Source organism: Mytilus trossulus, chromosome 14 (genome assembly GCF_036588685.1).
Source record: "Mytilus trossulus isolate FHL-02 chromosome 14, PNRI_Mtr1.1.1.hap1, whole genome shotgun sequence".
NCBI classification, from domain to species: domain Eukaryota; kingdom Metazoa; phylum Mollusca; class Bivalvia; order Mytilida; family Mytilidae; genus Mytilus; species Mytilus trossulus.
In genome coordinates, this window is record NC_086386.1 from 42250881 (window position 1) to 42312754 (window position 61874).

At 32.3% G+C, this 61874-nt stretch overlaps 2 protein-coding genes across 4 annotated transcripts; both read right to left on the minus strand.

The window, feature by feature from the left end:
* Nucleotides 1–5076: 5076 nt before the first annotated feature.
* Nucleotides 5077–14665, minus strand: LOC134695955 (uncharacterized). Its single transcript, XM_063557456.1, has 7 exons — nucleotides 14533–14665; nucleotides 13557–13746; nucleotides 9062–9141; nucleotides 8187–8334; nucleotides 6985–7065; nucleotides 5876–5950; nucleotides 5077–5451 (listed from the first exon to the last, which is right to left on the minus strand). Exons 1-7 carry the CDS (start codon nucleotides 14589–14591, stop codon nucleotides 5077–5079), a joined length of 1008 nt encoding a protein of 335 aa, XP_063413526.1. The 5' UTR covers nucleotides 14592–14665.
* A 10913-nt stretch (nucleotides 14666–25578) lies between these two features.
* On the minus strand, nucleotides 25579–39216 carry LOC134695879 (uncharacterized). Of its 3 annotated transcripts, none has more exons than XM_063557348.1 (9): nucleotides 39147–39216; nucleotides 34228–34354; nucleotides 33729–33794; nucleotides 33063–33133; nucleotides 32719–32917; nucleotides 31754–31873; nucleotides 30037–30159; nucleotides 29405–29416; nucleotides 25579–26686 (listed from the first exon to the last, which is right to left on the minus strand). In XM_063557348.1, exons 1-9 carry the CDS (start codon nucleotides 39152–39154, stop codon nucleotides 26369–26371), a joined length of 1044 nt encoding a protein of 347 aa, XP_063413418.1. In that variant the 5' UTR covers nucleotides 39155–39216; the 3' UTR covers nucleotides 25579–26368. The 3 variants fall into 3 exon arrangements, with proteins under 3 accessions (XP_063413418.1, XP_063413420.1, XP_063413419.1); XM_063557350.1 differs by lacking the exon at nucleotides 39147–39216 and adding an exon at nucleotides 37367–37479; XM_063557349.1 differs by lacking the exon at nucleotides 29405–29416.
* Between the last annotated feature and the right edge of the window lie 22658 nt (nucleotides 39217–61874).

A 61874-nucleotide genomic window follows, 5' to 3' on the forward strand; every position in this document is an offset into this window, starting at 1 on the left:
GTAAAAAAATGCAATTTTCAAACGATACAAAAATGCAAATTAACTAACTACATTGTATAAGCAACAAGGTGCTTAAAAACATATGATCAAATTTAAAGTTAACATGGAACACATTTGTTCTATGAAGAAAGCATGATTTATGACTCGTTTTTGGTATATTTTGTCTTGCAAGTTATTTAAAATGTATTTATGTATTCCTATGATCTCCTACACACACCCCACAAAAACAAAGAAAGAAAAAAAAACCCACACACATCTTAAACACGTGTAAGTCAAACGTTTAGCAATACAGCTTGTACATATGGTAATGCTTTATAGGCAGCATTTGTCAGTTGTTTTAATTTTTTACTGTGTTTATGTATATAACATGTATAAATAAGTTCAACTACAGTTAATGGTTATTCCACATTCATATGAAAAGAAGTACACACAACTAACGGTTATATTTGAATTTCCTAAAGGAGTGAATGTATCAATGTTTATTTTATTTTACTAGATATCACAATTAATGCTACCTTATCTGAGGGATGTCCTGTGTTTATATCAACAACACTTCAGACAAAAGCACCACAGAAAACTACTACATCAACAGCTGCCACAACGACAACTATAGAAGAAGCACCACAGAAAATTACTACGTCACCAGCTGCCACAACGACAGATAAAGACGAATCATCGACAATTGAAACATCATCTGTAATAAAAACAAACACAGTTGAAACATCTATCGATCAACAGATAACTACTTTGGATGAAACAGCACTCACAGAAACAACTACACTATTAGAAACTACTAGTGTTGCTGAGCAAACAACACCAACCTTATATAAAACCACACCGGTGCAAATAACAACAACGTCATTAGAAACTACAAGTGTTGGGCCAAAAACGACATCCGAATATGATACCACTCCGGAGCAAATAACAACTACGTCTTTAGACACTACAAGTGTTTCAGCAGGACAAACAACAACCGCCTTATATACAACCACTCTTAGGCAACTAACAACTACTTCATTAGAAACTGCAACTTCTGCCGGGCAATCATCAACAATAACATCATATACTGCTGCTACGGAAAGAACAACTACAACACAAGAAACCACTTTAGACACAGAAGCTACTGCTTCAGGACAAGACATAACTACGAATCGGGCAGTGCATATGACGACTTCATTAACAGCTGGTTTTGTCTCTTTTCAAGTCCCTTCAACAATATCACCAGACATATCAACATATCATAGTATAAACAGTCCAGGTAAAACTGACTATGTTGTCTTTAAAACACAAAACTAACATATCCATAATATTTCTTATGTATTCAAATTCAATCAGGTTTAACTGCATCTAATTGGAATTACAAAACATCACACTATTTTGCAGTTTTCCTGTTGTGTATTTCTTTCCGACTATTCTACAGTTCAATGTTTTATTATTGTATATGATAGTGTTATCTCATCTATTTAGATGAACAAAACACTAGCTTCTTTTCATTTTCATACATCCTGAAGATTTTGTTGGTTGCTGCTCTATGGTGGCTACAATTCAAATTCGATCACGGAGAAGGACTGAACTAATCGGATCGATAATTCTATCATTTCGCAACGTCTGGAAAATATACTAAATTCATTATTAATGTGCATTTTTAAATGAATAATAACCGCATCGTACTGAGTATACCAGAGTTCACCAATTGATTATAAAACATATAATCTTGTATCTATTGTTTCAGAAAAAACGGAATTTATAAGTGACAGTTCTAGCAGTTCATTCAGCACCGGAGCAGCAATAGGGATAATCACAGCATTTTTGTTTCTTACTCTATTGCTCTTTCTTTTATTTTGTTTGCGGAAAAAAATACGGTAAGTTCGTTAACCCTTCATTTTTAATAGAAGTTATTTTTTGAAGCAACTGAATGGACGTTCTTTGCTTTTTAAATCTTATGTATGTTACATTTATGTTCAACCTAATCAAATGAATATTAAAAACTGTAACAGGCGTTACCATTAACAAAATTCATGATATAACTTTGTATTTCTGATACATATTTTCATTTTAATGTTAAAACGTGTGTGCAAATAAACTCATCATATATACATGTACATGAAACTGGTTCACAATTGTGTGAACTAGACGATCGTTTACAAAAAACTCTGATCACTTACGCTGAAATCAAGTATGTTAAAACGGCCAACTAAAGTACGAAGTTGAAAAGCATTGCGAACCCAAAATTCCGAAGGTTTTACTACATTGTAAATATACATTGTAGCTGAATTTTTTTATTAAGTTATTATCTTTTATTGATGCAGTACTTTCTATAATATGACAAGGTAATAAGAAATAATAAGACTCGAGTGCATTTCTTTTTGTTAATGCATGTTGGTTACACAATTTTTTTAAATAATAAAAATGTATTTCAGTTCAAGAAAAAAAGCCTCACCAATGAGTAAAGAGGACTGTATGATAAGCCAATACACCCAAAGCAGCCTAGGAGCTCCAAAACCGTTATCTTACAGGGAGGCAACTTTTACTGGTAAAACTGATACGAATGGCCAATTTAATAGACAGTCTAGCAATCTATCTATGTTTGATGCTTATGTATAATATGTCTTAGATTGAATTAAATAATCAAATTAAATTTTTAATTTGTTGGAAAATATAAAGGATATCGAATAATTTATGAATATTTCAAGTAGAATGGAACATGATATGGTGGTGTAAATATGTGTTATATGTTGTATGTGTGTTAACGTTTATGAGTTGCTTTGAGAGTGTTAAACATTATATAAATAACAAATAGAGTAGATTGTTACCCCGAGAAAACGTTGTCAAACTCGGCGAAGCCAAGGTTGACAATAGATATAGGAAGATGTGGTGTGAGTGCCAATGAGACAACTCTCCATGGCATCCAAGTAACAATTTAAAAAGTAAACCATTATAGGTTAAAGTACGGCCTTCAACAGGCTTTTTTTATGGACCAACTTGCTCTATCACTCTCTTAGTTATGTGTTATTTAATTTAATATACTTTAAATTTTTACAAATCTGAGCCAAAACTAAGAAATTTAGCATTGTGTTTAATTACTTGATGTAAATTCAATTCATTGTCCTTCAAACTATCGATTTTTGATTGGTCCAATTTAGAGGATAACATTAAAAACGTGTCACCCTCTCAGCCATGTCGTAAAATAAACACCCTCGCATCAGCCAACCAAAATATGGAATTTTAACGTGAGGTATAATAAATAAGCTGAGCTAACCTATTGATCGCAAATGTTTCGTCTTATGTCGACGAAACATCAAATCGTCTTTCGCAATCAATCATACGCCTATAATCTTGATTTGTTTTTAAAACAATTTTATTCAGAATAATACATGTAATATTATAATAATTGATAATTTACCAACTGAATTTCTTTTAAACAAATAAATAAAGTATAATCAATATTAATTCAACAATAAGGTTATGTGCAAAGAAAACAATCGTTTAAAACTCTACGTCGATATAAGAACCATGTGGTTTGATTTAAGTAGGTTCAAATGTACAACCTTAAAATGAGTGTAGATCAAAGAACAAATAAAATGCACGTTAACAACATTATGAGAATAACGGATTGTTTCAGTATTTGGTACGCCTAACTGTATTTACATTAGATATTGCATCAGTTAGCAGATTAAAAAAAAATATTGTTCAGTATACAGATATGGATAATAAACTGCACAATGCTAGAAAAAAAATATATTGATACAAAAATATATATATTTTATTTATATTTAAACTGCTAAGTTAAACCGAGTCTCTGTGGTACGACTCTACAATGAGTATGAGTTGTATCTTCATACTATAATTATAATTTTATCTGTGTAATATAATATAATAAATATTTCTACAATCTGATTATACAGTTAGGAACAGCATACATGTACATATATTGCACCAAGGAAGAGACAAGTTAAACAAAAGGAAACAACTACTTAAAATGCATGCACTGTAGCCGTAATTATAAATACACAATGTGCCAATTTTATGATACAATTTAATTAATTTTATTTCCGTCTTAACGAGTTAAGTTGTTGTTAAGAACATTAAACATCCCTAACTTACAAATATCTTATTGTGTGCAGTTTGAAAATGAAATTTTAAAATAGAAAAATACTGTATATACTTTTAAGAGGTAACATTAGCACTTAAACTACATCCTAAGTGAATATGCATGTTTTTTTTTATATGAAACAAATCGTACTAAGCGCTCTTAATCATTGTACACATCAATTTATAATCATATGTAATTATAAATGCACATGTATCCTGTTAATCGCGAAATTGAAATTCTAAAATAATTTATTAAATTGACTACTTCGTTTCTCATTAGAGTTTCAACTTCAGTTTTTCCCTAAAAATGTATGCACCAATGATTGTGCAAACGACAGATATCCAATGAATATTTGTCGTAGATCTTTTGTGTTAGTAATAATATGAGCGAAAAGTAGCAAAAAATAACTGTCAATAATAGTAAAAAAATTAACGGTACCAATTTTCTTGCACCAGATGCGCATTTCGACAAAACATGTCTCTTCAATGATGCTCGTGGCCAAAATATTTGAAATCCAAAGCTTATATAAAAGATGAAGAGCTATAATCCAAAAGTTCCAAAAAGTATAGCCAAATCCGTGAAAGGAATCAGAGCTACGTGTCTTATTCTACCGAAATGCATACATGAAATGGCAATTTATATATTTCTATGTATAGATATAACTCTTACACAATTAAGTTAAGTGAATGACATAAACAAAACTTTTGTTTAATGCTTTCACTCTGGAAAAATAATCTGTTTGTTTGTTGGTCCAAACGCGAGCGGAATAGCAAGGTTAAGTATGTCTCCTTGGCAAAACAGACTTGGACTAAATGCCAAAAGGAAGACTATATGCAATACGCATCAACAAACAAATGGAATGTGCTTGTGTACGTTTCTCTTAATCAGTATCCAAAACATTCTGAAATTGTGATTCCTAAATTAATAATTGAATCTATTTATTAAGTCTAATGTGTACTAATTTTTGAACCCTATACTAGTATCTATTTGCCGAACACTTTCTTTTGTTTTAGTCCTTTTGCAATAAGGCATTGGCCCTGCATTACAGATGGATATTTCAATTCAAGGTGGTCTGTGTCTTGATGCTTGGGTTTCTTTTGCTTCTGAGATGATTTCTTTGTAGATTCTGAACTCACTTTTTCAGTTAAGTCTATTGTTTGCTCACAGTCAACTTTAATACATTTATCATAGAAAAATTTCATTGGCGGACAGTATGCCACCATCGTCCAGCAAATGTCTAAGACTTTTTCGAAAAAAAGGTCAGTCGTTCCTTTTGTATCAGTGTCTGCATATTGTTTCTTTATATCACTATATGTTGTTGACAGGGTAGTTGGAGGTGAACTGTTGTCTCGGAGTTTCTGAAATTATATATAAAGCATCATTCTAATCTCTGAAAGGTTAGACAATTTCTTAATTTTGTAACTGTCTTATATTCGTACCATTAAAATTTGTCAATTTTGTTGCAACCTGATTGAGTGCAGAGTAAGCTATTCACTTACATTTGATTGTTGGTTTTTTTTCTTTTGGTAACGATTTTCTTAACTGTTTCTATGAATTATAATGTTTTCCTGAATTTATTATCTGAATGTAAATGTGTTCCTAAAAATGTTGCACTACGAGTTCTGTCAAGGAAACTATTGCTAGCACCACAAGATAAAACAATAGCATAGTAACTATGCAAGTACCTGTTTACATATCTAGTGGCTGGGTGTTCTTATATCATTTTCTGATTTACATTGAACCAACACCTCTTTAACTAAAATATGTGCATTCCATACTTACTTGTAGCAAAGACTTTGACGTCTCCCCTGAAAACTGTTTCTGTAGTTGTGATATATCTTCCGATTCCCTTGGATCCTAAAATATAAGGTTTGAACATGAGACATCTATACACCAAGGACCAAATGATGGGGATGTGAACAAGTTTTACTGTTAAAGTTACACGGTTTTAAACAACTAGCAAAACCCATACCGTATGGTGATGCAAAAGTCTCCTCCATAACATAATATGCAACAATAATAAAAAGAAAACCTACTACCGAATGTAACTCCCACAAACTACAACCCCCTAAACAATTAGCAAAACCCATACCGTATAGTGTTGTAAAAGTTCTACCTTAACATAATGTGAAACAAAAATAAGAGAAAATCTAAGACCTAACTGAACTAAAACAAACTACAACCCCCTGACTTAGGAAAGGCATATAAAGAATGTGGCGATGTTCAACATGTTAATCTTTAGGAGGGCTCAACTATTTTCCAACACGGTACATTGTACACTGCAGTGTCTTACACAAGTAGTACAAACTATAAAATCCGCTGGAAAACGCATGACTTATCAGATAGGCACCCATCACAAAGGACACAAAGAACCTCTTGGTGGTACTTGCAGATACTGAAGGCTAGTTCTTTGTATACATAATTCGTTACAAAAACAATGGTGTTCGTATGATTATCAAGAGTCATAAAAAGTCATGTGATTTATCTTCATTTATGAACCCCGTCGCATTTTTGCGCCTCTCCAAAGTCCGGAACCTCTGGTCGTTTTTTGTATTGTATGTTGTTTTTGTTTGTTTATTTAAGTTCATTTATTTGTTTTTGAGTTCCGTTTGATGTCCATTTTCAATTAACGTGTACACATGTTTATCTAGGGGCCAGATGTAGCTCGCCTTCAGGTGCGTAATGTTCTTGCTGTGCTGAAGTCCCATCTTTGGCTTGCGGCTGTTTTCTGCTCTTTTATTGAGTTTTTGTCTCCTGGACATATTTTCAATTTATATTCTCAACGTATGTATTATGTATCCCTAAAAAGTTTGTACGTAAAGCTGATCGTCTTATTCATAATTTAAGATGTAAACATTTCAATATTTAAATTTAAAAAAATAAGAACTCACTGTTTTTTGTGATATAAGATTATCTTTGACCATACTATCTCGATTGCTTTTATGTAATTTCTCACAATGATTATAACATTCCTGAAATATATTAAGTACTTTATAAAACATGGGTTGTAAACAAACAAATACGAAGAAAAACAAATCGGGAGTATATGGTGCATATCGTGAAATAAACAGTGATTAATATAAATTATGTACCAAAGAAGAAATCAGGAAAAAGACCATACTTACAGTTGTAGGACATAACAAAATACAAAAAAGTACTCGATGTTCCTCTAATAATTGGACAATTGAGCAATATTAGGAACAGCAAATACTTGAGAAGAATGAGCACAGCATTGCAAGCATTGCATTTCCTTACCTAACATAAAAGTAGCATTCACCGTGCCGATCACAGCATTAAAAATAATGGTATAAACAAGAAGATGTGGTATGATTGCCAATAAAACAACTATCCACAAAAGACCAAAATGACACAGACATTTACAAATATATGTCACCGTACGGCCTTCAACAATGAGCAAAGCCCATACCGCATAGTCAGCTATAAAAGGCCCCGATAAGACTTTGTAAAACAATTCAAACGATAAAATGATTGATGACGAGAGATGACATTTGTTTATTACTGAAAATCACATGGGACACAGGTAAAATACAACTCATACTGTGTAGTTTGTGTCGTTAGATGGCAGCAATATTGCCGTATTTCCTTTATTTTCATTTTTATTCTTAAATTACTTATCAGCATTTATAATTGAGCCGGTTTTGTTATGTCGCCACTAAAGGTTTTGTGTTTTGATTTTTGATTTTGATTTAAAACAGCATGTGCTATATCCATGTTTAGCAATTTGTTATATGGATATTTCTTTCTCGGTAACAGTTCATTTTGCGGTCCTCTTTTTGATTCAGAGGCAATGAACAAATAAAGCTTAATAACAGGATGTACATTTTTTTGGTTAATTGTAAAAAAAAAATATGCACATTGTTGGAAATATAAAATGTATTTTTACTCGCTATGAAACAGGAGTAAAGTTTGACCAGTCTCGCTTTTCGCCTTGTTTCTAAAGTTCGCACAACTATTTTTACATTTCCGACGTTGTACCACATGAAAGCTTTTTGTTATTGATGTTAGTCGAACAACGAATCAAGCTAGATAAAGGAACAGTAAAATTGATTGCTTCTTCAATGCAAAAAGATACCTTTAAGATTTCACATGTTTTATCTGCACTACCAAGTAACTCGCACATATGCTTTCTCTCGGTCGCACAGAACATAATGTATTTTTCTCGGAACTTCAATCTGTCGTCTGTTTTCGGTTGCTCTTTTGATTTCGTCACAGACTGAAGCCTTTGGTAAAAAAAAGAGGTCAACGTTATAGACAACAGTGTTATTACAAGAAACGTGTATAGAATGGCATATTAAGCACCTTCCTTATTTTATACATAATTTTATGATTGTCAAAGATAAATTAAAAGACGAGATGTGGTTCGATTGCCAATGATACATAGCCAGTCACCCGAGTCCAGTTATATCGTCACAGTGGGTGAAAACAGGACGATATCCATATACCATGTGAACATATAAATAAGTTGACCATATTTCTCTTAAAAGATTAAAACTTAAAAACGCAAAAATAATCGCTAGAAATAAGATGAAATCTTAAGTTTCTTTCAACATTGATAGATTTATTAACAATCCTTCATTTTTCAATTGTTTACTGCTTCACTATGTTTTTCTAATTTATTTTTGATGTGTTTTCTTTGTTTTAATATTCGTGTAACTTTCATGATTTTTTTTTTACAAAAGAATACGAACAAATATCAATGAAGACATGGCTCGAAAAATGTGTGGTTATATATGTATGTTTTGCATGGTTTATTACAATGTAAGTCCTTGATATATCTACATACCATGATGATAGTTCACATTAAAGTGGTTATGAAATTTACTTTAAAATAGATTTGTTATGAATTAAGTGGTAAAAATGTTAATTTTCCAAATAGTTGACATATGAGCTAACTTACAAAATCTAAACTTTTAATTTCCAATTTTTAAAAAAATACTTAAATTATACCTCTGTCGTATAGTTTCAATTTCCATGGATTCTTCGTTTATCTGTTTCTCAATGTTATCCGTTTTTGTCGTCTCTTTTGTCTGATGGAAAATAAAAGAAAAAAAAAACTCTAAAATAAATGTCAATTTGTAGAATGTTGTTGTTTGGTAATCATAACCAAAACAATGGAAAATTAACGTCTATACATGTCATTAAATGATTTTTGTGATGCTGCATACTGAGTGCAGGAAAAACGTCAATTCAGAAAACATCTAGAAGAAAACGTAAATAACCTTATTTATTCCCTTCAATTTATACATAGCTCATTATGTTGTTGGGATGTACAAGTACCCGGCCACGTCCACTTGTATTTTTGTCCATCTAATGGTTTGAGCCGTTCTCAACTGATTTTTATAGTTTAACTTAGTTCGTATGTTATACTGTTACGCCACAGTACCAGGTTAGGGGAGGGATGGGATCCCTCTAACATGTTTAACCCCGCCACATTATGTATGTACATGTATGTGCCTGGCCCAAGTCAGAAGCCTGTAAATCAGTGGTTTTTTTTGTGTTACATATTTATTTTTCGTTTATTTTTTGTACATAAATTAGGCCGTTAGTTTTTTTTTCATTTGACTTGATTTACATTGTCATTTCGGGGCCTTTTATAGCTGACTATGCGGTATGGGCTTTGTTAATTATTGAAGGTCGTACGGTGACCTGTAGTTGGTAATTTCTGTGTTATTTTGGTCTCTTGTGGAGAGTTGTCTCATTGGTAATCATACCACATCTTCTTTTTTTTTTATACTGAACGTTTCTGTGTATTTATAAATTCATGGCTTGTAAATGTTTTGATTTGAGCGTTTCTGAAAATGGTAAATCTAGAAAAACTCCTCTGACACAGGAAATTTATAATGTGTTAACTTCGTTAATTAGCACAAGGTTGAAACCAATGCTGTCGGACTGTCAGTCTCTGTGGGTATCATCGGTTTAGAACTGAGTTCTTCTGTGCCAACTTTTCTTCTTCTAAATTTTCTGATTGATAAACTAAGATGTTATATAAGCTCAAGCCGTACTTTAACCTATAATGGTTTAATTTTTAAATTGTTATGTGGATGGAGAGTTGTCTCATTGGCACTCACATCACATCTTCCTATATCCATCAAAGTCACAATTAAGCCAGATGAAGTTAATAACCCTAGATGAGTTTGCCTTCTGTGTAGGTTCCGACAGGTAATAAAGCTTATATTTTTTTTCATTTATATTCACCCTGGCTTGTAAATGTTTAGATTTGAGTGTTCCTGATAAAGGTAAATTCAAAAAATAGTTTCGGTTTCACGAATGGTATACACCTTTTATATTCGTCTATTGAACAGAAAAAATACAACTAATAATTACTAACAACTAAACGAATTTTTGTTTTAATATCATTGAAAGACAAAAGATATACATGATATACATTCATACCACATCTTCTTTTTTATATATAGAACATAAATAAGTACGCATCGTACTTTAGGGTTTCTTATTGGAGGAAACACCGTGTTATCAATAGGACAACAATAAAATGTGAAGTTTTTTATTTGTTCTATGACAAAATCAAGGAAACATATATTATATAACGATGTTTTGAAAGAAAAAAAAATATTTGATGATTTATTTGTTGTCATAGTGACAGAGAGGGTGTGGCGGTTACATTCTTTTAGTGTATCAACTCCCTTACACATTCTTTTCTTATGTAACCGTTTGATAACAAATTTTAAAACTACATCTTTTTGGAAAATGAGTACATTTGTACATATACGGTCCGTGTAACACTTATCAATTCAAAAATTTTAAAATGTTTTGAAATTTTAGACTGAGAATTTTTATCAAAGGTTAAAATATGAAAATTCCAAATTGTGTAAAAGTTTTGAAATTTTGATTTTTTTTTTGGTTATGCCCGCGTCACACTGTCCCGATTTTTATATACGATGGACATCCGAATGCGAAAATTGTAAGTTCGTAAGAAGTTGGTCCCGATCTCGTTAAAATACCAAAAAGTGACCGAAGCAAGTACGATGAATAACGAAGTCTATACGATGGTGCCGAAATTATATAAGATAGCAAAAAATGGACATACGAAGGTTAACCGAAGACGGGTATTTAAGCTTCATATCTCAGCTGAATCCTACACGATGGATCATGAAGGCTATACGATGGATTATGATGATGGCGCAATGGCCATACGATGTCTAAAAGACGTCGTGAACAGCTTACGATGCATTTAAATTATATGCCGAAAGCGTCACGCGTTTTAAATTGTTTGATAAATATTGAATATATTTTATATTGTACATTTCATTTCTGGTTTAATCATCAGACGGAAGACCGTGGGCTTGAAGGGTTACTGAATGTTTTTGGTTGATTTCTAAAAAAATAGTTTATGTATCAAATAATTATGCATATTCAATTTACCATTTTCTGCATGTGTCATATACAAATATAGTGTCCATATTTGTCCCCAATATGTTACATACGAGGGGATGCCACGCTCGGCATTGCCTTGTTTGAACTGTAAAATGTGTGCACTAGTCTGTATAATCACCCATAATTATGCACATGTTTATTCTATCTTCGTTGATCCATTTTATTCAAAAAGAGCTCTTTCCAGGAGAATATCATAATAATATAGACAAAAGATCTGATGTACAGTAGTTGTCGTTTGTTTATGTAAGATATACGTGTTTCTCGTTTCTAGTTTTGTTTATATAGATAAGACCGTTGGTTTTCCCGTTTGAATGGATTTTCACTAGTAATTTTGGGGCCCTTTAAAGCTTGTTGTTCGGTGTGAACGAAGGCTCCGTGTTGAAGGCCGTACTTTAACCTATAATGGTTTACTTTTTAAATTGTTATTTGGATGGAGAGTTGTCTCATCGGCACTCACACCACATCTTCCTATATCTATAAAAGGAAGGATGTGGGGAAAGCAACAAATGTGGCAAAATATGACATATAGAAAACAAAGTGTTTTTTGAGTAAACATTCGTGTGACAACAACTCAGACGATACATAAAAAATCTTTATAATGAAGAAAAAGTTGGTTCCCCTACAATGTATACTAGTATACGTGTACCTGCAGTATTGATATAAAAAATTGACAAAAAATAATATTTTACTTGTAAAAGTAAATCTTGAGCCTGTAATAGCTGCTTTTTATGTTTTATGAACGTCTTTCTTAACTGTCGTATTATACTGACCAGTGCATATCGCGCATGGCACTTTAAATGTATTTTAGCGCGAAAATTAACTTACATTTAGCTAGATGTGTTGCCGTCGTAGTTCCATCTTGTCGCATTCGTACTTTTATTCGATGCTAACACGACGGGATTACGAGGTCTTCACAGTCGTGTTGACATCGTAAGACCTTCGGATAGCTTCGTGATTCATTCGGGTAGAATTCGTAATGTCAAAACTGCCCGATGGAAACGATGGATACACAAATGCAATACGATGTTCAAAGATGCATTCCCGGTGACATTACGATGGTGAGGACGGTGATACGAACTCAATACGAACCCTCAACATCGGACGCACCTTAGGTGATTTTTAACATGTTAACAAATTAAAAACCCTTCCCGAAGTTGTCCCCGAAGGCTAGAAAAGTGGCCGATGGTTCTACGATGGTTAAAGATGGCACTACGAATAGCCCGATCTGGATACGATATTGAAACAGCTTTCTATGTTTTTTTTTTTTTATTACAGAAGCATTTTAAATCGGGTATGATTCAATATACACTTGTTTTTTTAGGGATTAAACTCACTCCAATGTTGGTTATAGCTGTTGATCAAGTTTATGTTAGTTTTAGAACTGTGTTCTTTTAAAAAATAAAAGAAATCCTATACAGCATAGTTACTGTTCCAATAACTCTTGAGTGATACACAGTTCAAAATTTATCAACGGCATCTTCGTTAAAAACAGAGAAGTAATGTGAGAACTGTTATTTGTGTCTTTTGTTTTTAAAATAGCTGTTTTCTATCAATCTTTAGGGTTAATCCAAGTGAGTTTTACATTATTGCCACATGCGAGCGATTTAAATCTTGTTTAACCGTCCAACTATTGTATGTGCCTGTGCCAAGTCAATAGTCTGTTATTGAAAAAACTTTTATTTAATAAGATAGTGTGGAAGTGTAGTGTAAAGAAGTGTAGTGTATAAGGCTGGACACATAAATGAATCGTTTTTGTCATATTAAATCTGAAGAAATATGAATATCCTAAGGCGTATGTGAATTTGGTATTGTGACATGAAATTTCAGAGTAATTAATTGATGCAACCATCTTGTTGCAATCCATATTTATCATGCAGGATTTACACTAGCCATACTTCAAATAGTATATTCCGTAAATGTAAAGAAGCGACAAGGCCAGAAAACTTCCTCCATTTTTATAGGATCCCACAACAGGTCTGTACTATGTATTTATAATATTTTGAATTAATACAAAAGAAAAATGTAACAAAAAACTAAAATCAATTACCTTGATGTCCTTGATAAGCTTCTGAAGATCTGTAACTTGAGTTAAAACTTGTTCATTTGCATTGTCCGTATCAACACTTGCCAAATATTTGTCGAACGATCTTCTGGCATGGTCATGTTTTGGCGAAGCAAAGCCGCCATTTAACTCTCCGTGTTTCGAGGAACGTATGTCTTTCATTTCCATTTCTGTTCTAAAAGTAAAACACATTAATATATCAGTGGGAATTCAAACTAGTTGTACTTTTTTCCACCATCTTTTCCTGGTCAAAATCCTCGTCATTCCAATTACTTACGGTTATTTATTTGTGGCTCATTAAATACTTCCAATTTAATATCAATACATGTTCTACCCAATTAAAAATTATGTTTGTTTCCGGTTTTTTAAGTATTGGTATTACAACTTTTTAAATGATTGTAATTATTGGATTAATTGTTTTCAAAATGGGATTTTTCTATTTTGGAAAAAAATATACAAAATTCCACATCTGTACTGAACCACATTTGTATCAGAATGGGAACTTGTTGATCTACTATCATCGTTTTATCATGATTATATTGCTTTTAGTTTATGAAGCTCGAAACCTAATTCAGTTCCATTTATTTTTAAAAAGATGAGAACTGTCTACAAACAATAATTATTATAAAAACAAAAATGAAAAAAAATTTACTATACACAATTTATTATCGTACAGAAGATGTATTATCGTACAGAAGATAAATTTTAAGGACGGGTTAATATAATTATAATTTATATTCCCAAAGATGTATTCAAACAATCAGCTACAACAAAGATGTTCAAATATAAGATCATCTATTCAAATTATTTAATTATAAAATAACAATGCGTATGATGTTGTTAAAACACACACATTTGTTCTAATAATGACATAGCACACAATTACATTGTACATACATTTGTACATGTATATTGGACCATGTCCATTAGAAAATACACAAAAAAGACAAGTGATACTCACATAGTGCTACTGTACACTAATCTACATGGACTAGTAGCCTTAGACTTAGCATTATCCATTGTCTTTTTTATAATTTCGAGTTGGGAATAATAGCAAATCTATTCAATCCTATGTCAATACACATCACTTATACTTCCTTATGTAATCGTTTTACTATACAATACTTATAATGTGTATCCAGGACATTGAAACTAACAATCTATTTAGCTACAAATAGTTTTTATTTATATATTTGAAAACTTGAATTGGCCCAATCTGTCTTTTTTACCCGGACAAAAGTCTTCTGGTGATTTATTTTCTCAATACACATTTTCGACATTCAAGATGCATTTTTAGCCAGAATGAATACATGCTTTCTATACATACGTATAGTTAATAAAAAGTGGGGAATATTGGATAGTCTTCTCCTCCCATCCATCCTCTACTTTCCCCTATCCCATATTTTATTTCTCCCTGTCTCCCGTCACCGTGTACCCCTCAGTGGCAGTAAAGAATAAGAGCAATTATATGCCGACATTAATAAAAACTATTCAGAAAGATATTGTTTTATGTAAATTTGAGAGTAATTATTATAAATGGGAGAAGAAAAAAGAATTCCCTAACCCGTGAGTTGTGCACCCATAACAAACTTAAGTTCCCACGACACAATTTGAGTGGACAGGTGTCGTTAATAAAATTATGTTAGTGATATTACACATTGGTTTTTATTGAGATTCATGTTGATCAAATAAAAATGAATAAGTTTTCAAAATAACTTTTTAATTGTTTAGTATTGTTTGTCCCTCTGTTTTCATTTATTTGGCTTTTGTTTTCTTTTTGAATAAATAGTTTGGAAACATGATATAGTCTTGTTTTAAAATATGACTTTGATGCTTGCTTATGGTCAATAGAAAATATTAAATTTATCATGACCAGTGTCATTACGTGCCTGTCCAAAGGCAGAGGCCTCTACTTCAGCTGTTGTCGTTGATTCGTGTTTGTCATATATATTTTTGTAAATTGCTTGTTTAAAGTTGTTCCGGGCTTTTTATTACCGACACTTCTGTATGAGGTGTTCTCATTACTGAAGGTTGTATATTTGCCTATAATTGAGTACATCCACTTAATATGAACTTAAAGCAAATGCGTCTTAATGCCAATCCCACCACTTACCATTAATTTATATCATGATAGATGAAACAAAAACGTGATTTTATAAAGATCTGCAAAAAAACAATAGAAATGGGTTTCTCCTTTATACGGAAGGATCATATTTGTCAAGCAACAGTAAAAACAACACTAAATATAAACAGTATAATTCCTTTTATACTGCAATCAGCTATTTTACTGTACAGATAAAGCTATACGTATAAACGTTAGCTTTATACGTCAATGACCCCAATTGACATATAAGCCCCGCCTCCTTATTGTATTTCATCAACAACATCACGTCACGACCATGACAACGTAAAGTACTAATGGTCAAACTTTTTTGAATTTAAACTTTTATGTCTTCAAATTGGTTATTTATATTTCATGTTTATCAAATGCTATTAATTAAGTTCATTTTCCCTTTCTTATTCCTTAATACGCCAATGTCTTATCACCTGGACTACGCTCATAGGGAAATACCCCAAAATGGTACCCCAAGAGGGAAATTCCAAACACTTTTTTTAACAATTTTTGTGACATGTTTTTTTCATTTTTCATTTTTTTTTTCGATTTCAGTATAAAGACAATATACGTATAGTGTCTTGAAATATGAAATTTATTTGTATTCGGCACGAAACGGGAAAATGCTCGGTAGAACCTCGCATTTTCCCGTTTCTAAGCCTCATACAAATAAATTTCATATTTCAAGACACTATACGTATATTGTCTAAATCGTTCACGACTAACGTATTAACTACATGTACCATTCTATATCGACCTACAACTTAACTGTGTCTCTACACACTCCATATATATAGTATAACAATTAAAACAGTTAGTATGGTCTTCCGTTTTAAGCCGCCAACCTAATAAAATGAGAGTGTTCGGGTTAACTTAACTAAGTGACATTTACACACTTAAAGTCATAAACATACACGTTAACACCTATATTTGTAATAAGAAATAGGACAGCGGTGACTTAAGCTATGCCTACATTCTGTGACTTAATGAAAAGTTCCGAGATATGAGTTTGAAAAATTTGAAACATCATTCTATAACTTTATAACTATATATAACTACATGTATATATGTAAAACATCATATCCGTTCATTATAACTATCTATAATAATCAGTTCGTTGACTATCATGAAAATTACAATATTGTCAATATATTAAGAGGTTTTACTGATTATCGGAAAAGTTTCGACGGTATCTGATTTTCATAATTATTGCGAGATGTAGTTCATCTCGAGTTTTGCGCTTCGCAAGCTGTTAAGTTCACTGCATATTTCAACTCGCGAAGCGCAAAAATCAAGATGAAAATTTAACTGCTCCTTCTAAAGGCAAAATGTCTAACACAACGCAATAATATACAATTATCAATTTATGGCCCGTTGAAAAGGTGAATATTCAAAATTGTCAACACGAGACTGTTTTGTCATTGAGGGCGCATCCCGAATTCTAATAACCTTAAGGGTTGACGATTTTGGATTATGCTTCATCAATTGTCAGGAACCACAATTGTTTTATTATACCGAACTAACAGCGGAAGGGCCTTTTGAAATCTTAATATATTCTTTATATACATGTAACGTACACAAGCTGAACACAATATGAAAATACATCTGCATTCTAGAATTTCTGAAATGTACAACAAATGTAGAATATTTTTGGTATAATATTGATGGCCCTGAAAAGGATCGTTTATAAGAGATGTCATCGGCTGCTGGCTCTCTATTCATGTCCAAAGCCTTATTCTCTCGTCTTTCGATGGGCTACCAGTGTAGGAGTAATGTTAACTGCTTTGTATAGATTTAGTTCGTAATATATGTAAGGTATAATAATACACAACATACGGTTCATGATTTATTTTAGGGTCAACAAATTGTTAGGCTATGATACTGTACGTCGAAAGTGGTGCAAAACCCTAAACCCTAACAGACGAACAAAAAACAAAAGAATCAGAAAAATAAAAGATGCAGTATACAGTTTTAAACAAAGGGCAGCTTTTATGACATATATATGGATTAGGATATGGGTTTCCTGAATAGAGAATATAAATGGCAAAAAATATTAAAAAATCGAAAATAATGAGGTACCTAAGGAGGTAGACCTTGATTAAGGGAAATAACTCTTAAAATCATCAGTACGTTTGTGTCAACCATTTTTATAAATACATTCTAAGCTTCTAGGTTACATAGATTATTTCCAATCTGTTTCAGGTAAATGCTTAAAATACATTGATGATACTTGACTTTTACAATCGCATAACTGATTTAAAGAGTTATCTCCCTGAACCAAGGTCTACCCCCTTCATATATGAAGAACTATAATTATAGAGAAACATAGCCAACAAAGTTATGAATACAGAAACGAACTTTTTATTTTAATATTCTGAATCATTTCGAGCCTACAGGAACGCAAAAAAAGAATGTTAATTAATAAAATATATTTAAGATCTGTCATTAAATTCCATACTCTAAGTGCATTGTAACCACCAAAAATGGAATAAGCAATCAGGGAGGATACTTTTGATTTACTTGGGACGTACACTTGTCGACATAGTACGGTTAAACTATAGTGTTTTTTTTATCTGACCTATTCATTGTTACTCTTAGGTAACGACCTAGCAAAACGTGCACAAAAGAACATGCTTACAATAAATTCAGTACCGGAAACGATTTAAGGATAGATTAATTATATATTAAAATGAAAAGGCTTCCTTATGAGGTTTGCACTAAGAAGGACATATACAAATCATCTGGTTATGTGGTGCCTGTTTCATATATTTATCAATTCGACGAAACGTGATTTAATCTAATACTGATAGCTCAGATGTTTTAATTTACATATATATGTTACTGGAAAAAGTAGGGCCAGTTACTCCTTGATATATCTCACACCAAGTCTGTTTACAAAATGTCTTTCGATCTATTAATACTACAAATCAATGCTATATTGTGTTGGCTACAAGCGCTTCTTTACTTTCACAGTGGGTTTCCTACAATAGCTTACACTACTTTTGGACATAACGCAGATTATGAAATGCAAAACATGCTTTTTTCGTCTGCCCATGAAGCGATGAATAGAAGTTAAACAAGTTTTGAAAGGAGAGGAGAGGATAAGGTTGTAATCAAAAACCAAATCACACAATATGAAGGCATACACAACACAATGTCCAAGAGAACCTAATTTAGGGATCTTTATTATTGATAAATACCAAACAGTTTCTATAGCTATTAACCCCCACACTTGACTAAAATATGAAGATTTTTTATTTTAAAATGTTCTTTTTAAAGGCCTACTACATATGTAAGAAGGTACTCCAAATACATAAAGAATTTGTTCGTACAAACATGTAGGTAAACGTATTATACACAAGTGTACCCTTCTTGGTATGCCATTTTGGTGCAGACGTCCGTCACAAATGTAACAAAAATATATCAAATAGTCATTTTATAATTAACACCAAGATCATGAATTCGAAAATGTCGTTTAATGAAATTGGATACCCTGCATTTATAATGCTTTATAACAACATATAATCAAATTGCTAAAAGATCCCCTTATAAATTATTGAAAATTATCATTCTGCAACAATATCTTGTGTAAATTAGATACACCGATTCATTCTTATGCTCTCAAGGTGTATCTAACATGTCGACAAATCTTTAAAATATAACATTTCATTGGTTATTTATGATAAATTACAACTAGTCACATTCTCTATACGAATCTGACCCTTTGAATGAAACGAGTGCAGAGGATACTGAACATGGCACCTCTTTTCTGTTTACATTAATTGTACAGATTGAATATTGATTGATGATTATGTGTGGGTGTTTAGAGTCCGACTATCCTGTATGGATATCGCGGACTGGAGCAACCTATTCTATAGACTGGAGTCTGTCGGTCTTTTTGCCTTCATTTTACTCCGACTGCGTTGGTGTTGCTGGTACGGAGTATCGGGTCTTGCTGCTTGTATGGCTGATTGAATTGCCTCTTTGGATTGGTCAGTGATGACGGGCGATGTGTGTGGTGGTGTGTGCAGTAGGTTTGGGTGGTCGATGTCGAACCCATCTTCAAAGTCGATCCTACTGCGCTTTCCTCTGTCATTGGTGGAGGTATAACATAACAGGCGGTGGCGGTGGCAGGCCTTGTTGGTAATGTAGGGACTGATGACAATATCTATATTGACTACAACTCCAACTGGTTCCCCTTTGTACTTCGTTGGTATTAGTACAGGTCCAACTACGCTGTCTCTTGCCTCTGTTTGTGTGATGGTGGTTTGTTTGACTTGGTCAGCAGGTACCTCGGCTGTTTTTGTTGCCTTCCACTGGTCAAACGCTATGCGTTTCTTCTCCTGGTGGAGGGTGACTTACTCTTCAGGGCCGGCTTGGATTCACTAGAGGATGCCTCTGGTTCCTTAGCCTTTGTCTTGGTCCACGTCAACTGTACTGACACCTGGTCAGAACTTGCGGAGAACTTCCAGGCAGGTTCTTTTCCAGTTAACTTCATGGCTGCTAGTAAGGCATTCAATTCATCTGGAATTTCCATTATGATTGTCCAAAAAGTTAGCGAGTTGTGTTCAGCTGTGATCAGTACGAATACTTCAAATTGAATATTGATCACTATATTGTTTATCTTTTATATAGGACAGTCGATTTGAAGAGGTAACATCCCAGTATTTATCTTGGATGACAAAGTAGGGACCCTGTCTGAGTAAAAGTCAATCCACTTGCGTTTATTGATAGAAACCCATAACCTGAATGAAACACCCAAGGATACATTAGCCATTAAAATAAAATATACATTTTGTCTTTTTATCTGTGTCATAATTCCCAGTTTCTATCGATCAAAATATAAGAAATAAACTAAAATATTTACCTGATTTTTTAACCGTCTTTATTTACTTTCGTTTCTAATATTTCCATATTTTAATAAATCACCTAATTGAAAATGACACTTGAAAGACAATTCTTGAGTAGCAGTTTGTAGTTTCTTTAAATATAGGCGTAGTTATTTTACTTCCGTGTTACATATCGAACGTGAATACTCATGCCCCCTTATCAATATGGGTCACTAGTACTTGTTCATGTTGTTGTATGGTTGACAGGTATTCTATTTTTAAATCATAAGATATAATACGTCATATTTAAATCTTTTCAGAAGGTGGATAAATAAAATATATTTAAAGGCAAACAAATGTAAAAAACAGCCTTTAAAGGTTGCAGGGGGAAGGCGGTACAGAAAAACTCATGCTGCTTATGGTACTACTAGGTTTAGAGACTAAAATACAGTTTGTAAAACTGATAATACATAATTAGATATAAATATGAATAGCAGCTGATGTCAAATCAATCTAGATCTAAGTATATAAATCACACCTGATATTACCTTGTAGAGCCATATAACTTTTTTAATTATATGTTTTATCTAACTCTGGGTTTATCAGAACACTTTAGACCTATACTTGTAAAATTATAAGGACTCTTTTTTTATTAATAAATGTAGATCAAGAAAGTATTATATCATAAAACATTTCACTCGGATATAGAAGTAAATTTAGTCAAACTTCTTTCGTCCGGCAAGAAGATCAATGCTAAGGATTCGTCCATTTGACAGTGTGAGATGTGAAGATACGTTTATTAAAAAATTGAGAGGTCAAATCTGATATGTCATACGCTGCTTGCCTCTTACAATTATCTTTGCTACGAGTCTTTTGAGGCAAACATATGCTGATCCAGGTTGGGACCTGCCCCTTTTTTTGTTGGACAAATTTGGTTGAACCTATAGGGAATCTTTGAACCATGACTGGAGCAGGACCCCCTTATAAAAAGTGTTGGGTCCACCACTGCAAATTTTACTCCTATCAAACTGTCCCTTATTTGCGATGGTATTCAAAATGTATCGCCCTCCATTCCAGTCGATCCACTTAACATTGATGTAAAAAATATTCTTTGGTTTAAGATTCATTTGGATCCTTTGGTTAAAATGGCTGTGGTTTAATAATTATCCCACGAGGCCGCGGTGTGTCAATGTACGATCATCCGGATGTCTGGATTGAATATGATGGTAAAATATCTTTTGTAAAAAATTTACGACGGTAAATTAGTAGCAGTGTTTATTTGTTTGATCGATTAAGAACCTGTCCTACCTTTGGTACACTCTTATGCATGTCACTCGTTATGTAAACTAGTTATTCATACCCTACTGGGGCTTTCTAAATGTTATTCCCAATTGTGACCAGAGTTCAAATATCCTCCTTTTTTTAAAGATTTTTAATTGTTTTTGTTTTAATTTGTTTTGTTTTCATCGTTTCCACGTTTGTTTACAATACTTTGGATTTATTTTAATGCTGGTTCCCACAATTTCTATTATTAAAACGTTTTGTCTTTTAAATTATTATACTGTTTTCCTATATTTCATATTTGGTTACTAAGACGCTACAAAAACAGAACAGACAAAAAGAACTGACACGTCAACTATATCATGAAATCAGTTTGTACTACATGTACTAAGTACTTTGAATAATTGGGGTATGATGAAAAAGGCTGACATGCGCGCGGTTTATCAACAGACAAACGAGTCGCATCGTTGCAAGTATCTGTCCGTAATCGCCCTGTATTTCTAGTAGTGACAATTTATCAATGTCAGACATTTTTGAAATTATGTTTTGGACAAATGCCTTGGCTAAACCATCGCCACAGTCGAAGATTTGCTATTAATAATCTTTGTGGGCGTGATTGTCGTCAAATTCCGATAATGAGTGATCTTGATACTATCCCATGTATGCCTTGTTTGGATTGAACAGACATGTATCGAAAATCCGAAAAACATTTAAATCGTAGATGTAAAATGGGAATCTAATTGAACTTTTGAAGTCGCTGACGCTTAAATTGGTCCCTTCCTTCGGCAACTCGTTTCCGGTTATTTTTGCGACTACATCATTAAGTTACTCGTGAAAGACATTTTCATTGACTCAAAAACCGACGACCAAAGTGTTATGCTTATTTGTACCTGCAGTGTGTCGTGTTAGATTTTAATTGGCATGAACCACCCTTGACTAAGAGAAATATTTTTGTTATTTTTTGTATATTGTCTGCATTGTCCCCATCTGTTGTCGTACTTGCGAAACGAATCCGGTCAGTGTCTCAAATATATCGATCAAATTGAGACTAAATAGAACTAGAGTCTATCCACCTTTTTCATGTTTTGGTTACTCCTTTAGAAGACACGTAAATAAACTCAACATAAATACAAGTATTGAAATTTTATATTTGCGCCATACGCGCGTTTCGTCAACAAAAGATTCATCAGTGAAGCTACGAAGCTGAAGAGCATTAAGGACAACTCATTCCTAATACATCTATTGAGTCTTGTTAATTTTGAGCAACACACACTGCCTAATACATTGTAATATGAAGGTCAGGAAAAATTAAAAACGGAAATTCCATTATCAAGTTTAAAAGCTAAACACATTAAACGAATGGATAAAAACAGAAATATTCCTAACTTTGTACATGCATTTCCTAAGGTAAAAAATGGTGGATTAAATCTGGTTTGATAGCTAGCTTATCCGCTAACTTGAGTGACAGTCCCTTTAAATTACATTATTCTGACAACAATTTGTGAACAAAACAAACACACATATGCATGATAGGTAAAAATGTCAAAAATAGGTGTATATCAGTCAACATTGTGTTGTAATCTTAATCACTATAAAAAAAAACTGTTTAATATGTCAACACAGAAAACAAAATGGCATTTCAACAACGCATATAAGCAAATATGAAAGTCAACAATAACAAAAAGGGCCATGGCACAATAACACAATGACAGAATGTATAAGTTCCAAGCCATGGCCAAACGAATATTTCTGTTAAAGAACGTTCCTTGACCTATGATTAACTTTTATAAATTGTAACTTGGATAGAGAGTTGTCTCATTGCCACTCATATCATATCCTCCTTTATCTTACTAGTACACGTAATTAAGATGATAAACAACGTCAGTTTCTATATTTCTATATGTCAATAAAATCATGTATTATTTGTACGTTATATTTATCAACACGATCTTAGTATCTTCCAATAAACTTTTTTTTGTTGAAAAAAGATGAGACGTTCTTTGACATAACCCTTGTTCATCAAATTTCTGCTCAGACACTGGTGATTCGTTATAAAGTACGAGTCTCCTGAATACCGGAGGAGAAATGTATATCCCATATACATTGGAAGTTGGTATATTGCTAAGAAATAGATTGTTTTGAAATTAAAATCGTCTTGTTTGTCATACATTCTGGTACCGAAATGTCAAATTCTGGGTATTAGACTAATAAGGAGACAAAATTTTAAATAAGCCGTGTCTGTTATTTTATATTTCCAGTTCCCTAGGATATGTATTAATGAAACTCAATAAAAAAAATCATCAATATGCATCTGAATGTGAAATTAATTGATTTGGCTTCTTTAATCCTCTTATTTTTGACAAGTGTCTGAAGGAACTCAGACTAATATAGACATAAGAAAAAGTCACCAAGGAGAGGTGCACAGTTTGTGTCGTTAAAAATGTCGACAATCTTTTGAAAAAGTCTACCTTCAAATTTAACAATTATGCAAGTTGTCAATAAGAAACTCTAGCATACCGATCAATTGTTCATACGACTTTCTTATCAGTGAGAGGTTTATCTAGCTACACAACCAGGTTTTATCCACCACATTCTACATTGAAAATGTCTGTACCAAGTCAGGAATATGAATGTTGTTATCAATTCATTTGATGTCTTTGCGCTTTTGATTTTTAACCATTTGCTTATGGACTTTCTGTTTTGAATTTTCCTATGAATTCGGTATTTTTTATTTTACTTTTTGTTCCTCTGTGTAACATGTTATAACTTTTTGTTCACTTTCAACCAAATATGCTGAATGGTATTCCAAAGGAAAATATGTATAACGTATGCTACCAATTTTATTTAAGAATTGAGTGCTTCTTTATGTTACTTCATTGTGGTGTAAAAGCGTTGACCAAAGTACATTTTGTTTCCGCGCTTCATTCTAAAAATGTGCGCACGGTCAACGCTTTTACAATCCTATGAAGTTACAAAAAGAAGCATTCAAAACTTATAATTACATTTTCAGCTAGGATCATGCAAACACGAATTTTATCGTTTATGTATTGAATTCACCTGTGCACTATGTTGTGGGACCTCGTGTCATCATGAATGATACATTTTATTGCGTGATGCAATTGCTTAAGGAATTACGCGAGATGTGCACTTAGCCAATCAGAATAATGTATTATAATGACATATACATCTAATGTAATTATATTGGTCGTTAGTTCATTTTACTTTCATCTGGCTGATGTGGACATATGTCATGTCGTAGATTTTTTTAGTATGTATAATTTAAGTAAAAACACAAATATGAATACAAACACATTTTTTTTAATACAATGAAATAACAATATAAAAAAACGACAGAGCAAAAAAACGATTCTCCTAAATAGGCTCGAAAAAAACAACCTTTCCAATGTCTACTTAGTTGCAAATGTTGGCTTTGATGTGATCAACACAATACAAACATATATTTTAATTGTTTGTAATTTTGAATTTTTTGAAATACTAAGGCTTTTCTACCTCATGCATAGACAACTTTAGCTGTATTTGGCAAAACATTTAGGAATGTTGGTCAGCAATGCTCTTAAACTTCGTACTTTATTTGTCATTTTTTACTTTTTGGGATTCGCGCGTCACTGATGAGTCTTTTGTAGACGAAACGCGCGTCTGGCGTATATACCAAATTTAGTCGTGGTATCTATGATGAGTTTATTTAGTTGATGTCTTACTGACGTAAGTATCAAAACTTCTTTTAAAATAGTTGGAAATAATATTTTTACATAGATAGAAAACATTCTCTAAAACATACTTTATTTTACATAATAAGACTAGACTGATACGACCGATAAAAAAATAATAACATCAAAAGAAAATAAATGTAAATAATTATGACTATATACAGACACGAACGCCCATAATGACACCAGTTCTCTAGTTCCACATAACATAAAGTCTATATGTACATAAAATTGGCTAAATTTCGTTATATATTTTATCTATAAACATATACAAATATACAGAGAATATGACAGATGTACATGTATGGTTCAATACATTATATTTGTTTTCTTACAATAAAGAAATATGATACTGTTTTTAATCGAATATAGTCTATTGCAAAGTAAACGAAATGTAAGAACCACCAAAGGTCATTACTTAAAAATACGCCAGCAATTCTTATAATTCAAACCTCTTCTGAAAACATTTGACATTGAAAATCATAAACCTTCTTTTTTTGCTTTCAAGAACACAATTCTCATAAAGTAGAAAGATTTTGATTAAGCATTGAATCAGTATCAGCAAATATTATATATCCGGATATCGAATGAAACAAAGATTTGTCTGTAAAGGTGAGAACTTCTTTCACTTGATATGGTTCCTTCATTTTTTTCTCTCTGCTTGTGGTTTATAAATACATACTCTGGTTATTTAATTATAGTAACGGTGAATAAAAAGATCTATTGGCTGACTTATCCTATTAAACCCTGCATATTGTTAACTGAAAAAAATGTACCAACAAAACAACCTGCAGTTGGTCTTTCAACAGTTTGTTACAAACATTAATAGCGTATTTTCTAAATGTTTTACAAATTCTCATATGTAGGGGCCGATGTTGCGTCTGACGTCATTTGCGCAACGCCTTTGTACAGAACAGGTCCATCTTCGTGTAATAACAGAGCAGGCCAAACCACATGATCAATGACGTCACCGGATTTTGTGTACGATCGAAACAGATCTACTCTCTTAATGTCTGTAACTATAACAACTGGTGGTATTTGTAAACATATCGACCAGCAAACTTCAAAACACTGATCAATATATTGTTTTAATGATTTGTGGTTCAAAACTTCTTGTCGCTTCTTGTCAACAAATTTCTTATTCAGCAAACTGTACATAGTCTCCTGCAACACATAGACATATTTTAAAAATTATATTCAAGGTCAAAACAAACATGAAAATTTAACCATTTGGAAATGGATAATTTAATAAAGGATATCATATTTATACGAAATCAATTCGTGCGTTATATCTTAATTAATGATAACATGAACATGCAGTAAGCTAACAAAATGAGTAATTTCTCAAGTAAGAAAATAAAATAAAAACATCAAATCCATATACTTCTTTATATAAACTTTAGGTAAAAGGACCATCTCTTAAAAAAATGAAAAAAATCTGAATTTCGAATATAATTTAGTTCGATAAGGATTATAATTATTTTCTTACTGAAACAAAACTGCACAATGCATGTCAAAAACACGATAAGGTACACCAACTATGTTCGATCTCACGTACGTCATCTAGTAGTACTTAACCTAAGTATATGTTTCCTTTGTAAAAGCTAAATTTAGTAACTCTTCAAAAAATTAAGGTGGTACCCAACACTTTCACTAAAATTAATTTGGCTCGTTTAATATTCATTAAATTTTGACAATGTATTTACTTTGACCCTTTAACAAAAATATAAAAATTGTAAAAATTTTGAACCAACCGTTTCGTCAGAAAAATTACACTGGTTATATAGCAGTTTGACAAATACCAATTTTGATCATGGAGAAGCTTGAAATTCCCTTTACAACACAACGTAATTAAAACGTTTAGACGACTTTACGGAGTTATCTCCCTGTAGTGTTAGGTACCACCTTAAGAGTGGATTAAAATTATATAACATCCTATACAAATCTTAATCATCACACTGAAATTCCATTCATTATCGCTACTTTATTGACTCTGTTATTGTAAGTCCAAGTTATATAACGTTGTTTCAGCATACATATAAATAAAGGCAACAGTAGTATACCGCTGTTCAAAACTCATAAATACATGGACAAAACACAAAATCGGGGTAACAAACTAAAACCGAGGGAAACGCATTAAATATAAGAGGAGAACAACGACACAACACTGAAATGTAACACACACAGAAACGGACCAAGCATCAGACAACATTCCACCAGAATAACAAATATACATCAAACCAAATACATGAATTTGGGATAAACAAGTACCGTGACACGTCTGATCGCAATGCGAATTTACACTAAAGAATAAGAGAAAACAAACGACGCAACGTTAAAATGTAGCACACACAGAAACGAACAATAATATAACAATGGCCATATTCCTGACTTGGTACAGGACATTTTTAAATGAAAAATGGTGGGTTGATGGCAATGTTAAATATAACATTGAAATGACAGCATAAATTTACAGGACTACAATACAAATAAATAGGAGAACGTATTAGACAAAGAAACACATGATTAATAGATAACGAAAAGCATCAGGTTTAAACTTCTCATATACGAGAGTTGCTGTTCTAAAGAGTTGTTCGCTTTAACTTGCTACGATTCAATTATCGTCATCGAGAAAATCTTAAAATTGCCCTGATTTTAAAGTGAACATGCAATTAAGTGGTTCACATGCAGTTTATACGAAAATAAATCGATTTCATGGGTCACATACAAAATATAACTAACAGTTGAGCAAGGAGAAAAACTGGTATTCATAGAGATTAAAGTTGAAATAATGCATTTCGTTTTCTATAGAAGAAAACGTAGTACAATAATGTACCTGCAGAATTACAGTTATTTAATTTGGGACTCTCCTCGGTGTTCAGTATTTTTATGATTTGACATTTTTTATTCTTAGTAATTGGCATTCGATATATGGCTATAAGTAACAGTTAAAATCCGATAATGAGTCGCATTCGGGAAAGTCATAAGTCATAAACAAGGACATGAGATTGTAAACACATGGTCCCGTCTAGCGAGTTTGGTGTTTACATGTATCATCTCTTCCATACATAATTTGAATGAACATTATTGTAGTTAAAGGGGTCGCAATTTTCAAAATTTTGCTGCTATCATTTTATTCACATAAATGGTCTTTTTCACTTCTTAGAATGCATCTTCTTGAAGACATTCAAAAGAATCTCAACTTACACGATTTAAAAACGATGGTTTAACGCAAAGTCAGAACAGGAGTATGTTAAGGAATGCAAATGAGGGAATCACGATTATTTCAGGTATGAATGAAGATTAGACACATGCAAGGAATGAACGGGTTATAAGATTGTGTGTTTTAATGGATAGTAGGAGAGAAAGGTCTTAAATGGCATATTTCTCTAAGATTTGTTTTAGTCAATAGTAATTATAATTTCGGTAAACATTCTGGACGTTATTCGCATGCTTATCAAAATGCAATAGTATAAAACATCGTTCCTGACCTTTAATTTTTTCTACAAGAGTGATGAGATTTTTATACATAAAACATGTCTACAGCGGGACTACTGATGGTTTTTCATAAATACGTAAAATATCTTTAAAATTACACATTCGTTTAAATGAAATAGCTTCGACACCAGGTGAAATATAAATGGTTAATATTTAAAAACAAAGGAATCAGATACGTTGGTTATTAGAAAGAAACTCTAACTGCTGAACAAATATTTGTTTCGTGATATTTTCAAAGGAAAGAAGGAGATAACTATCAATAGTTATGGATATTTCCCTCTATTATTCTACAGTTAATGGTAGTTATAATACATTTCGGGAAATATTTCGAATGTCATTCGCATGCTAATCAAAATGCAATAAGAATAAAAAATCTTTCCTGACCTTTAATTTCTTCTACAAGAATTATGGAATTATTATACATGAATACAAAATCTTCAGAGTAACCACTGATGGGGTTTCATAAATACAAATGTGCGTAAAATGTCCTCATAATGAACCAATCAGACAATGAATTTTTAACTAGAGCTGTTTGTAGACATGAATTAATTAATGAAACTATGTCAAGGAGCAAGTCTACTTAATTATAATCGTGGTACTTTTGATAACTATTACCTGACTGAATAGGTATCAACTGATAAACGCTGGTCACTATACACATTGCATTATGTATTGTTGCAATTGGTGTTATGAATTCCTTGCCTTCCAAAATTATTCTCATTCCATGCTGCTGAACTTCAACAATTCCAGTATGCTTACAATTGTTTTCTATTTCCAAAACCTGTTATTAGTTCAGTGATTTTTTTATTACTAGAAAGTACTTTTTCCTAGGAAAACATAATTCTACAAGCAAGCCAAATCAAAGGGGTGTCGTTATTTATTTGAAATTTTCCACTAAAAGGAAGACAACTCGAAGGTACAAACCAGCTACTGCCACCGACATTAAAGAAGTTTGATGTGTAAATAAAATTGGAAGTAAGTTCTTCATATGAAAAAGCACTTGTAAGAAAATATACCTTGACATGTTTATCTTGTGTGTAATTGATATCCTTTGCAGACAGATATCTCGAACATTGTAATCTGATGTCGTCATCCTTCTTTGGCGTTTTTGTTCCACCATTTTGACCCATTTCCACATTCTGTAAACACACAAAAAAAGATATTCTCAGATCTGTTCATTGTGTCTTTTTGTGTCAGGATGTATAAGTACCCGGTCACGTCCACTTGTATTTTTGTCCATCTAATGAGTTCAGCCTTTTTCAACTGATTTTTATAGTTCATTCTTATGTTGTACTGTTATACCACTGTCCGAGGTTAAGGAGAGGGTTGGGATCACGCTAACACGTTTAACCCCGCCACATTATTTATGTATGTGCCTGTCCCAAGTCAGGAGCCTGTTATTCAGTGGTGGTCGTTTGTTTATGTGTTACATTGTTTTTCGTTCTTTTTTAACATATTAAATAAGGCCGTTAGTTTTCTCCTTTGAATTGTTTTACATTATCTTATCGGGGCCTTTTATAGCTTACTATGCGGTATTGGCTTTGCTCATTGTTGGAGGCCGTACGGTGACCTATATTTGTTAATGTCTGTGTCATTTTGGTCTTTTGTGGATAGTTGTCTTATTGCCAATCATACCACATCTTCTGTTTTATATTAAACATTTTCAAATAAATGTCAGCTGTTACCAAATATGTCGTTGAATGATATGTCGTTCTCAATCAAACTGCCACTACTTTAAAGAGAACAAGACAAAAACATTTAAACAAAGTAACTTGTCAATACATTCTTTCATCAAGTATGTATATTGTTAATGAATATTGCAACATACTTATTTAATTTTTCATAAGACTTAACGGTGCAATATATCCAAAAGCGCCATAAATGTCCTTCAGCATACCTTTGAAGTATACAAATGCACACTGTAAAAAGTCATGAACTTTTGCGCCATCGCGGTATTGGCAAACTTATCATTTCTTTAGCTGAAACTAAATAAAGGAGTAGGTTCAGTAAGACACCTTTTTGGCCCCAAAATATAGCAGTTTTACAAAATTGTTAAAACGTAAACTTTTTAGTTATTCATTGGACAGTAGAATGCTTCTGCTACATAAATATGGCCTGTTTTTGACAATGCAATGCACATATCTCGGGTACTAGCACCATTAAGTCATGCTAAATTACTGAAATCTTCACAATCCTAGCATTTTATTTAAATTTTAGACGGTTTTCGTGTAAAACGAAAGTGGCCGCATTCATGTTCATCCTTAATATTAAAATGTAAGTTGTATTTGATGATAATACATAACATATATAAAGGTTGAGGATGAACACGGATGTGACTACTTTCATTTTTGACAAAAAACATTTAAAAAGTGGCATTTTTTGGCATATTTGGTAGATTTTTCAGATTTTAGCTTGAATCGGACCGTTTTTAATGACTAAATCAGTTAAAATCTTTCACAAAATAATTGATTCAAACCAAATAGACACTTAAGTGTTTAAAAAGTGGTAAAAATGTTTCGTCAGAAGAACCTGAAATTGAGGCCGAAATCGGTCTTTACCGGACCTACTCCTTTGAGAAAGTTCATTTTCCAACAAACGAGACAGTGTTGAATAAGTTTTAGTCAATTGTATGAATGATTTGATGGTTTACAATAAAATAGCTTGTGATATTTTGCATATAGATCTCAGTTATGTTTTTTAATCTCTTTTTAAAAGGTAACACAATTTGCGTACTTGGTATATGTCTATGTTTTCGCCTGAATCGTGGTTTTCCTCCAGCTTGACACCCAGTACCAATGAGGCAAACGATTTTAATCTTTTCTCCCTTTGGAGTTTACAGTCTTCATATATAGCCTAAAATATATAGTTTTACAAAAACTCATTAATCGAACCATGATTGATTTACGATATTGCAATTGGGAATGCATACTGGGTTTTTATTATAATTTTTTACAGTCAGAAGAAATTGCATTTTGAAGATACATGTTACAGAACAAAGAATATTATAAGATCAATTCTTGTAAAGGACTTTCTTACACTAGTCTATTAATATATTCGGCAATTTTTAAAAAGCTAACGCTGAATTGTTTGACCAAATCCCATTTTTTGAAGTTTATAGTTGTTTTTGCAAGATGTGGTAGTTCTATGAAAATTTCAAAATCGATTATACTAAGCATAAATTAACCATTTTAGTTAAATTTAAAAAGAACCTTAAGTATGCTACAAAATGGTCTGACCATTACATATGGTGAAGCGTAGTTGAAAAAAACTGGCTGCATAACATGTTGAGTTCGCATGATGACAACAGCTATAGATTATTGGACCTATGAGTTCTTAAAGTATGAAATATAGGGTGTCAATTAGACAAAAATAGCAAACACGAGTTGACTTCCTAACTATGTAAATTCGAAATTGGGATAAAGGTACGCGATCACGTAAACACAATTAAAAATATACAATTTCGAGGGCAAAAAAAATTTAAAGACCAAATGCTTAGATGTAGATATAATCAATATATCATTTTTTTTCCGGCGATTTACGTTAAAACCGATGATGGACAATGTCTGCACATAAACTTTTATATCAAAAAGAAAGATACAGACTCGGTCCTATTTAGTTTGAGTTAAAGGCGACAAGCATTACATTAAAAAGACTTTACCGATCTATTTAATATATAGATGCATGATAAAATTACTAACGTTTAAAACTTCTAACAACATTTCTATGCTTTCTCTCTCTTGGAATTTGTGTCCGTCTAAAGCTTCCATAGCGTCTGTCCAATGGTTGTCATAAAGTTCTGAGAACCGCTCACTTATCTTACTGGGTCTGTTGTCGTCACCTAAGTTGGCAATCCCTGGGTTGTTGTTTGTCAGCCGCATACCAGCTTGTTCTGATAAGCTTTGTAAATTAAAATATTCAATTAAAATTTATGACAGAATCTGGTGTTTGTTGTTTTTTTGACGTGCACATTCCCGATGTTTTTTTTTAAAAAAAGTAGGAGTGTTGCCCTTATATCCTGGTTTGTTTATACTAATATACTTACTCATTTAGAAGCCTCTTCTTTTCATACTGCAGTTCTTTGAGTCTTTTGATACTTTCGTCAGAGTTTGGTCTCTAAAAGCATAAATCGGAGTCACTGGGATTTCAAAAATTCTAAAATAGTTCATCAAACTCAATTTCATTTGCTTTTAAATAAATCAAATAACTATTTAAATTCTTTAAACAATGTTGGTTTTGATTTAGGTTCGTGATCTCTTAATGAAGGAAATGGTAAAGTGCGAGCGGTATGAAACCATTATGGTTTATGATTTTATATGCAATAACACTGAATTTTGTTAATGAGTATTCGTTTGGAATATCATTCATGCAACTAGATCAAGTGAGTAATATTGCTCGTGCAATGTAGTCTCAATGACGGATGGTGCCTTCAAAAAAACTAATGCAACTTAAAATAACTTATGATCGATGAATGTGTCACCTAGATGAAATGGCAATCTTTATTTCTCTCGACAATTATTCTACTTCAGATAAAAATATTTTTAGAAGTTTACCCTAATAAAGATTGTTTACATAGTTACGTGACAATTTTATCTTAATCACTTTATTTAGTAGATAAAACATAATACTTTTTATAATATAAATTCAATCATATGAAATTTATTTTCATAATGTATCGTAATACTTGATAATCACTATAAACTAATCCTACCTCATCGTCATCGCTATATGTACTACTGACAGACATTCTGTCAATATTTTCCCCTTCTAATTTTGCCTGCAATAAAACGAAATTGAGAATGGTAACGGGGAATGTATCAAAATATACAACATCCCGACAAAAGAGTTGAAAACGGCACAAGGATATCAGTTGCCGACGAGGCTTCAATATGGGTTTTTTTTCTAGAAAAAACTGTTAAATTAGTTGCAATATTTGCTGTCATCGTATCTCATGTACTTCTGCAGTTCTTACTTCAATCTATATTTACTGTTTATTCTATGGGAACTTAGACAGCAGTTAGATTTCCATTGAATATCTTATTTACTTTTAAAAATAATACGACAGAAAAAAACTGGAAGAAAACATATTAAGTCAAAGATCAAAAGCACAAGACATTTTGATATACTTCAACATCAAAAGTTTCCTAAAAATCAGAAGGCAATCTTTTCTTTGGTCGTTGGTTGAAACGTATAAAACGTATAACATTTACCTTTAATACAATTAACTGTTTGTCTGCTGTCGATACCCATTCAAACAATTCCTGATTTGGATCTGCAGTGTTATCTTGTATTAACCTTTTCAATTCCCTGCTAAGCTCCATGTATTCCATAACCGTACTAAAAAGATAGAAAACACTTTTAAATTATATATTAATGAAATAATTTTCCAATATGTATACACATGTATATACTATGTGACCCACAACACCATTCATATTTTTTTCATGAAGAAAACATTTTTCAAATCAAACATTTTTACACAATGTTTAAATATGATTCATTGCTAGTATAACATGTTCTTCTTAGAAAACAACTGTTGAAGTCAAAACAAGGAAATAAGATTTTGTTTCCCTATTTAAAATTTTTCTTCATAACTGAGAGTCCTAACGTTGTCAATCTTTTTTTGGATGCAATAAAATGTTGATCAACAAAAAGATAAAAAACGATATACAATATACCTTGACATTTCGTTTAAAATAGTATGTTTAAGGAAGCCTAGGATTCTCTAGAATATTGAACCCCACGATTGCCTAAGATATAAAAAAAAAACGGTCAGATCTTGGTCTTTTTCTGACCATTAGTAAAACCCTTGCTAAAGTGAAACGACCGTCTTGGCTTTGTGATATGAACAAATTCTCAGCCACGTCGGGTCAGAGAGGGAACGTTTCATCCAATGGCTCTTGTTGAGTGAGTGTCGCGCTCCCTCAAAGTTAAGAACCTTTGCAACAACTCTTCAAGTGATACGTAGGAGACCTCTAAATTTCTGTTCCTTAACAGTAAGCCCTCATTTTCCAGTTGATTTTGCCGGCTGACCCCCCCCCCCCCTAAATTGTAATGGATGTAGTTTGTTCCCGCACTAAGAATGCTTGAAACATGTCACTGCACGTAAAGTAACCTATGATAATTCAAATCAATACTAAATATATAGTATTGCCGATTTGAAGAAAAGTGAACTAATAATAGAAGAATAACACAAAACATGAAATCAGAGACCACATACATTTAGTGAATAATTAAATAAAAAAACTTCTATGGGTACGGGAGTTTATCGCTACATTAAAGACCCATTGGTGGTCTTTGGCTGTTGTCTGCTCTATGGTCGGGTTGTTGTCGCATTGTCACATTCCCCATTTCCTTTCTCAATTTTATTCTAGATGCTGATATTTATAATTTGTGTCGTTGGATTGCCGTCTTGTTGACAAACAAATGTATAACCCACGTTTCCGTTTAGTCAATACAACACATATGTTTTTAGACGAAAAAAACAATACGCACATTAAGCTTATACAAGATCTATAATTGGAAACAATGATATCACAAAAACTCGTACTTTTAAGTTTTTTTATTTTTTATTCAAGTACTACGGAAGTATATATTAACACATTATAGTTGAGCTGGTCGTACATGTACTTATACATTATTCAATAATGTCAATTAAGAGTTTCGCAATTTAATTGTTATACTGATTTAAATATTATTCTGTATAGTCGAGAAAAAAAAAGGAATTCACGAAACATGTTTCGAGCAATACATGTACATAGTTACATGTAATCATTCATTAATAGATTGATCTAAGCAAGTTTGTTTCAAAGTGTTTCCAGTAGAATGGGGTGCTCATTTTCGCCATATCTTTCCATATTTTCGACAGTTTATGGATGTTTAGGTCTTTATGTTTTTGAAGTACACTGATATTTCTATATGAAGATAACTTCAAATGCAAACCATTACTAAGGTTGAAAACATGTTTGTTTGAAAATAATCATCTGTAAAGTTAGATTAATAAGTGTTTGAAATTTCCTGAAGCTTTGTCAATAGAAGACACATATTCGCCGTTTTTAAACATCTTATTAAAACAAAATAAATGCAGCTTTATATAATATTTATGAAATGAATTTCATTATAGATGAACAGCAGACATTTCAAAGGGGTGAAAAACAGGAATTTAGGTCAATCAGTCAAAAAATTACTAAAAAAAAAACTTTGAAAATCCCGTTTTTCATTCCGGAAATTGACCGAAAATCATTGTCCGTTTTTCGGTCCATTCCAGTAAGTGCCGTAATTTTGTTTAAGTTAAAAAATAATAATATTTGTTATAAAATTATAATTTATCGGCATATTTCTTCCATTTTAGCCATCCTTTTAAGTGTTTACACCTCAAAATCATAAAACGGCGAATATGGCAAATATGGGCCCCCACTCTATCAAAGATATGGCTTACTACATTTTGTTTTAATTCCAAACGCCTATTAACATGACAAAGTGTTTAACAATGCATTGAACAATCTTACTAGAAAACAAACAAAAAATAATGGAATTGTCAGATTTCCTTCTGTCATATGTATATTAGAAGTGTGAATGAACCAAAGTGGTACTGAGAAATATAACTTTCAGAGGCAAATTTAGGAGGGGCAGGGGGACCAGCCCCCCCCCTTTTCTGGAAAAAATGTGGTTGCTTATATAGGAAATCACTGAAGCCTGACCAGAGCGGGCCCCCTCTTAGGCAGTCAACGGGCCCCCACTTGTTAAAATTTCTGGATCCGCCACTGACGTTTTATTTTAATTGTTTTCTCTGAAAGTATTTCTCAGGGTCCAATAAATAGAAGATTTCATCTGGAAAATTTTACTAGAGTGTGAAAAAATCAAAAGAAATATACCATAATTTTTTTATATTATTATCGATTTTTGATTCTGTAGCTGAAGCAATATTGATTGAAACTAAGCTTTTGCATACGTATCAAGCATCTTTTTTATCCTTAGTTTGTCCATTTTGAGCTTCATATTGAACACATTGGCGGATCCAGGGGGAGGGCTCTGGGGGTTGGAACCCCCCTTTTTTAACGATCAATGCATTTGAATAGGGACACATAGTTGGAATCCCCTTTGTTCTGGGTTGGGACCCCCCTTTTCAAAATAGCTGGATCCGCCCCTGGAACATTTAAGTTTTATTTGTATGAAATGCACTTTTATTTTTTCATAAATAATCAAAGTATAATGATTTCCTGGTGGTAACCGAGTTTCTCAAGGACGTCATATATTTATTTTCGCTTTCATTCATTTTAAATTTTAAACACAATTATTGTGTGCTGAATTTTTTTATCTTTGTCAATATCATTTATTTTCAGTTCTTACCTTTACAGGGTATCCATTTCAACCATCCAACCCCTTAAAATGTAATTGTAGTCCACTAAATATTCATGTTCAGATTTCTTTCAGCCGTCTCTTGTCTTATCTTTTTCAAAGTGAAACGGTTGCCCTTTGACCCGGATGTTCAATGAAACTATTTACCCAATATTAATTTACTCACAAGGAGATGTTTATAAATTATTAAAAGTGCCAATAAGAAAGCTAAGTACAAAGATCAAAGAACAATAATTTTACAGACCGCAGAACAGCATATATGAATCAGCATAACTAACTTCACCTGAAGAAAGCTAAATACCATGAGCAAGGAACAATGTACGTGTACAGACCACAGTATAATTTAACTATATACATGAGCATAACTAACATCGCATAGTGAGGTCAAAAAGGGTCTGAGATAATCAAAAGTGAAAAAAAGTATAAAGAGAAAATGATTTTTACTTAATGACGGACGACAACCAACGACTTCCATCTGACTGCAGGCTTAAGGCAAAAGACAAGCACATGGGAAATGCAGTGGGTTTATACATTTTTTCAACATATTCTCCCTATTGGGGGTAATTGAGGAAACAAAGCGACAATAGAACAAGTTTAAAACTTTAAAAATATATGGAAAATATTTGGAGTGTTATTAAATTTACACTAAGCATAACAATGTTCTCAGAATTCTAGCAGTTGATAGAACTAGTTCAATGTTTAATTTCATTTGGAAATGTTTTTTTAAGAACACTGCACTTACTAAACTGAGTATTTCATCTATTAGTTGTGAACTAGTCGTTTTCACAATGAGTTTTGAAGATTCTCAGATAGGCGGGGTACTACATGTTATATACGGAGAGGGAAAAGGGTAGTGTGTGTCGAAGAAATATATGTACGTGTTTGTTTCATGCCCCACAATATTATACATGATAAAAATGGTAAACTGAGCAAAATATACATTGTAAAGTATAATTCTATTTGCATTACTAATGCAACTATAAATAGCCACTACTTATCAGAACTTTAATCTAATGACACAAGTTAAATTTCATTTATTGGTTTGATACTTCTCGAATAATGTTATCTACTTACATGTACATGTAGCTCAACCAATTATGCATTTTCATTTCATGTACATGTATCAAGGTAATTGGCATAGTATTTCAGTCAAAAAGTATATACATGTATTAATAAGAAATACTTAACAAATTCTTATGTTGCTCTCTAAATGAAGTATAGTTGTTGCTCGGTTTCATGGCATGTGTGGTGTGTCAGCAGTGGCGGATCCAGTGGGGATAGGGTTCAGGGGCTTAACACCCCCCTTTTATGTTGGACGATCAATGCATTTGAATGGGACCATATAGTTGGAACCCCTTTTCAAAATGGCTGGATCCGCCCCTGGTCATAACAATCTAAAGTCCGATCGAACACCTTTATAACAAAACGCAGAGCAAAGAAACAACACTTTTATTGCTATTATTACTTCTTACTTAAAGCGAGGGTTCAACTTGCATCAATAATGAAAAGCTACTACTCATCCATATATCCCATATATAAGAAACAAGACTTCATCCTCTTGGTTTCTTTCCATAAATACACCACTTCGTTAGGATGCCAAGTGCATATTTAAACAGATGTTGCATATTTTAGTCTATTAGGGATTTCCATGATTCGAATTAAAGTGTGTATGAAAGCAATCAAGAGTGAAAGTATTATTAGAATTTGTATTTACATTTAATAAAATTGCATGTATTTCGACGTTTTAGTGTGAAAATATGAAGGTACTAACCGCAACATGGTGATGTGCCATTCATTACCATAAAACAATTGTATTTATTACCGGAAATCATAACAATACTTACTCTTTTATGAATAGATAAATTTCTTCCGTGTTTAAATATGATATTGTCACATGACCAAATACGTCACTAAGTACACTAAAGATATAGTAGATAATTCATTGATTATTTCATTTGAACTTTTAAAGAACAGAGATTTACTCCTTTGGAATGTGTAAAATAAGAGATAAAACAAGTGTTTACAACTACTTTTAGGCGAGTGACATTTTCAGAAAAGACGCGTAGTTATTGACTTTAATGAAGGAAAAAAGGGGAGGGGGCTCTTTAATGCACCCACCTAACACACAGCTGAATTTTTCATATGTTATAGTATAAATATATGAACTTCCTTTATTGGTCGGTCGTAAAAAAAATTGTACGGTGCAATTTTAACCAAAAAAATGAATTAAAATCGAGAAATAATTCCAAATTGAAAAATGACTATCAGTGTTAAAGCGTGAAACATTAACATGTCGCTTTATTTTCTGTTGTCACCACGGAAAAATTATGTACGTTTAACATGTCAATCTATACAAAAAAACTTTTCAATAATAAAAGAAATAATTTTTGAGAATCCAAAAAAAAGATATTTGTTACATTTTGGGATTTAAAAAGAAAAATGCTGCCAATTTTCATGTTTTTTTCAGTTCTGACACATTTTCGGCTTGAAACTAAAATTAATGATGTTCGTATGAAATCTACGCATGTTTCCTTTCGAATGATATATAATATAACTGTGTGTTAGATAGGTGCATTAAAAATATTTTTTGATAATGTATTGTGGATTGAAAAGGCAATAATCCGTTAACCTAAAAGAAACGAATTTGCCTGATTTGGTGGAAATCGTATGGCTTAAAATCGAAGCGATGTATGTATATTTGTGTAAGTTTATAGCATACATACTTGTACTATTATGCATATTTTAGAGTCCAGCTGAAGGACACCTACGGGTGCGGGAATTCTCGCTACATTGAAGACCCATTGGTTGCCTTCGGCTGTTGTTTGCTCTATGGTCGGGTGGTTGTCGCTTTGACATATTCACCATTTCCTTTCTCAATTTTATTGATCGAGACTCGATCGGTATCTTGGAGGTACACATGGCATTATGTTCTTCTCTTTAATTTAAAATAAAAAGCATTTGGTTTGTCCTACTGCAATTTTAATCTCGAAAGCTGGATGCCACACATATTCAAATTGGGATCCTAGAATATGCAAACACGTTTCAAATTAATTATGAACTTCTATGTTCTTTAGTTGCAATTGTTATGTGTTCAGAGTTGTCCACCTTTGCCCAGGGAAAATTCAATCATACGAGATATCAAACGATTTGTAATATTGCAAGAAGATATTCTCATTTTTAATTTTAAAGTTGTAAGGTTAACCCTGCAGTTTCAAACACACACAGGAAAGTAAACGGTGCATTGAGTTGCATCTTATTTCATCATAGTTTTGTAATTAATTTCAAGGTACTTGTGTCTGAAGTAAAAATTTAGATCATAGAAGAAGATTCTTTGTCATTTTTCGTAAAATTTTATAAAAGGGAGTTTATGAGATCTTCAAGAAGAAGAAAAACCATTACTCTAACTTACAAATCAGTTGCTAGTTAACTTCATTTCTTTAATTACATAAAATACAAAATTATGTGATGCATGTTACGTACTATGTACAGTCTTTGTGTGCAATTTATATAAAAAAAAAACACAAATTGTTTTATGTAAAGTTTGACGTGGAGACAAACATTCTTCTGAAAAAAAATCGAATATTTGTCTCATTGGCAATCATACCACATCTCCTCATTTTTACAATGCATGGACTATTTCATACCAGCTTTGCTAAGTAGGTTCTTTAGTTTTATTCCCAATTCATGCTTGTAGATGGATATTATATTGTCTGGTCTGTATATTCGTTTGTTCGTCTATTAGATACCGAATTCATTTTAAAGATCCAACAAATTTAAGTTTGACCCGTATTTAGTGTTTCAATAAATACAGGAATATGATTCTTTGAGTGAGTATGAGGAGCACGATGTCTTATGAATACTTATGCTCGTTTCATGGGTTAAAAAAACTTATCTACCAGCTGTACTCGTCATTCCGAAGTAATAGCAAATACTACCGGGCCGCCGGACTGTTACCTTCTGGGCATTGAAATATAAAAGATCCGTCTAGTTTGTTACTGAAGTACAAAGTTTGAATTCATATTCATATCATACTAGTAGTAATATGTTCTCGTCCTGATTTCGCAATTTATCTTGCAACTGGACGCAGTGGTTAACCAAAATGAATCTGTTATCAATATTTATTATTTACACTCTTACAAATTATCTAGTATGGTTTGCTCGCAAGTATGTATACTAAATATCAAACGGTAATCCTTTATCTTATCGATACTCATATTCTAGCGTTGGACGAGATTGACTGTGATCTCTTGCATAGTATTGGGGGAAAACATCCGAAAGTTACCTTGTTCTTTGAAATCTACTGTACTTGATAATTTGGTTTTGCATTTGGTTATATATGCTTTAAATTGCATGGAGTCTGTTTCACCAAAAAAGCATACGACTAAGTCATGAACAATTCAGTATACTAACGATCAATCTTAGTCCTAATTTTTTTTTGTGAAACCGACTCCTATTGTTCAGTGGTTGTCGTTTGTTGATGTAGTTCATAAGTGTTTCTCCTTTCTCGTTTTTTATACAGATTAGACCATTGGGTTTCCCGTATGAATGGTTTTACACTAGTAATTTGTATGTCCCTTTATAGGTTGATGTTCGGTGTAAGCCAACTTGGAGGCTCCGTGTTGAAGTGCGTATTTTGACTTACAATTGTCTACTTTTTACACTTTGCAAATTGAATGGAGAATTGGTTGTCTCATTGGCACACATACATCTTCTTTATAATATGTATTTTTTTCCACATCTTCTTTATGATATGTATATTTTTGTTCTGTTTTTGGCGCAGAGAGTTACCCCATATATGTGTAGATCATTTATTCAATAAAAACATTCAATGCGTCAGGAGCTGACAAATCATGAAGCCACATACATTTGGTGAAAAGCTAAAATATAAAAAAATAAAAATTCATACATGTAACTAACATGTAAACTACCAACTGTAGTTATAAAATACCAAAATCTATGATTGAAAACACTCATATCAATGAAAAACACAAGTGACAAAAAAGGGGGGGGGGGGTGTACTGAAGTGACTTGACTAGAGTTGTACAAAAATTGCTGTCTTCATAAAAATTACATAGGACTTAAGAAATATACCAAAATAATACTTTTTTCGCATACAAATAGCATGAATCAACATTACAAAGTTCACACATGAATATTTACATAAATGCCATCGTTCGTAGAATGTAAGCTGTTTGGATATGATTTCTCATGACTTATACCCCAAATAACATAATACTAGCTTTAAATAGAATATAAAGGACATATTGGCATTATTACTTACATCGTAATTCACCAAGGGACAAAGATAATAATAATTTTCTTCGTAACTTTGTTCAAAAATATATCAAGCCATGCTGCAAGAAATATAAAAACAATGTGTAAAACAAAAAAGTCGAATTAACCCCAGTTATCAAAAAATGCAGGTTGCGTATAAAGGGGGATAACTCTAATGATATTCTTATATTACACTCCCCGTCTGATATGAATATATCACTAATAAAAAAAAATAATAATACTTCAAAAATCTCAAAAAGTTTTTTCCATGTACACAATCAAAAATGTTTCATTCTATATAGTTCACAAGTTATTAACACATAACAAATACCACTTCATTAGTAGGTCTAGTGAATAACATTGAACTTGCATATGTTTGTTCAATAACACCAATAGGCCAGTCATTACGGTGTAAGCTAACATCACGCACATACGAACAATGTTGTCCTCAGTCAAGTTTTTGAACTCTTGTTTCCATTTGTGTCGCATTTGTAAAGTAGGCAAACATTGAGTTCTCCAACGTTTCCAGAATGAAATTGCAAGTTGTTGAACGCATCTCCATTGAGATTTTAACAAATCTTTATCGCAAAAGTTCCCAATGTTTATTTTGTGCCTGACCTCCATGAGTTCTACGGGTAGTAATAGTCCAAGGACCAAATACGTCAATTCCAACATATGAAAATGGAGGTGCTGGATCTAATCGGTCAAATGGCAAATCAGCCAATTTTGGAAATTCTTCTTTTCTACGTAGTTAGACAATGTTAGATCTGTAAATTTGCTTTCGGTGATCGAATGTTACCTTTCCATGTCAGTTTTAATCTAGCGTCGTACTACAGTACATGATATAAAGGCCAGGAGATGTTATTTTTACAGATCAGCTAGATTAATTATATCAAAGGATTCTACAAATTGTATATAATATGAATAGAAATATATATTAAATACAAGCGAAGTAATTGTGCAGAATCCTTTGTTATCATGGCCGAAATCATTATAATTGCTTAATATATAGTTATACTGTTGTTCCAGTATTTGAAATATTTGAAGGCCGTTTTTATTTTGCATAAAATGCATGAATTTTAAAAGTGTAATTTAGATGTATTATATATTTTTTAATTTAGATATCAGATGCAATTCAAAGGAATATGAAATATTAGGTTCTACCAAAATTGTGGATGTATTGACATAGATATAGGAAGATGTGGTATGATTGCCAATGAGACAACTCTCCATCCAAATAACATTTTTTTTAAATAAACCATTAAAGGTCAATGTACGGCCTTCAACACGGAGCCTTGGCTCACACCGAACAAGAACAAGCTATAAAGGGCCCCAAAATTAATAGACATAGTGTAAAACCATTCAAACGGGAAAACCAACGGTATAATATATATAAAAAAAGAACAACAATAAACACGTATAAATTACAAAAAACAAACAACAACTACTGTTCATCAGATTATATATTTTACTGTTTAGCTTGAGTCTAGAACTGTTTTGAATAATGCATGTAATGAAAGCAATAATATAACAGTATTAATGATTAATGTTTAATCATTGCTGGAATCTGTAAATTATTTACAAAGTTCAAGTGTTCATTTTGTATTGGTCTCGTATATATAAGATTCTACAATCAGGAAGTAAGCAGGTCGAGAGTTAATCTTTATAGAACACAAAACAGATGAAGTTTGAAAATCAACTACGCTCAATAAATCAACATATTTGATTAAATATAATGTTTACAATCCTTCATAATCTTTATAAAAAAAAAATACAAGACACCATATGTGATAAAGGAAAATCATTCAATTACAGTAAGAAAGTTATATATTATGCTTGTTAGACTGACGAGTGTATGTTCAAAGTAGCTGTTTCGATAATATCGTTCTTAATAGATATAGGAAGATGTGGTGTGAGTGCCAATGAGACAACTCTCCATCCAAGTTCACATTTCATGTCATTTGTAGCTAAATGTGTTTGTAACAAAACTAAACACTAGTTTCTATTCAAAATATATGTAACAATCTAACACGATGTGAATTACTGTTAACAAAACAATCTCTCATTTATTTTTATCATAATTCCACTAAATTTGATAAAGAAGACGTAGTATTGGTAGTCTTTCAATATGCATTTAAATTTTTCTCGATACCATGTGATGTAGATATTGACAGTTGTATATATAATATGTGTAACGATTAAAACAAAATGTAACCTGAAGGTATTTATATTAGTAATATAAGCTGTTTAGTTGATGTGTCATTTACGAATAGTCCGTGTTTATAAGGGAAATACTCGTGCACACTTTCACAGGACCTAAAACGGTGGTCAAATGAAAACCGACTTATTTTAATCAAGTTGAATTGTACATGGCCATCGTATTTTATACGCACACACCAAAATTTAACTGGGCAAAATTTATTTTTAAAAGTCTTATTTTGAATAATTTTCAATGTCTTATTTTTTAAATCAGATCAACAAAATTTATAAAAGCAAAGTGTAAGGTTTCTACAAACACAAATGGTATAAGGGGAAATAGATTAGAGTTATGTATTTATATCTCAACTGAACATCTTAATATAGCTGCTCTATAAAAACAGTAATTTACTCAAACTCTATGTCACATAGGCTCATACTATAATTCTTATCACACAACAGCAAAACTGTTAATGGAATAGGAATATTCTTACTAGTTTAAGTTTCCATTCTCAATTATTTTACAGTCATGTCGAAATCGTATTATCAAATACATGCAACAATTTAAAATTTACCACACCATAAATTCTAATTATAAAAAGTACTCTCGTCATACAACCCCTATGTTAAAAATCTTATAGAGGGGAACGGAGATTCTTAACCATAATAAAAGCACACAAACAACAGGAGACATGCAAGGCATTCCTACAATTTTCACAAAACAAAACAAAGTTGCAAACACATGCAATGTTACTTCTTTCAATACGTTGTTTGTTATTATCCAATGATTAATGATTTATATTTTTAAATACTATTGAAAAATGTGTTTTTGTACGAAATGATAGCAAACATTTAAACGTATGAATTCTTAATATAACATTGATCTTAAGAAATGTTTTCGTCTCTGTAGTCTAAATAAATTTCAATGAAATCGATAAATTCATTCTTTTTGCAGATGATTTTACATTATTATTAAACGAACCCACCAATCAGAATTTCTACTGGACTGATGGGGATTTGTTTTGGTACTTGAAGCAAGAGAATAAGTTTGGGGACATACCTTTTCTCTATATTTTATTAAACATTTTTAAAATATATTATCTCTTATTTTATTTCAAAATACTATTTTATACATTTCTTTGTGCACATAAATGTCTACAATGACCACCTTTCCCTAAAAAAAAGACACAGTCTAATTCTGATTACATGAAATTTGTTCTAGTCAATTGCATTTTAAAAAAAGATTTGTGCTAGCAAATAGTAAAATAAATATACAGACATGTTTTCGTTCATTCATTAAACACAATACACTCGTTGCTTGACATCAATATTAAGCAGAATTGAACCTAAATTACAGCATATGTTCAAACAGTTTTATTCGGATATTCACATTAATTCATCATAAGCATTATACACAAATACTGGTTGTCCCCTATTAGCGACAATCAAATGATCTCTTGATTCATCAAAATGTAATGCTGTAGGATCTGAGAAACCGTCTTTCGAGCCTGAAAATGTTTTCGGCTTCTTTCTGTCAACAGGCAAACAAATCACGCATTTGAATGCCGCAATGTAAACATTATAGTTGTTATCTACAGCTATTCCTATTGGACATTTCAAAATAGATTCATCTTTGTACTGCCATAAGTTCGTCCCTTCCAATGTGTAACAACTGACGGCGTGATTAGAATATTCAGTTGTGTATATTTTATTTCTGTGAACAGTTATACCAAGTCGATCATTACGGTTCTCTACTTTTATTAATGTTGTGATGCTCTTGTTCAACAGTTGAATAGATTGAATTCCAATTGATCGCACCCAGCATATAAGTGCCCCATTGTTGTATGCTATTCCCCGACATTCTCCAGTTGTTGGTATATTTTCTACAGTTGTTCGAGATTGAATGTTAACAATACGAACACCACTTGATGTTGAAACGGCAACTAACGTTTCCTCTATATGTGTGACGCCATATGGTCCATATCCGGCGATTTTACATTCTAATGACATGTCAACATTGTTGTTATTGACAACGAGAAGTCTCCTGTAATAACTGTCTGCCAATATCATTTTCCCATTAGGAAGAACACTAATTCCCTCAAGTACAAAACTATTCATAAACCAACTCTTAACCATGCTTACAAAGATAGTGTTATTTGTTCAACCGAATTATAGACAGATTGTGAATCGTTTGCCATATTCTGAGCTTGTTTGTTCTTTTCTCTTTTTAAAACAACTACCGGATGATTTATTTCTGTTATGACTTCCCCAAAACTTGTTATAGTTGATCTGATATTGGATAATTTCTTGTTCATTGCCAGTTTCATCCGAATTTGACGCAATCTTCCATCATCTAATAAGGACTGCAAATAGTTTTCCTCCTTTTGTATTTCATTTTCAATTGATTTACTACCAATGTATATCTGAAGCTCTGTTGCATAGTTTCTGATTGCCAAAACGTTCTCCACCAATTCATTTCAATGCACTTAAGTTTTTCTGAGTCATAAACATGTATGTTGGGTGTTTGAAAGCATCATTCCTTTTTTATTTGAATTGATGGTCTTATAAAATATTTTGGAAAGTTAAGGTTAAATAGTTACCAAAACAGGTAACCAGTAAATAACAGTGTAAACATTGGGTTGTTTACTTCCGGTGATAGTTACTTTCTTATGTGCAATGAAATGTAGTGTTAAATTTTAACTGTAGCACTGGAAAGGATTAAAATTTATCAATGCAAAAAAAAAGCAAAGTATTTCTTTAGTTGAAATAAAGGTAAATACTGTAAATGTTGTTGGAAGTGCCAATTTAACAAAGACTTATAGGGGAAAACAAATGGTGGTATTACACCTATTTAGGGAAACTACATGTGCTCTCGTGACCTTATTGTACTTTCATTTCTAAAAAAATATTACTAAACCGGTTCATACATTGTCAACTTGGACTTTTCAGAATGGATTAAGACACAGAAAGCACGTTTGAGGTAAAATTGACTTGAAAAAAAAAAGTAAAATCACAAAAATTCTGAACTTAGAAAATCAATTCGGAAAATCCATAATCACATGGCAAAATCGAATAACAAAACGCATCAAAAACGAAAAGAAAAGAACTGTCATATTCCTGACTTGGTATAGGCATTTTCAAATGTAGAAAATTGTGGATAAAACCTGGTTCTATAGCGCTAACCCTTTCACTTTAATGACAGTCTCATCATATTCCGTTATATTTACATGGATGCGTTAAATAAACAACCACAAGAAATACAATAGAATAAAATAGCCAAGATATGTATACATCAGTCATCATCGTATTACAATTTTAAAAGGAACAATCTAACAGAACACAAACACATCTACTATCTACGAGCACATTAATTGATTTGAGTGTCTGACGTCAGAAAATTTGTATACGTCACATAAATTTGTTGTTCAATGTGCAAATGGGGGTTAACGAGTGTTATCGAGGTCAAATGGTGGACAGAAAAAGCTGTATTCAGTTTTAAATCACCCTTACAGTTTTGTTTATACAACCTGTGAATTTTCATTTCAGTGTTAACCATATTCTGAAGAGCAGTCTGTTGAAAAATCTTATATGTCAATTGGTCTGCAGAAAACACTTTAGCATTAAAGTATGTATCAACTAATGTTATGTTTTTATGTGTTTTGGTCGCAAAAGTTTACAATTTACGATATCGATTGTGCCGTCTGCATTTTACACTGACAAAACATCATCTAAACACTTATTTGCCCTGGATTTATACAGAAAAAGGTCTCATATACTTAAACTTTATAATTCTAACCAATTTTTTTTTAACCAGCATTCCAAGGGACATAACCCTTTCTGAAAACATTTTTAGGTATATTTTTATTACTATTTATCCCCATTTTCTAATATAAAATACAAGAAAGTGGATTTGTTTGTGTAAATCTATTAGAAATTGACTGTTATACGGAAATAAAAAGACTTTGATACCAGTAACAATAAATGATTGACTTAAAGGGAACCGTTATTTGTCCCACTAGGGGAACAGACCAAAAATTCAAGTTACACATAAAGTCATATGTGTTATATATAAACTTTCGTGGAGACTGTCAACATTTATAGATACAGTTCTTTCAGCTAAAATACTTTACTTGTTGATTTAACATTACATTTATTATATTTTTTTGGGAAATAATCACATTTGTTTTATTTTTCAGACTAAAGATATCAAGTTTTGATGAAAATAGAAGGGAGAAGGAAAAATGGATCAAAACATACCTTCGAATGAACTCTAAAAGGTGCAATAAAATTGTTTATCATCTTGAAGTTGTCTTTTGTGTCCTATTTCATTGTTTGAATGCATAGCTCATGAGTATATGATCAAATATTAGCCAACACTGCATTTCATAATGATACACTGAAATTAGGATTTTTCGAAATTAGACTGAAATCGTCGTAGGATATTGCCTCACACTATATTGATTTTCTCTGAAACTATAGCTCTGACTGAGACAATACTTGACAGTTTGCATGAAATAACTTGCAATTGAAGGGACAAATGTAATACCACCAAATCATGGTACGTCACATCCGGTTGTATACGAAAATATTCCCTTGAACTTGACAGATTAACCCTGCACTAAAGTTTTTCTGAGTCATAAAGATGCATGTTTGGTGTCTTAAAGCATCATTCCTTTTTGATTTGATGGTCTTATAAAATATTTTGGAAAGTTAAGGTTACATAGTTACCAAAGCAGGTAACCAGTAAATAACAGTGTAGTGTGACATTTTCACTTTAGCATTGGAAAGGAATACACTTTATACATGCAAAGTTTTTCTTTGGTTAACATAAAGGTAAATACTGTACAATTTTTGTTAAAAGTGCCAATTTAACAAAGACTAAAAGGGGGAAATCAAAATGGAAATAATGATTTTGCGGTTAACTGATCACAAAAAAAATATACCAAATATACCAAAGGAACATGTTGAAGGCCGGACGGTGACCTATAGTTGTTAATGTTTGTGTCATTTTGGTCTTTTGTGGATAGTTGTCTCATTGGCAATCATACCACATCTTCTTTTTTATATTCAAACTCAAAAAGTCAAATATAAACTGAAAAATTATGGCAAAATAGAAAAAAATACCAATAGACAAAATAGCAGGACACATAAACATAACATAGAAAACAAAAAACTGAACAATACTAACATTAAAAATCAGGGTGATCTAATGTACCCCGGAATGGTAAGCTAATACTGCATCATATTGATAATAAAATTGAGAATGGAAATGGGGAATATGTCAAAGAGACAACAACCCAACCAAATAAAAAAAACAACAGCAGAAGGTCACCAACAGGTCTTCAATGTAGTGAGCACGTTTTGTGTTGTTCATATTAAAAAATACTTGTGAAATGTAATAATGACTATCGGGCAGAGTATGGTCGTATTATATCGCAATCAAAACTTAAAGTCATCAGAAACCTCAAACTAAACAAAAAAATATAATGCATATTATGTATTTTATGTCTTTTATAACTCAATGGATAGTTTTCATTATAAAATTTATTTACATATACCTTTTTCTGAAGAAAATTCTTTAATTTGTTCATATTAAGAGGAAATTTACATTATTTTGATTGCTTCTTTCCAGGAAGCGTCCAGGAAGCAATTTCTCGACAATTTTTCCGTATGCAAAGTGACCTCAGTGTGACCTATCTTGTAAGTATCCGATGATCGCAATACGCATAGATGTCCTTCAAGTAAACTATTATCTGATTGTACATGTTAAACGCGTGCTTAATATTCATTTTTTTTGTTATTTGTTGACAAACAGGTGACAATCGATAAACTTCAAAACACGAACTTTAATTACCTGCAATATTTTCAAAACAACACTTACCGATTGAAAAAATAAATGGACAATTATACGAAATTTATGCAAACAAAATTATAAAACCGTGCACAGAAGACTTAGTTTATGATGTTTGTATGCATTGGTTCAAGAATTGCAATAACAACATTTTTCACCGGTCACTCGTTTATTATGACTTTAACTGCAACAAATCAATCAAACAATGATTTTAGTTTAGTTAATTTTAGTTTCTTGTGTGTAATTCTGAGTTTAGTATGACGTACATTATAGCTGTACTTGTAAACATATCTATTAAGGGGCCAGCTTAAGAACACCTACTGGTGCGGGAGTTTCCCGCTACATTGAAAACCCATTGGTGGCCTTCGGCTGTTGTCTGCTCTATAGTCAGGTTGTTATCGCGTTGACACGTTCCCTATTTCCTTTCTCAATTTTAATTAATCTGTTTGTACTCTCGTTCTATTTTCAAATTATCAAGTTAATATTTTTGTATATATGATATAGTGATTAAAAAAAAGAAACGCTAACAAAACTCTTAAAAGATTATTTTTATATTAGTCATTGTTAGTAATGTGTTTGATGGGTACGGTTTGATCTAGGAAAATAATATACCATTTGATGCCGATATATATTTTTTTTATAAAAACCTTATCGGGATAAATATTCCTCCGATGGAAAAACTGCATTCTTTACTTAATAATGGAAAGAATAAAGAAGAATACAGTTTTTGTTTTGATAACAAATTTAAGGTACTCTAAAGCATTGGATTCTCAATGCTCTTTAACTTGTACTTGTTTGGCTTTATAAATATTTTGATATTTGCGTCACTGATGAGTCTTGTGTAGGCGAAACGCGTGTCTGCCGTACTAAATTATAATCCTGGTACCTTTGATAACTACTTTGATGAGGTATTGGTAATTTGTTTTAAATCAATTGATGTTTCGCCCTCCTCCAGTATTTTATAAACGGATTAGTAGAAGTTTGTACATATGCATCATACACTTTTGATTCCCCGGAACAGAAATATCAAACAATTGTTATATTCAGCTAAAAGTTTCTATTATTTGCATCCCTTTCATCTAATGGCAAATACTAGAGTATTACAAACTTACCGAACTCAAAAGTAGATACAAGCTATCAAAAGCAAAAATTAGACTATATCAACCAACGGAAAAACAAACAGCCAAATTTTCTGTCTTAGTATATGCCTTTTCCGTAGAAATTTTTGTGTCAAACTGATTGCTTATTTCTTGAGGTCAGTTATTTCAAATGTAAGTAACTAGAAAAAATATCGACTCTATTATTACCCTTTAACGGTTACCAACACATACAATTGCAACTTCTGTTGGCGTCCTGATATTGAATCGTTGGAACTGGAAATTCATTTTTCCAAGTGTTTTTTAGGGTGAAAATAAATTTACTCCTACTTCTTCATTTTGTTATTATCTCTGTGAATTATTGACCATAAGGGAATATCCCTGTTTTTTGTATTTGAATGTAATTTATCGAATGATTGCTTAGACATGGGACTTATATTTCCAAACTCTGTTTTTCAGTTTGAACATGTTGACAGTCTTTTTGTTCCATCATTATTGATGATGATGAGTACTTGAGTTCGTTTCTGTTTGCTATACTGCAATCGGTTTTCTTTTTGATTGACCTTTAAGTAGTTTCACATCAACGTATTGCAAATTAATAACAATCCAACTTAAACACGATTTTTTAAACATAAACAAACTATTCATACAATTGTTTCAAAAACAATATCCTCTAAAACGTATCTTTACAACTAAAAATGTATATATCGAATCGGGAGTCCAACATGCAAACAGAGATATATGGGTGAAATAAATTCTTCAACAATGGTAAAGTTTTAATTTAATTTTTCAAACTTTCAATTGAATTATGTATACATAACGTACAAACAGACTACCAACGACTTATATAGATCTGCAATTACACATTATGTCTTTGTAGAGTTCAAATGTGACGTTAGCCTTGTGAAAAGTACTAAATACCTGTTAGTCACCCACATAAAAGTGGCGTAAAATTAACGATACATCTTTGACACAAGGTTTTGATTTAATCAGCAGAACGTCAGTTCGTTGCTTGGTATTAACTATATATCTTATCGGAATAAGATCAACAAAAGCGTTGAATTGAAAATTAAATTGCCAATAATAATTCGGAGAATTAGCTCAGTTTGTCAGGCAACATGATACACAAATACTGGCTGGCCTTTATTGGCCACAAACAATTCATTTTTTGTGCAATCAAAATATAATGCTGTAGGGTCAGAGAATCCATCTTGGGAGGCCTCAAATTTTTTAAACTTTTTTCCACAAGACGACAAACACAGGACGCATTTGTTCGCAGCAATGTAAGCATTACAGTTGTTATCTATAGCTATTCCAGTTGGACCTATCAAAACAAACTTATTTTGAAACTGCCATAATTTCCTCCCTTCAAGCGTGTAACAACTGACTGCGTTATTAGAAAATTCAGTTGCATATATCTTATTTCGATGGACAGCTATTCCCAGTCGATCAGTGCTTTCATCTATTTTAACTATTGTCTTCGTATTGAGGTTCGACAGCTGAATAGAAATAATACCAATTGATCTCACCCAGTATACTAATATGCCATTACTATATGCTATTCCTCGACACCCCCCTATAGTTACTATATTACGTACAACGGTTTCTGTGTATGTATTCATAATTTGAACGCCAAATGAGGTAGAAATGGCAACTAAATTATTCTCGATATATGTGACGCCAAAAGGTCCAGTCCCGACTGATGTGAATGAAATCGACTTGTCGACCATACCGATATTATTGACAATAAGTAGTCTCTTGTAATAACTGTCTGCCAATATTAGTTTTCCATCCGGTGAAGCACTGATTCCCTGAAGGTCAAAACTGCGAAAAAGCCAGCTTCTAGCCATGCTAACTGGCATCGTTATTATTGACCTTAGATCAAGTGTAATATTATAAAAAGGTTTTTGAACATGGTATTGATTCTTTAAAGTTTTCTGGGCTAGTTTGATCTTTGTCTCTTTCAAAACGACTGACGACTGTGATGTTTCTATTGTTACGTTTCCAAAGTCTTTTATGATTGATTTCATATTGGACAATTTTTCATTGATATTCAGTTTAAGCAGACTTTGACTCAAACTTCCATCCTCTGTTAGGCCTTGTAGGTATTTTTCTTCTTCTTCTAATCTGATTTCAATCGATTTACTTCCAATAAATGCCTGAATGTCTGTAGCATGCATTTTAATCGCTGAAATGTTTCGTACCAAATCTTCAACAACTTTCATTTTTTCGAACAGTTTTGAGATTAATTTCAAAGCCTCTCGTTTTACTTTATTTTCGTTTGCATCTAAATCTTCAAGGATATTTTCTTCTATGGTGTCTAGATGAGAGTTTAATGTTGTTCGAACCTGTTTTATTTCGAGTCTGTATCTATTTCGGTGGTCATTGATAATTGCAAGATTTTTTTGGCGATCTTGAATTATATTTGCAATGTTACATTTCATATCCTTTATATCTGATTCAATAGAATCTAATAAAACCGAGGTCTTTGCAGTTTTTAATACGTCTTGGAGGAGCAGAAGACCAATGCAGTTTCTGTGGTCAACTGAAATGCATGCAGGACAACACAGCTTGTCATGGTGCGGGCAATAATTTTCATACTTCCGGCCATGATTGGTGCAATAATTGACGATGTTTGAAATAGAGGCTGGCAATTTATTATAACTTTCCATTGGAATGACAGTATGGTTTCGTGATGATTTTGAAATACTATGATGATCATGACACTCTGAACACAGACCCTCATCGCAATCAGAGCACCAGAAATTTGTTGATTTTGTTATATGACGAGCATAACATATTCCACAAAACTCTATAATTGTCCATAGTTCCCTGAAAAATAAAACAAAAGAAATTAAGGGGAGAAAATAATTTAGATACTTCGCCTTCTTGATTCGACTTGATATCATTTAAATGTAGTGAAACGAAATGCAGGTCCCTTGGAAATTTTGAAACTTGTTTCCCCTAAAATTGTGAGATTACGTTGTTTGAATCTTACCGATAATTAACTGTTCGTATTAAATACTTCTTGTATAACTATGTTTAAAAGATTGTTAACGCTAAAACTTTAACCATCGGAACATCTGTGAATTGTTTTCTTTAAATGACGAACAATACAATGACGTCATTAGTTACGGTTTTGGTAATTTAGGTACTTTCCGAAAAGGTAAATAGTAAACAAAAATTGTGAACGGTTAAAACCAAATCGGTAGATTGGTTTTCATAAGTATAGATACGGTGAAGGAAACGGATAAGACTTTAGTACGACTTTACCCTGGGTAAGTAACACACGCTAATTCCTAGCGATTTTTATATAAACGTACCAAAACCATTTGGCATTTACCAGACTGAGTAGTCACCAGAATATTTCAGTATAATGTGGGCTTGTTAGTTCCGTAACAATTTTAATTTCGAGACGAACTTCTCGAGAAAAACGTTATCTTTTGACATTGAATTTGATATATCATTTGTCGATTACCAAACTAGAGCTAGTACACTTTCGGGATATATATATATTTCCGCTATCCATTTTCTTTAATTCGCGATATTCTATAAAGTATTGAATTAATAGACTAGAATACTGGTAAGAGATATACTATTACTATGTTTTGTTGATATTTAATGCATGTCAAAGTAAATACAAACGGACTTTTATTAAACGCGTCTGTAATTCGTTCAAAAACCTATACAGAACCAACCTTAGATCTACCAGAATAATACAAAGTACCACGATACCAGAATACTACGCTACCAAAGAAAGATCGCTTTTCATAACTTTAGTGCATATTATTACCTATACATTGTTATAAAACACATTCTTGTAGCAACACACTAAGGGTTGCACATTTATAGTTTATCACCAAAGCCTGCCCGCTCGGTTTTCGTTACAGTAGGACTCTAAGAAGCAATGGGGACGCTAGAGTAAGATAGTCACCTTAAAGTGTGATGGCCTACGCTAAAATAAGATGGTTTGATACACTTAAGTGCGATCGTCTGCTCTGCTTATTCGCGAGAATTTCTGTCCAAATTGGGGATTATTTCTTCCAGAAGAAAAGAAAGAAGAGAAGAACATATAATCACAATATCGAAGATATTTGGTCGTTGCTAGAAGGTCTTCTTTAGTACTTTGAATTCTTATTTATTATTTCTGTAAAAAATAACAAATCTTGTTTTCGATTTTTGCTAAAGAAGGAAAATATGTCAACTAGACAACAGTGAAGATTTCATCATGACATTTGGTTGCCAATACAACAAAATATCTATCCACGACCTGAGTCTAAAGTACATAACTGTTGGATACTTACAGTTAACAACTTCCTTTCAATGTGTATAACTTGTGCAAAGGAAATCAGTATCAATGTATGACAAACTGTACCTGTATCCTTGTTGACACTTTGTAAAAAGAGCATGTTTTGACATTTAATGTTGATCGTCAGATCAATTTCGTAGCATGGTCCTCACAATGGTCTCGTATAAGCAGGTATACAGTTTCATATCCCTATCAAGTCTTATCAGGATATATCAATTACAAGGAGCCCGACTGACCCGTTTAATATCGTAGCAAATGTTTTTTCTCATATCTCATAAAAAAAAATTAAACAATAAAGCCCACGAAAATTATAATAATTTAAACTTTTTTGTCTTTTAAAAGAAACCGGATGAACAGTTTCCTTTTCACCAATAACTTTTTTCAAACAACCTTGTTTTTCCAAAATCACCAATTATAAGTACATAACATGAATTTATCAACTCACACTTACCTGTAACGTCTTTCTTGTAACTATGATATTTTCTAAACCAGTGCAAGAGTGCGCGTCATTCTATTTATTGCTAAAATGTCCATATTACCTGATTTCACCACATATAGTTTGACTCTGTATTTCATTCATATATTGATATTAAACATATAATAACTATTCAAATCAGAGTTTAATCGTTTATCTAGAACTTTAAGATAACGTTTTAGGTGCGTAGTGTAATAAAATATTTACATAAGAAACATATCCTTGTCACTTGTGTACATGTAACAGGTTAAGTTTAGTAATGTCCTTTAAATGACATTGAAAGGGAAGTTGTAGCAGATTTCAGACGCTCATATTGATATATGATTATACACAGTACTCTCCCAATTGCTCCGTGAAGTTATTCCGGACCTATAATTCATTGTCAAAAGCATAATTTTTCTCATAGAGAATATATAAAACTGAAGAAATGGTATCATTAAAATGAATCAGACATTAACAGCTATACCTCATATATTGTCATACATCTAGATTTTACGAAAAGGGTCGGTTGCAAACAAACTTCTTCGGCAAAAGAGATGATTTCAGCTTCCCAATTTAATTTCTGCGTAGCAACACTCCAGCAAACTGATACGATATTCTCGGGCTTGTTTCCTATTATAATTTCATTGATTGACAAATGCTGCTCACAAGGAAGTTATAAAACCAAGAGTTTCAAATGATGAAGTTAAAATCATCCTTTCGTAAACTGAATTGACGTCATAACGAGTTGGTTGACAGTTATGAAATAAACGTTTCACAGATGATATCGATTATGTTCCTTCTATCGTAACAACAATACCCTACCTTTTTCATTAATTTGAAATACCGAATAACAATATTTACCAGATTTGTAATAACATAAGCAACACGACGGGTGCAAAATGTGAAGCAGGACCTGCTACCCTTCCGGAGCAAATGAGATCGCCCCCAGTTTTTGGTGGGGTTTGTGCTGTTTAGTATTAAGTTTTCGATGTTGTATCTTCTGAACTATTATTTGTCTACTTGTCTTGTTGTTTTAAGTCAGGCGTTTTCCGCTTGTTTTCGATCTATGAGTTTAATTGTCCTTCTGGTTTCTTTTGTCCCGCTTCTATTGTTTCTGTATATTTTATAGATAAAGATTTTTGATATGCATGATATTCTGAATCTAGTTTTTGATTCCAGATTGGTACAAAAATTTAGTTTCTGTAAGTTAAACTGCACCATCCGCTATAAAGATGACGTCCTTTAACTAACTTCAATTTCAAATATTTTTAGTAACTTAGTCTTTTTGTTTTTTTTTATCATGTTGGGGTTGTTAACACCGAATTATTAATTACCGTATCGAACAATTAAATTGACGACAAAAAAGAACATCAGTCATTATACCAACACAAAACAACATACATAGAAATAAATATTGAGCATCGAAAACGAACTTTTCTTGATTAACCTCCAACATGAACGCTCACAGCCGTATATTATAAATGCAAAGGAAGCATGTTAGAGCTGTTAAAGTTGAAGAACTATGAGGTTGAAAAGAATTTAGATATAGGCCAAATCCTCATAAGGTCAACTTTTCTCTACGAAAATGTAATAATAGATTCATTGTATTTTCTAAATCTCAGAGTTCATTTTTAAGGTTTACTTATCATTTCATTATGAAGATTACTTCCTTTCACAAAAACACTGGACTCCGAGGAAAATTCAAAATGCAAAGTTCCTAATCATGCATGTCAAGTGGCAAAATCAAATGCTCCAACACTTCAAACAAATGGATAACACCTGACATGTTCTTATATGGTACAGGCATGTAGGAAACGGTTGATTGAACCTGGTTTCATATCTAGCATGAACCCTCACTTGTATGACAGTCGCATCAATTTCCATTAGAAGTATATTGACTACGATACGTGAACAAAACAAACAGACATAATAGGTGAAAATGTCAAAATACAGCAGTCAACATCGTGTTATAATCTTAATCACAAAAAACATACAAATATGTAACAAAGAATCATAAAAGTTTAATAACTTTTTTAAAATTATACATCACATCGAAAAGATACAGACAGGTAATGTTGATTATTACAAACATGTTCGATAATAAGGTCTGAATTATGTTATCCCACTTTTGTAGCAACATTCAAACTTATGAATTTTATATCTTTCAGTTCATATAAAATTTTGGAGTTCGTGTTAACAAATCATAATAAATTTTAGTTGGTGTTTACAATTACACTATTAAACAAAACATTTTCTTCTTCATTTTATTGGACGTAAATAAGGCCGTTAGTTTTATTCGTTTCAATTGTTTTACATTGTCATTTCGGGTACTTTTTATGGCTGAATATGGGGTATGGGCTTTGCTCATTGTTGAAAGCCTTGAGGTGACCTATAGTTGTTATTTTCTGTTTCATTTTTGTCTCTTGTGGAGAATTGTCTCATTGTCAATCATACCACATCTTGATTTTTTATATTTCAGTGTTGACATTGAAGTCATTCCTTCGTACATTCTACGAACGTTTTATGAAAGCCCTCATGAATTGGTAAACTATATAAAAAATTATGAATTACTATATAACAGATAGCCGTTTATATAATCAACACGTTTAAAATGTATTTTCAGCCATGAATCCTTATGTCTATAGTGTTTACAGGTGAATTATAGAACATAGACAATACAAGTGTATTGACTTGCCATATCAACGATGTAAGGATGAGGCTTACACACGGGGAAATGCGAGGCTCTGTCTAGCTTTCTACCCATTTCGGGCCGAATCCTTATATCTTTTATACGTCAAGTCAATACACTAGTAGTGTCTGTATACTGCAGTTTGAAAAAAAGTTTTAACTGTTGTTAATTGTGTTATTGTTATTTATTTGATTTAAACGAACGCGTGTGAGTGTGGACTTGAATATCAATAATCAGCAAAAACCATAATGATTATATGTTTTAAACAAAAATATTTACAAGTAAAAATGTTTTTCCAACGATTGTAAAAGAAATAAGTTTGAAACCATCCACGCCTTGTTGAGTACATTGGAAACAAAGACAAATTCAAGAGGTCTTCATGATATTTGAATATAGTTCTAGTCAGGGTTTCCTCGGGTCAATTATTTTTTTCGCCACCTCTTTCGCCAAAACAATATATTTTTCGCCACTTTATTATTTTTTGTCGCCAAGTAACACAAATATATATTTCTTTGAAAATTTTTCCTTTTTTTTCCAGCCCCCCCCCCCTAAATGAGAAGTGATTTTTACATAAAAAAAGCATCTTATCGCTTGGAATTGATCTCTCGTGTAAGGTGTAGTCATTACATTGAAGGGTTACTCTCATGCCAACCTTTTTAATAGATTTCTTTATAATGACAGTTTTCTTTCCTAGACCATCGTAAATAAGTAAACCTATATGCTTGAAACACGTGTGTCACTGAAACGATTTTGAAGTACTCACTCAAATCAATGATCTATATGAAAGTTAAACGATAAAGTTTTAAATCAGAGAACTTTCTTGATTTTGAACTTTTTTCGTCATAACAACAATTTACTTTTCTGGACTATCATTAAAAGAAGGAGACGTAAAGCGTAAAATGTTTTTGCTTCAAACACGTGCGTCGCAAAGTGGTTAGTAAATCCCTTTTTTGACAAGTGATAGAAGCCATTTGACCTTATCATTTTGTCATATCATAAAATCAACACCTTTATTAATTAGTCCTTTGATGTCGATAGCTATGAATGCAATCAGCTGAATATTGATTTGCTGTCAAAATCTCGACGTCAAGGTGAATTCCGAGTATTGTCTGATCGGTAAAGTCAGAGAAACCCGAAAAGGTAAATAAACAAGATGGCTAAAAATAAATCGTTATTTATATTTCTTTCGCCAAATTCCTTCGCCAAAGACGAATTTTAATCGCCACAATTATTGTTCTTTCGCAAATTGCGAAAATGGCGACCGCCAGCGAAAACCCTGGTTCTGGATCTACCAATTAGATATTCATGAGGAAAAGTGATATCAGGTCAGTGACTGCATATGACATAGACATGTACGGTAAACACATTTTGACTGCTCAAAAAGAAGAGGTGCAGCATAAAGCTCACTATGTGATTGTTAGCATGGTTATCAAATGAACAGAAAAGTAATTACGCATGAGATGATAAAAAAATGATAAAATTGAGAAAGGATATGGGGAATGTGTCAAAGCAACAACAACCCGACCACAACGCAGACAGCAGCCGAATGCCACCAATGGGTCTTCAATGTAGCTAGAAACTCGCACCTGTACGCGTACTGCAGTTGGCCTCTTAAAAATATGTATACCATTACATACAGTGATAATGAACTTCATACTATTAAACTCCGAATTATACACAAGAAACTAAAATCTAAAATCTAGTTTGATGTTAAGTAGGAATACTTTTTCTAATTGATAATTACAAAGAAATTCATAACAACAAACTACTAGTAACAAAGAAGTATTGTTGACTGCTGCACACCTAATTTGAAGTTTTTCCTAGCTGCAAAACCTGGTTAATTCATTATTTAGGCACCAAGTGATGAATTTGACAGTTGTGATCTTTTGTTTGATGTGATTTATCTTTTGATTTTGCTGACTGGTCAAGATTTTCCGTTTTGAAATTTTCTTCGAATTTGTTGTTTTTGATTATTTAAATTAGACAACTATGGACTTAGTTATTTTTGATAAATTTGTTAATAGATACACAATACCGGATTAGTGCAGCACAATTGTTCATCCTGCAATGTGACGTTCTGGTTATTCAAACTTTTGTAAATCGTAGAATTTATAATATTGAATTATGTATAGTAGATTTGTTTAAATCACAACTCTTCCTTATAAAAGATAAAAAGCAGTGACAATATCAGAAGGATGCATATCTATATTTTACTTAGCTCTGATTATTGGAATCGTTCCTTTAAGTAACGCGACAGAAACTGCTACGATGTTCTGAAAACTGTTCAAATGTCATAACTTCTTTATAAACATATACATTTGTATCTGGTAGTCAGTTTTGTTTTTTTGGTTTGATTTTCAACCAACAAAATGAGGACCCCGAACAACTCTTTTCTGAAAACCGATGCTTGATTCATTTAGCCAGCTATTGCAACTTTCATTGTGGATCACATTAAAAACTAGTGAACTGCTTTTATCAGAATAACAGCACGTGCCATTAGATCCATTGAACATTCCCAGTGATGATGTTATAGTTGTCGGCAAAAACAGTGATAGAGAACAAACGAATGCTACCATACTGGCAATGAGAGAAGTTGTTGCGTTCAAGTATGTTTTAGCCCACATTG

What these genes read in the sequence shown, in the direction of transcription:
- LOC134695955 (XM_063557456.1), bottom strand. Translation starts at nt 14,591, where the DNA reads ATGGATAATGCTAAGTCTAAGGCTACTAGTCCATGTAGATTAGTGTAC. An exon ending in ATCTTATATCACAAAAAACA is followed by an intron (nt 5,951 to 6,984) that starts GTGAGTTCTTAT and finishes CTTATATTTTAG; the next exon opens with GATCCAAGGGAATCGGAAGA. An exon ending in CGTCAAAGTCTTTGCTACAA is followed by an intron (nt 5,452 to 5,875) that starts GTAAGTATGGAA and finishes ATATAATTTCAG; the next exon opens with AAACTCCGAGACAACAGTTC.
- LOC134695879 (XM_063557348.1), bottom strand. An exon ending in TGTTGTTAGAAGTTTTAAAC is followed by an intron (nt 31,874 to 32,718) that starts GTTAGTAATTTT and finishes TATATATTTTAG; the next exon opens with GCTATATATGAAGACTGTAA. An exon ending in AAAACATAGACATATACCAA is followed by an intron (nt 30,160 to 31,753) that starts GTACGCAAATTG and finishes GTGTGTTTACAG; the next exon opens with AATGTGGAAATGGGTCAAAA.